The sequence below is a fragment of the Eucalyptus grandis genome, chromosome 8, assembly GCF_016545825.1.
Source record: "Eucalyptus grandis isolate ANBG69807.140 chromosome 8, ASM1654582v1, whole genome shotgun sequence".
In the NCBI taxonomy this organism is placed as follows: domain Eukaryota; kingdom Viridiplantae; phylum Streptophyta; class Magnoliopsida; order Myrtales; family Myrtaceae; genus Eucalyptus; species Eucalyptus grandis.
In genome coordinates, this window is record NC_052619.1 from 65,717,586 (window position 1) to 65,789,674 (window position 72,089).

The 72,089-nt window shown below is 41.5% G+C and overlaps 3 protein-coding genes, 2 long non-coding RNA genes and 1 pseudogene across 5 annotated transcripts in view; 2 read left to right on the plus strand and 4 right to left on the minus strand.

Moving 5' to 3' along the window:
* Positions 1–1,645, minus strand: part of LOC108957103 (protein phosphatase 2C 51-like) — a 5,487-nt gene extending 3,842 nt beyond the window's left edge. Inside the window, exon 1 of the mRNA XM_039300251.1 lies at positions 1,555–1,645. Coding sequence (XP_039156185.1) covers positions 1,555–1,645 — 91 coding nt within the window. The remainder of the gene's footprint in view (positions 1–1,554) is intronic.
* Positions 1,646–11,848: 10,203 nt separating this feature from the next.
* Positions 11,849–12,235, plus strand: LOC104417730. The gene has a single exon (XM_010028954.2). It carries the CDS (start codon positions 11,849–11,851, stop codon positions 12,233–12,235), a length of 387 nt encoding a protein of 128 aa, XP_010027256.2.
* Positions 12,236–15,561: 3,326 nt separating this feature from the next.
* On the minus strand, positions 15,562–19,875 carry LOC120287449 (annotated as a pseudogene).
* A 1,992-nt stretch (positions 19,876–21,867) lies between these two features.
* Positions 21,868–22,478, plus strand: LOC120286781. The gene is made up of 2 exons (XR_005545496.1): positions 21,868–21,998; positions 22,087–22,478. It is a non-coding gene; the product is annotated as an uncharacterized LOC120286781 (long non-coding RNA).
* Positions 22,479–24,117: 1,639 nt separating this feature from the next.
* LOC104415638 lies at positions 24,118–25,203 on the minus strand. Its single transcript, XR_005545497.1, has 3 exons — positions 25,130–25,203; positions 24,873–24,925; positions 24,118–24,158 (listed from the first exon to the last, which is right to left on the minus strand). It is a non-coding gene; the product is annotated as an uncharacterized LOC104415638 (long non-coding RNA).
* Positions 25,204–47,703: 22,500 nt separating this feature from the next.
* LOC104417731 (5-methylthioadenosine/S-adenosylhomocysteine deaminase-like) lies at positions 47,704–49,019 on the minus strand. Its single transcript, XM_039300252.1, has 3 exons — positions 48,812–49,019; positions 48,466–48,739; positions 47,704–47,875 (listed from the first exon to the last, which is right to left on the minus strand). The coding sequence occupies exons 1-3, from the start codon at positions 49,017–49,019 to the stop codon at positions 47,704–47,706; spliced, it is 654 nt and encodes a 217-aa protein (XP_039156186.1).
* Between the last annotated feature and the right edge of the window lie 23,070 nt (positions 49,020–72,089).

Below are 72,089 nucleotides of genomic sequence, written 5' to 3' on the forward strand. Positions count from 1 at the left end.
ATTCCAGGTATGTTCATTTATTATATGCATTAACATTTCCATGCATCAAATAAATTTCATTTCAAAATGGAATTTATTTTCCATAAAAAAATAATAATTTAGTGCATGTGCATAGTCAAAATTTAGGTCTCAATTTGTCTTTGAAGGCAACCTCTACGAACTCACATTCAAAGAGGGGCAGTTGTTGACACCTAAATTTTGATAACATGACCATTTATTTATTGTATAGAAAATTAGAGATAAATCTTTAACCCCTAAAAAAAAATATATCAAAATTGCATTGTGCATTTGCATCAGACCGATGGTAGAATATTTCAAGATATTCTATGGGCAACAGGAAAAAGAAAGCGCAGGAATTGAGAGACAAAATGGAGGAAAGAAATCAAGGCATTTGTGAAAAGTGTGGGTTGCTGGAATTTATAAAAGGAACGCCCATCCGGCCATATTCGCAAGAAAAAGAGAGGAAGCCAGCCTAGGAATTGTGAATGGAGATGAGCGAATGTGGACACGTTCAAGGCAATATGAGCAGAAGCAGACAATGAAACCAAAAGATTGTGAGTGCTAATTTAGAAGTAAATTAGAGAGATCAATTTTTGGTGACAAATCAAAGCCAAAACTCAGCAATTTCCCAAGAATCATCAATCGGTTCCACGGATCTAGACTTTCCAACTATACGTGGGAGATTTTGCACACCCTCAAATAGAACCCGGGGGGGGATTCATGCGAGGAAGAAAAAGAATTCATGCAAGAGAGAGTGCAAAGAGAGAGAGAGAGAGAAAAAAAAGAAGAAGAAGAGAGGAATTCCACCCCCCCCGGTCCAAGAAGGTCAAAAGGAAAAGGTAATTTCTTTTCTTCTCGACAACTTGCACAAGAAAAGAAAGGAGAGGTCAGCAAGAAAGGAAAAGTCCACAGAAAATTCATGCGAGGAAGAAAAAGAATTCATGCAAGAGAGAGTGCAAAGAGAGAGAAAAAAGAAGAAGAAGAGAGGAATTCCCGCCCCCAATCCAAAAAGGTCAAAAGGAAAAGGTAATTTCTTTTATTCTCGACAACCTACACAAGAAAAGAAAGGAGAGGTTAGTAAGAAGGAAAAGTCCACATCAAAGTACAGAGAGAGGGGGAGGGGACGTGAGAGGGACGTAAAAAAAAAAAAAAGAGGAAAAGGAAAAGAAATAGAAAAAGAAGGAAGACAGGCCCCCGTCGTTCACTCGCTATTGTCCCCCTTCGGCGACACGGTGCTCGACGCCCCGCAAAGACCACCAGAGCCCGACGCCGGGAAGGAAGATGCCGCCATTGCTGCTTCCCTCCTGGCGTCGTTGCTTCCCTGTTGTCCTCCGCTAGCAGCGCCACAACCGCCGTTCGCTCCCTCACTCGTCGGCCCGCAATTTGTTGTTCACGACTCACCATGCTCCTGCCCTCGCCGATGCCGCGAGCTCACCACCGCCTGTCCCTGCTTCGCCCGACGCTCCGCTTCTCTCTGCCCACACCTCTATTACTCGCTTCTCGATGACTGTACTTTCAAAGTGCCCACAACCTAGCACTAGCAGCCTGCGCTACCTCCGCGCTGTTGAACGTCGCCCTTGCCCTCGCTCCGCCTGGCGTCTGACGACCGTGCTCCTGCCCTCACCAGAGCTCCAACGCTGGCCATCCGACCTCCCCGTTGCCGCGTACACCCCCCATCGCGCTATTGTCCTCCCCGCACTTTTCCCTTAGGTAGTTTGTTTTCATTTTTATTTTTCATTTATTTTATTTTATTTATTTTACTTATTTTTTTAGCTTAGCTATTTAAATTGGAACATTGGATGTCAGTATTCATTTTATGAATATTGTAAGCATTATCCACATGATTTTGCCCAAAATTATTGTAATTATTAATTTGATTCGTAAGACGTCAGATTTTTTTTAAAATTATTTTCTAGGCATTTTCTTAGTATTTTAATTGTTAAATCATTATAATTATTAATTTGACCCGTAAGATTTCTGATCAAATTTTTAATTATTTTGAACTTTCTCTTATGGTGTGATGCTTAGGATTAAAATAATCGTTAATTTAACCCGTGAGACAACGGATTATTTTTTTGGTTATTTTAATTCTTATTTGATGAATATTTTGATTGTTTAGACATAATTGCTTGTCTTGGAAAAACACTAAAAAAAATAATAATCAAATCTTGCATTGAAGTGTGCTGGTTTAGTAAATTAGGATTGCATTTTTAGATTGCACTTTAAATAATTTTTGGACTAGATTAGGGTTGGATCTAAATAATTTTTTTAGACAAGGCCTCAGATAATATTTGCACATTTTAGTAATCTCACTTTAAAAAAAATAAAATTCTAAGATAGAATAGGGTTTAAGTCGAATTAACCCCTAAAAAATTTTAGAAAATTATTCACTTTAGACATTTTAAATAGGTTTTTATTTATTGCGAATTTCAAATAAAAAATAAAAATATTAGGTGCATGTTAAATAGTTTGCATAATAGAAATAGCTTGTTAGTAAAATTAGGTCACGTAGTTAAAGTGCATGTTTTATAGTAAAGTTCTAATTTCTAGATAAAAGAAAACCAAAAAAAAAAAAAATTGAATTTCTTTGGTACAATTCATTTCATTGAGTGTTTAATAATGATTGAGCACCCGTGTGATCACCCTTCTGCATAATAGAGATTTATATTAAAATAAATCCAATTTGCTTGTAAAAATATTTTTGAAAATAACAAGAATGGTATTGAAAGGGCATTAGAGAAATCTAGTGTAATCAAGTCCTCATATCCAAAGCTCTGATTCATAGGAGTAAAATAATTCTCCTATTATTTTACTTATGTGTCTAATTAATCTACCATAAACTGATTAGTGGCGATTTCTAAATAAAATCTATTTCATGCTAAAAATTTGAACCTAAGTCGCGAATTAGTTTGGGCTTGGGAGAGCCCAAGCAACGTTTAAAACTTGGTAGTCCATTAGCCTAAATTCTAGGTGGTGCATTCGAAATTTAGGTTGCGACACCTCCCTCTTAAGCCGCCCCCGTTGCAGCTGCCGTTGGAAGTACTCCCGCTACTCGGCGTCTCCCCACCGTTCCTCTTGCAAGGATCGGTGGCGGTGATTGTGACATCTCAGTTTTTCAACCCTATTTTCTACTGAATTATTGGGCATTTCATTAACACGCCTATAGGGCTATTCTTAGAGTTGATCATTCTCGAGATAACTAGACAATCTTGGGAAGCTATTAAGGGCTTTAAGGCAAATAGACTTGAGAATTCGACCAGGAATCGACTTCTCGACCGTGCTTATCTTTAGAGGTCATTATGACACAATTAAAAATTAATTTGAGATTAGAGATAAGTCTCTTCAACTGAGATATGTGGTCAATCATGGGTGACTCCACTAAATTGGAAAATTCGCATCGATCGACACTAATATGATTTTACTGTCGTTTTGGTACCCTGTGTCCATAATTGAATCCTCGAGATTTTCATGATAATCGAGAGTCGCCATTGAGTCGAGTGGGTTCATAGTGGCTCGAAGAAATTGACCACGGGTCATTTGCCCTAAAATTTTTTGAAAACTATCCGGTAGTTTAGGTCATGCCAAAAACGCACTGAATGGAAATTAATCGCTAATTCAAGTCAGATTTCAGAAATTGAAGATTCTGTCATATCATAATATGTTTTAGGACCCACGACTCAGTCTAAGAGACTTTTTGGAAAAAGTTAGTGTATGATCGTTTTGGGTAGAAAAGGTCGGGGATTAATTTTGGTTGTAAAATTGGGAAGCAAGATGGATATGTGGGTGAGGAAAAATGCTAAGACGATCAATGAGGCATCAATTGATTTTCCTATGGCCAATTGAGATTAAATCAAGTAAGTAGAGGAATCCAATTGAAGCCAAATAATGTCAATTTCGTAGCTCCCCCTTCCCCCTAGCATTTTGGACCCTTTGGCATGTCCAAGAAGGTGCATGTGTGGCTCAATATGAGCCAAGGACCAATGCTTGGCTTAGGATGGCTTAGGAAGATATTTTTGTGGAAAAATTGGCATAGGGTCCCTTCATCTCTTTCTCCCTCATCCTCTCCCTCACTCCACCGTCCATCCCTCTCTCCTCTCCCTTTTGCTTCATGTGACCGGCAACCAACAGAGGAAGAAGCATCAGCCTTTGCCCCCTAGATGCCAAGCCGTTGCCATCGTCCACTGTCGCACGCCATCTCGCCGCTTGCTGCCTCACGCCTGGCCGTGCGCCCCGCCTGCCCTCTCTGCCTTCAGTCGCGCCATTCAACCACCTCACTGTCCAATAGACCCATTTGGACTTCGTTTTTGGCCGTTTCTTCGTCGATAAACCTCCCTCTAGGCCTGGTTTGGCCTATTCTTGCATTCCCGAGCCTCACCGCACTAAGCCGAGCTAATTTCCTTCCATTTGCTGCCAAGATCAGCAGCTTCTGTTGTGGGTTTCCAGCCACCATGCAAGTTCGTTTTGAGGTGTTTGTGGGTCTCGATCCCGAGGTCCGCTTTGGAGTTTAACGTCCCTTACGACGTTCCTGACATTTCAATCTGAGTGGATTATTAATCGGGTGAATTTAGCTCACTAATCCTTGCTTAGTTTGTTAATTATGCTTAAGGGTTGATTAGTGTTAATTAAGTAGGATTAGGTGGTTAGATTAGAGTAGATTAGTGATTATTAATTAATTATGATGTATGTTAGGCATTTGACTAGTGTAATTAGCTAGATGATAGCATATATTATTTATTGAATGCATATCGAGATTTTTCCCGATCTGTTCTAGCGTCTAATTAGGCATTACGGGCATAAATTGGATTTTTAGTATTTATTTATTTATTAATTTTCAAATTTTAATTTAATTAATTATCTATTCTCTGGAAATTAGACTGAGATAGCCGACAACCATAATTTTATACTAATTGTCGTGGTGCAGTCCGTTTATTTATTGGAGCTCTACGTTGCGTTGAATTGAATTGATTGTGGATGGGCTATAAAGTGGAGAAAATTGTGAGAGTGATATGATTATACTCTTGGCTAAGACCAATCGGGTACAATGTTATCGGGTATGTTAAAGTTAAGGGAGAATTAGGTAGCACGTGGCTCGGTGATTAAAGTACATCGCCATGGCGAAAATGGCGTGTGAAAGAGAATGCATGTGACTTATGGACATACGTGGTTTGGTGATTCAGTACATCACTATGGCGAAAACGGTGCCTGAAAGAGAATGCACGTGACTTATGAACATACGTGGCTCGATGATTTAGTACATCACCATGGCGAAAATAGTGCCTGAAAGAGAATGCACGTAAATGGTTTATATTGGCTCTGTGATTAAATATATCACCCTGGCGAAAATGACGCTCGAGAGCATGTACGTAAATTGTCTATATTGGCTTTGTGATTAAATATATCACCTTGATGAAAACGATGCTCAAGAACATGTATGTAAATTGTCTATATTAGCTCTGTGATTAAGTATATCACCTCGGTGAAAACGATGCCCAAGAGCATGCACATAAAGTGTTCATTGTATATCACCTTGGTGAAAACGGCGCCTTAGAAGATGTGCATAGTAAGGTGACTAGGTATATTATGCTGGGAATTGTATAATATAGATGAAAATGACATTGAGATGGTCCGATTGACATGTAATCAACTAGGTCGATTGATCGAGATATCAATCTGTGATGTGATTGTTTGGGTGACTATTGAACTGTGCTAATATGCAGGTGGAATCTGAGGTCAAGGTAAGTCTTTTGACCCATGTGTGCATAGGCAACCCGGTTAGTGTATTAGTTTACTAATCGAGTCTTAGGGGGTAGAACTTACTGAGACGTGGTCTCAATAGTTATTGTATAACCATTTCAATCTCCTAGATGGCAGCACCTCCACCTCCTCGTCCTCCTAGACATTTTGGTGTTCCAATGGAAGTCACAGAGATGGAGACCCACTTCCTGATTCATCCTCATCCTGAAGGATTGGAGTATGTCCTGGTTCAATCGACCATCGGGAACAGATGCCTTGAGGCTCCACAAGTATCGGTCATGGTATCATGAATATTACGATGGGTGAAGATTGGGCCCTATGCTTGAAACTGATGTGCCTATGTTTGTCTTGGAGGAGGCATTCGGGAAGGGGATAGCCGATCACAAGGATGGGTCGGTAGTGGATGCAAAGGACCCGAAGCTCGAGAGCAAGCTTGAGCCACCTGTGTACTCAGTAGCGAGATCCAATTGGAGCATGCCAGAAGAAGGGGAGATAATCGAGCAAGAGGAGGGACAGGAGGAGAATCAGGAGTGGGAATGGCCAGAGGCAGAACCTGTAGCAGAGGAAGCTGAGGACGAGCCAAAGGTGAATTTTGAAGAAGAAGAGCTTGAGGACAAATCGGAAGAAGAAGAGGAGCTAGAAGAAAATGAGCTTAGTGAAGAGGAGTCGGAGAAGGATGACCTCGAGGAGGATCTTGAGCACGACCCAGATGGGAACGGATGAGAATTGAGATCCCATCCTATTTTGCAAACTTTGGGTTTTGATCGGATATATAGTAGATCAAACTTGTGAATAGTATTGTATTATACTATAGTTTGCCTTATATAAAAGTGTGGTTATGTGTTTTCACGTTGTGAAAATTATGATATACTTTTTTATTCCAATGTTTTATTGTCTGGGGATTATTGTCTGCTTTCACATGCGTATTAAAATAAAAGGGGTCGGTGATGCGTCTTGGGACGTCGCTATTAATCGACCAAGTGAGGGATGGGCACTTGATTGATGATCGGGACCTGACATCCCATTTAAGTGGTATCAAAGCGAAGTTCAAGATTGGAGTGATAAGGAGCAATGGGTTTTGGGATAGTAGTAAGAAATGCCTTTAAATTCATGCTGGTGCATGTTTGTGTTAACTGGATGCTAGAATTACTTGTTGTTTGAATCGCTCTATTTCTAATTTGGTATTGAATTGGAAGCAGGTGTTAGTTGATTAAAGTTACACCATGAGCAATTAAGAGCCTAGAACTCCTGCTAAAAGGGCTAATAGGGTCGTGAATCGGGGCAGAACACCAACCAGGGTCGGTGCCCGAGGAGGCCGTGGTAAAGCGCTAGCTGTGGCTAGCGCTAGTGGAGAAGCATCACCTCCTGTTGGTGCTGGGGTAGTAGCCCCTGATGATCCCAGGTTCAACGGGATCACGCGTGTACTTGAAGTCTTGGGTAATAGAATGGATCAGTAGTGTTGACACCTAAATTTTGGCTACCCGTTTAGTCATTTATTGCATTAAGAAATTAGGGATTAATTAATTAATTAATTGCATAGCATTTAGTTGTAGGTGCATTTATTTTTTATTTATTTGCATTTTACTGGACCGGTGGTGGATGGGTTGAATTAGTGGTTTTGGGTTTTAAATTAACAGTGGACTAAGCCCATGAAGAAAATTAACCCAAGCCCGTCGTGTTTAATTAATTATGTTGTGAAATTTTAAGATTTGATGCGATATTATGATGATTTTTGGAAATTAAAAATCGCACCGTAATCTTAAAGTTGGGAATATTAAGGAGGATAAGGAATATTCTAAAATATTTTGTTGCGGATGGATATCTTGAAAGATTTTAGAATTGGATAATGGAGTTTTATCTAAAGTGAATTATTTGGAAAATCTTAACAAAAAAATTCCAGTTTATCTTCAATCGCTGAGGGCGCGTTTGGTAACGATTCATTCCCTGAGCCGATTCGATAAGAATTGATTCTTTTTGATTCTCGTTCCCGGAACCGATTCCCGAGTAAAAACACGTGTTTGGTAACTGTTCAAAATTTTTTATTCGGAATAGAATTGCGTTTGGTACCGTATTAATTGATTCTTTCCAAATTAATTTCTTTTGATTTTTAAATAAATTTTAAATAATTTCTTTACTTTTTACTTTTTTTTTTTTTTTTTCATTTTTTCTTTTTCTTTTTTTTTCCCCTTTTTCCTATTCTTCTTCTTCTTCATTTGGCCGGCGACGCTCACCGGAGCGCCGCCCCTCGGCGAGGTCGGCCTTCGTCGGCCGAGCCTCGCCGGGCAAACCGGCGAGGCTCGCCCGGCCGCCGAGGCTCGGCCTCGCCCGGATCTGGCGAGGCCGAGCCTCGCCGGTGGCCGGCTGGCCTTGCCCGGCCTCGGCGAGCCCGGCTTGGCCACCGGCGGGCCGGGCGAGCCTCGCCGATGGCCGGCGAGCCTCACCGGCAGGCGGGCGAGGCTCGCCCAGCCACCGGTGAGGCTCGACCTCGCCCGATCTGGCGAGGCCGAGCCTCGCCCGCTGCCGGCGAGGCTCGCCCGGCCACCGGCGAGGCTTGCCCGGCCCGTCGGTGGCCGGGTCGGCCTCGCCGTCTTGGCGAGGCCGGCCACCGGCGAGGCCGGGCCTCGCCCCGGATCCGGCGAGGCCGAGCCTCGCCGGTGGCTGGGCTTGCCTCCGGCGAGCTCGCCGGACCTCGCCCGGCACCGGCGAGCCTCCGGCGATCTCGCCGGACCGGCGGCCGGCGGTGGACCGGCGACCGGCGGCGGCGGCGGGCGGCGGTAGGCGGCGGCGGACGGCGGCGGGCTATGGCGAATGGCAACCGAGATGATGAAAGAGAAGAACAAGGTTTTACCGTTTTGATTCTTTTTTCTGATTCTCGGACGAGAATCAAATGTTTTTTGATTCTCAAATCTTGTCCAAAATTGTTCCCGGGAACAAATTTGTTCCCGGGAACAAAAAATTTACCAAACGCGATTCTCGTCCCAAACTGATTCTGGGAACAAAAAATCAGAATCTGGCACTGTTGGGCAAGTTGCCAAACAGGCCCTGAGTCAGCATATAAAATCTTCAATGGTCGAGCGAGTCAGCTTGGAAGATTTTAATAGATGATTTCAATGGCCGAGTGAGTCAGCATAAACGATAATCTCGAAAGATGATCTTCAGCGATTGAGTTGTTATGCAAATCTTCGTAGGTTGAGCAGACTAAGTTTTCACTCTATAAATGGGGATGGCCTTCTCTTCGTCCGGGGGGGGCTTCTCTGGAGAAAAAAATTCAGAAAAGAAAAGAGAAAGAGAGAAAATTTTCCTGCAGAAAGTACACAAGTAAAAAGTAAAAGAGAGAAGTGAGTTTGAGGGGGAAAGCGGCCGAAACAGTAAAGGTTGATTTGACCTTTACTGTTCATCATCTTCTCCAAAGCACCTCCGCCCCACTCACCGCTCCTGCAACGCTGCACCCGCACTGGCCCGCGCCTCCTCTGCTGCTCGTGCCATATCTCCCCCCAGTCAGCACCGACGTCTAGCAGCACTACCGAAGTTCGACGACTCCCGCCGTTCGCCTCTGCCGTCTCCCCTGCAGCGCCTCCACCCACGACGCGTCTGTTCCGACGCCGCGCCCACACCACGACAACGCTGTTGCAACCACCGACCGCTGCACCCGCACCGGCCCGCGCCTCCTCTCGCTGCTCGTGTCGTATCTCCCCCGGGCGGCAAGACCGACGTCCAGCGGCACTACCGAAGTTCGACGCTACCCGCAGCGGTTGCCGGACCTCCTCGGCCTCCGTCCCCGCGCCGCTCGATCCGACTCATCCCTTTCTTGCTCTGTCCAAAACCAGGCAGACCCGCGCTGCTCGCTTCCCCGACGTCCCCGCCGACCCACGTTGCTCGCCACCCCGAAGCCAAGCAAACCCGCGTTGCTCACGCCCGCGATGCCCCTCACCGACGCCGCCGCGCCTCCTCCTCAGCCGCGACGCAGCCCCTACCGGATCGACGCCCGCACGCCGGTGCTCTATCCCCGCCATCGCCTCGCCCCACCGGACGCCGAGCCGACACCCCGTAGCGCCCCCGTTTGCGAAGCTACCTTCGATTCACCTCTTCGCCGATCGCTTGCTGCTGTTTTCCTCTCGTCGGAGCTCGACGATCATCCCCTCACGCCGGCGACTCCTCACCGGACCGGCCACCACGTGCTGCCTTGCTCGAAGAAAAGGAAAAACAACGAGAAAAAGCAAAATCAATTAGGTTGTTTTTATTTTTTCATTTATTTTACTTTATTTTGTTTACATTCTTTAGTTATTTACTTAATTGGATCCCAATGTTCACTTTATGAATCTTGTAGGCATTATCCACAAGAGTTATCCCTAAACTTATTGTAATTATTAATTTGACCCGTAAGATGTCGGGTTATTTTTTTTAATTACATTAATTTTTGGGGTTTGTTGATAGTTTTTAAGTACTGAATCAATATAATTATTAATTTGATCCATAAGAATTCGGATCAGTTTTTTAGTTATTTTGAACCCTTTGTCGTGATAATTAGGGTTAGGATAATCGTTAATTTAACTTGTGAGACAACAGGTTATTTTTTCGATTATTTTGATCATTTATTTGATTGCATATCTTGATTGTTTAGATTTACTGTTTAGTTGATAATTGCTTTTTTTTTGAAAACCACTAAAAAATCTAAAAAATATTTGAATTAGGATTCAATTTGTTTTTTTTGAAATATTCCTTATTATCTTGTATATCTAGAATATGGATTTTATTCTGAATTTAGGAAAAAAATGTAAGAAAAACAACAAAAAATGCATTCATTTAGGTTGTTAGTTTTATTTGAATTGCATATGAAATTTTAATTTCGAAATTAATATAAAAACTAAAAAATCATCATCCATATATCATGTTGAATTAAGGCATTCTTTGCACGTCATTGCATGTTAGGATTGCATGTTTATCAATTATAGGTAGATAATCTCTCCTAGATAAATTGCATGTTTTGTTAAGAAAATAAAATGTCCATGTCATATGGAATTAAGTCCATGAAATGCACGTCATTTTAGTGATTATTGTTAGGTTCATTTCTAATTAGAAATTGCCCGTCATTAGATTAGGTCATTTAATAAATGTCGCATGACATATAACTCGCATACTAAATTATATGCTGCATGTCATTTTAGTTTAAATAATTTTGTATGTCATTGCATCGCATTGCATGTCATTAAATTAGGTCATTTAGATTGCATTTAATTATTGCATTTCTTCATGTCATATAGTTTAGGTCATGCTGCCATGTCATATTAGATTATTAGCATGCATCGCATAATTTTCATTAAATAAAGTGAAAACAAAAATTGAAATTGCGTGTTAATTAGAAATCATATCTAGGGCTGCTGATGTGAATTCTGATTTAACAATGCAGATGCTTTTGTTGCTTCTAGGTATGTTTTGCAATATTAAATTGCTTTCTTGAGTGTTAAATTGGTGGTATGCACACATGTATAATCACCTCATATGTTAGGAAGTTAGATTAAAATCAATTCAATTGCCAAACATTTTTTTAAAATGAAATAAAAAGGTACCGAAGGGGCACTAGGATAGTCTAGTGTAACCAAGTCCCCGAACTCATAAATCTCTGGTTCGTAGGAGTAAAGTAAATCTCCCTTTACTTTACTTGGGTTTCTAATCGACCCACCAAAAATAGATTAGTGGCGACTCCTGATTAAAAATCATTTGCATGTTAAGAATTTAAACCTAAGTCGCGATTTGGTATGGGCTTGGGAGAGCCTGAATTAAGTTTAGGCTTAACAATCCATTAACCTAGTTTTAGGTGGTGAACCCGCGAAAATTAGGTCGCGACAAGTAGGCTTAGAACCAAGCCGTTGTTGTTGAAGCCGCGGCTCAAGCCGCTGTCACCACTGCCGCCCTTGCTGTTGCATCTACCACCGTACCTGTTGGAGGTCCGCCAAGAGTTGTGGTCACTGAAAAACCAATCCACAAGCTGGTGGAGCAATTCTTGAAATTACACCCACCTTAGTTCACCGGGACAGAAGATCTGGAAGCTTCTGCCTTATGGGTTTAGAAACTCAAGAAAGCGTTTGCATTACTGATGTGCAACGAGACGGAGAAAGTAGTTTTAGCAACTTATCAGTTGGAGGGAGTTGCGAACACTTGGTGGATGACTACTCGAGAAACGATATTTCCAGAAGGCGCTGTTCAGGAGTGGAACATTTTCCTTGAAGTCTTCAATGATAAGTATTTCTCTGAGACCGCCAGGGAGGTGAAGATGGCTGAATTTCAACACCTTCGCCAAGGTTCCTTAACTGTTGATGAGTATGAGGCGAAGTTCACTGAACTTTCACGATATGCCCCTGAGCCAATTGAGAACCTTGTAAACCGAGCAAGAAGGTTTAGGGATGGATTTAGACCGGACATGAGAAGCACCTTAGTCCTTTTGGATCTGAAGACTTACAACGATCTATATCGAAGAGCCTAGAAAATTGAGAAGGATCTGAACGAGAAAGCTGCCTCATCTAGATTGAGGTTTAGCTCTCATTGAGAAAGTATTCGCCAGGGAAAAAGACCCATGCCTGGAGGTAAATCCCATTCTCCACCCTTCAAGAGGAGTGGATTTAGTAGGCTGATGCCCAATAGGATTGATACATGTCGCTCGTGTGGAAGGTGACATGGGTCGGCTCCATGCCCCGCCAGGTCAAGAGCATGTTTCGAATGTGGCCAATAAGGTCACATTGCAAGAAATATTCCGAGGAAGCAAAGAGGGCAACCTCAGTTACCACCGCCGTCACCGATAAAATAGACAAGAGGGTATGCCCCTCAGAACGTGCCATAGGGAGGATAGCTGAGACCTCTAGTCCAAGGCACAATTTATGCTATCACACAAGGTCAGGCAGAAGTTGCGCCTAACGTGATCACAGGTATGGTATTGTTCAATGACCAACTGGCTTATGCTTTGTTTGACTCGGGAGCAACCCATTCCTTTATTGCCGAACAGCATGTTAAGTTGTTAGGGTTGAGTCCTGTATTGCTGGAGTCGGTAGTTTGCATATCTACACCGTCGAAGGATAAAGTGATTGCTGCTTTGAATCGTTCTGGTTACAAGTTAGCAATTGGTGAGCGAAAGGGGAAAATAGACTTATTAGTCCTAACAATGTATGACTTTGATTTGGTAATCGGCATGGACTAACTCACCAAGCAACGGGCTATAATGGATTGCTATTGTGAAGTGATTTAGTTTGACCCGTTAGGGGGTAAGAGCTTCGAGTTTGTCGGGAATCGAGGAGGACCCTCGATTGTCATGATCTCGTCGCAAGAGACAACTTGTCTATTAGATGAGGGTTGTCAAGGTTACCTGGCAACTGTCGTGGATACGACAGTTGTGGAGCTGAAGATGGAAGACATAGTTGTGGTACGAGAATTTCCAGATGTCTTTCCAAAAGAATTGCCAGGTCTACCACCATAAAGAGAGATAGAGTTTGTGATTGAACTAGCACCCGGGACAAAGCCAATCTCTAAAGCTACTTATCGAATGGCATTATTTGAATTGAAGGAATTGAAGGTGCAGATGCAAGAGTTACTGGATAAAGGATTTATTCGACCCAGTGCATCACCTTATGAAGCATCAGTTCTGTTTGTAAAGAAAAAAGATGGTTCGTTGCGCCTGTGCATCGACTATCCACTGCCAATGATTGATGAGTTTTTTGATCAACTTCAAGGAGCGTCAATTTTCTCAAAGATCGACCTAAGGACGAGATATCATCATCTAAGGATTAGGAAGGAGGACTTTCCTAAGTTAGCATTTCGTACTCGATATGGTCACTATGAGTTCACAGTGATGTCATTTGGGTTGACAAATGCTTCAATTGCTTTCATGGATTTAATGAACAGGGTATTCAAGGAGTACCTAAATTAGTTTGTGATCGTGTTCATCAATGATATTCTAGTTTATTCAAGAAGTGATGAAGAGCATGAGTCATTTGAGACTAGTATTGTAGACACTAAGAGTTCATCAATTATACGCTAAGTTTAGCAAGTGCGAGTTTTGGTTAACTCGTGTTGCTTTCTTAGGGCATGTGATTTCAAGTGAAGGAATTTCAGTGGACCTGAACAAGATTGAAGTTGTGATCAACTGGCCAAGACCGATTATAGTGACAGAAATAAAAAACTTTCTAGGTTTAGCAAGGTATTACAGACGGTTTGTGGAAGGATTCTCATCGTTAGCATCGCCTCTGACAAAGCTCTTGAAGAATGAAGAGAAGTTCGTGTGGGATAGACAAGTGCAAAGATATTTTCCAAGAGCTTAAGGAAAAGCTGACTACTGCACCTGTGCTGACGATTCCATCTGATCCTAGAGGATTCGAGATCTACAGTGATGCGTCATTTAAAGGATTGGGTTGTGTGCTGATGCAACATGGTAGGGTTGTTTTCTACGTTTCTCGCCAGTTGAGACCTCATGAACAGAATTATTTGACACATGACTTAGAACTCGCAGCGATTATCATTGTGTTGAAGATTTGGAAACACTACTTGTACGAAGAAAAGTTTCAGATCTTCACGGATTCTATCTAATTTAAACTAGGGATTAAGTAATATTAAATCCTAATTTAAACTAAGACATTATCTAAATCTAAAATGCAATTTATCTAAAAAGATGATCTAAATTTAAAATGAAACATGCAATTATAATCTAATATGTACAATGATTTCTTTTGTGTTTTTCTTTATGAAATTCGAAATTAAAACTAACACATAATTAAACATGCAATTCAAATAAATAAAAAAATTAACAACCTAAATGAATGCACTTTTTTTGTTTCCTTTTTCATGATTGAAAATAAAGCCCATATTCTAAACATGCAAAGATAATTAAAAACAAATCTAAACCTAGTTCAATTTTTTTGGATTTCCTTTTCCTTTTACAAAAATAAATCTGACTAAAACACCACGACATCAAATCAAGCAAGATAATGTTGATATCTAAAAATTGGCGAACCATATCTCGCGCATGAGATCGGGTTGACCAATTTTAAAAATAAATCGCGAATCAAATTTCGGGCTTGAGATTGGATTGTCAATTTTTGCAAGGGATTGCGAATCGGATTTCGAGCGCGAAAATCGAACTGTCAATCCCACCTGCCTCAACAAAGCAAGTGTCTCGCTCCATCAAATCAACACAATATCATGTTGGAAAAATATGGCTTAGAATTAGGTAGAGCAATGAAGTCGGATATTTAGAGTAATCAAGTTGAATTTTAAGGCGTGCTATCACTTTTTTTAAGGATTTATTTGCCCCACAAAGTTGCTAATAGTCACCGACAAATTTCCTCCAGGATACAACAAAGTTTCAAATAAGAATACTAGATAGTAATTCTAGTATTTCTCCATGGCCTCTCATGGGAAACAATTGGAAACAATGGCTTTAGTTTCTTTAGAAAGAAAACAAAAAAAATGAAAGAAGATTTATGTTTGATCTCAAAACAAACATACTTATCTTTGTCTTTTGAATACAGGCAACCCTTCAAAAGTTGCAAAAGAACAAATGCAACTTTTCGTGAACAAATACGTCTTTTACGTTGAAAAAACATAAAAATTCGAAATTAAATAAATAATAAATAAAAATAATCGTAACTTTTCGTGAACAATCGCACTGTTTCAATAGGACTTTATAATTATTTTTATAGAAATAAATCCGAATTTTCAATAAATAAAAATAATGATCGTTGGTTAGTGCCAAATCTCGTCCACATTACAGTCACATCTTTTCGATGTGGGACAAGGCACCTTTTCATTTGTTTTATAAACAAACTACCAACACATCTTGATCGCAATTCTAGAAAACCGCAACGAAACATTGGAGTCAAAAAATCCCGCAAAGTTCGGCGCACTTACACCGGAGTGAATGAGCTTGATTCCGCAGAGCAGGGTGGAGACGTAGGAGTCCTCCTCGGTCATACTGGCCTCGTAAGGCCATATCCGGTAGTGCAGCCAGGTCACCAGATCGACGTCGTCGGCTATCCTGCACGCCAGCTGCTGAGACGTGTGCACGTGCGTGTTGACAAAGCCTGGTTCACTAATGAATCGGAGTCAGAACTGCTTTCTGAGTACCGAATTGAAAGTACGCAGAGGGAGAGGACTTGGGAGTAGAATTTGGCCGCGGAGGTCCGGCGACGCCGCGGGACCAGCAGAGGAGGTCGGGCAAGTGGCCGATGGCCTTGATCCTGTCGCGCTCGATGATGACGGCACAGTCGCCGTAGACGAGGCTCTCGGAGTCCATGGTGACGACGGTGGCGTTGTGGAGGAGCAGGATCGGGCAAGCCTCCGGGAGCTTCCATGTTCAATTGTCGGTCTGGAGCTTTGAGGTCGCTTTTGCTGTGCTGAGCAGCCAGAAGAGGGAGCACGACACTGCCTAGTGCTGGATTGGATATTTTTAAGTTGAAAAAGCAGACCGCGCTCGCTGTCGTCGCACGACTCAGCTTTTCATGTAGAAATCGAAACTCGACCCACAAAAAATAAAAATAAAAAGAGAGAGAAATGATAATGTGATTGCCTTTAATCTATTACAAAAATAATAATTTATACTATATCACAAAGAATTAAATAATAAATAAATATAAATTATTATAAGACTTACTTCTTTAAAGATTTGTGACTTATAATAAGTTATTATTAACCGTTATGCTAACAAAGCCCTAAAAAACAGACGTATTTATCATTTTCTAAGAAATTAATGAACCATCATTTCTCTTTATTGAGAAGCTTTGCTAGTAGCTGGTTGTGAGTCATAAATTCTTGAAGAAATTGACCCTATAAGAATTTCTAATTATTTATTATTTATTTTTTTGTCCAAAATATAGTGCCATTTGCATAGTAAATTAAAGACCATCATGTAATTCTTTCTTTTTCCGAAATTATAATCTTAAAGAGCAATGGAACAAAATGTGCACTTTTTTTTTAATTCCATTTAAATGGACCTCAGCGGTTTCAATTGGTGGAAGGGTCATAACAATTGCCACAAACCAAAAATCTCCTTTCATTGCCTTTTTCAAATGCTATAGTTCGGAAACTCACTTGAGTCGAGAATTCTTAGTGTTTGCACTTTGAAATTCCATATAACTAACAGCATCAAATGAAGCTCGACCTATGAAATATCTTACATAGACTAATTAGGAGTTAGGGCACAAACACGAGCTGGATCCCATAATAAGGACAACCAAAACTTGCAATTGTTTTGAAGCTTGATGGTGCGTAGAGCCAAATTTTTTAAAGAATTTATAGCTCCAATAAGTTATTATTTTTATAATAACAAAAAAAAAATGTTATGCTAGCAAAGCCCTGAAAAAGAGGTGTTTCTTGTTTTCTAAAAAATTAATGACAATTTTTTCATCGCCATCATTTCTCTTTACCAAGAAGCTTTGCTAGTACCTGGTTGTAAGCCATAAATTCTTAAAGAAATTGATCCCCCAATAATTTTAATTAATGTTGACACTTAAATTTTAGCTTCACATTTAGTCATTTATTGCATAAGAAAATTATGGATCCAAACTAATCTCTAAAAATATAAATATCAATTTTTACTTTGCATGTTTAGTTCTTGTAAAGCATGTCCGCATCCAATAAATTTCATATGAGCTAGCATTAATATGCTTGAACTCAAGAAGCCATGAACATGCTCCAAGTTGGCACACGGATTAACAAATCCTCAGAACGTGCTCGATTATCAATTTGCGCACATGAGAATCTGAAACTTGAGGGTCACGATTTCCCTAAAGATGAGGGAAGCCAATCAATTAGAGAAATCTTCTCTTCAGTAAATCTTCCCTCTAGTAAATTTTGGCCAGATAAGTGGAGATCTTTTTCCAAGAATACCGGAATGCACAAGAGGAAACAAATATGTTGGCTGAAAAATCACGGGAATTTTGTCAGACCGTAAGTTGAGGGAAATGAATTAGAAAAAGGAAAAGATCGACAGAATTTTCATGGAATATTCTCCACGGCTTTGGCCAAGATATCCCGCGTCCAAAAGCTCAACCCCACCAGGTCTCACGAATCATCTTTCGCATAATAAGAGGAGTCGATCTTGGCAAATCATCAGAAAAGCAATCTCACTTTTTTAGCTACTGATCATGGAAAGATCCGGAGCTCGGAGTGACGAGGACGGACTGAATCCTCATTCCTTCATAGACACCTCCGGATTGCTTGGGATTCTTTCTGAAAAATTGAAATTATGAGGAGAATCAATGGGATTTGTCCATCAACATGGAAAGAATGGACTCTCACTCGAATACAGGGCGTTCAAGCGCAAGGTATATGAAAAGATTGAGCGGGGAGGAAATTAAAGGAAAGAATAAGAAAATAATTCTTCTTGTGAAATCGTAAATGATAGTGAGTGAATCTGGATACGTTCGAGGCAATATCAGTGAATCAGAAAAGGAAAAGATTGTGAAAGAAGGTGAGGGACGCGTACTTGAGAGATTTACGGTGACAAATCAGGGCTAAGATTTGGCAATCCCCACGATCAAAGGAGCACGGGTTCTGACTTTCCAATGCTGATGTGGAGAGATTGATTTTGTGGTTACGCTACCTACTAGTCCTCCACTTGTCATGCGAGCACTATACATTTAATACGCAGATTCTCTCTCTCTCTCTCTCGTGCTTAGTGGGATGCAACATTGTGTGTGTGTATATAAAGCCGAGCCATCCCTTGCATGATTTTCATCGAAAGTTATGGCCTTCTTTGATCACCACCATTTCTGGACCTTGACTTTCGGTATCCTAGGTAAAGAAGGAAGAAACCAGAAGCTGTTCGCCCTTCATCTCCATTTGCTTCTTCTTCTTCGCAATAATGCTGCTTGCTTGCGCCATTTCCTTTCATCCCGCTTTCCTCCATCCATCTTCATATGGTCTACATGCATTTATTTTTTCCGTTTGATGAATTGTTCATATTTAGTACCTTTAGCATGATGGTTAGCAGGTCATTCTCTTCTTTTCTTCTTCTTTTCGTTTGGCAACTCTTTCTTCCAAAACTTCATTCTTTCTCTTTCTATCAATTGCAAAACACACGTAAAGCAACACCAAAAATCACAAAGAAAATGAGAAAATTTTTCCCGGTCACTAATCTTGACACCACTCTTCACATAGAGTATTTCTCTCTTTTGATGATACAAACCCTGCTCAAAATCAAACCTCTGGCAACCCTTTCAGTCTCTTGGACTTTGCCAACTTTTTCACAACCCTTTTGGCCATTTCCTCCAACGATTTTTGTTTTCAATCTAACACACTTTTAGAATTAGCTTTGAATGCTAAAGCCGGTATCCTAGCGTCTGTCGTAAACTTATGGGTCCGTCTTGAAGTTGTGGCAACTAATGTGGGATTTATATTGTCTCGAGTCGGTTTGCATTTTGTGGGAATTCATTCTTTTCATCTTTTGGCTATATCGTGTGTATATAAAGGTTATACAATGACATGTAACATGATTTAGTTTGAGTTCTGTTCAACCACACCGTATGTGCTCAGCACTTAGATTAGTAATTGACTGAGTTGTTTTTCTTCTTCTTTAATTTTAACCCTAGCAAAAAGAGCATTTTCATTTGCACCGTGCTTGCGCAAAATAATCTAACATTTGTGCTTTTCCTCTGCATTCGATGATAGGAAACATTGTCGTTCTTCGTCTTCTTGGCTCCAGTGTAAGTAATCATGTTTTTTTTTTTGAAGAGATAGTCTTTTTTTATTTGATCCTGATACAATAACTACTGCTTTTTCTTTTCTCTTGTTGTAGGCCGACATTTTACAGAATCTACAGGAACAAATCGACCGAGGAATTCCAATCAATATCATATTTAGTCGCTCTATTCAGCTCCATGCCTAGCTTTACTACGCATTCCTCAATGGACACTCCTTCCTTCTCATCACCATTAATTCCTTCGGATGCGTCCTAGAGATTGTGTAAATCGCCATCTACATTGCTTATGCGTCGAGAGCTGCTAGGGTACGTATTGATCATTAGACGATACAACGCTCTTATTTTATGTGATCAGAATATGAGCGTTGTATTGTCTAATGATCAATACGTACCTTGGCATCTCTCGGCACATAAATCATGTAGATGGCGATGTACACCATCTCTATGACGCATCCAAAGGAGTTAATGGTGATGAGAAGGATGGAGTGTCCTTTGAGGTATGCATAGTAAAGCCAGAGCACGGAGCTGAATAGAGGGACCAAAGACGGTATCAATCGGAATTCCTTGATCGATTTGTTCTTGTAGATTCTGTAAAATGTTGGCCTGCAATAGGAGAAGAGAAAAAGAATCAGTATTTATTGTGTTGGGATAAAATAAAATAAGACTCTCTTCATCCTAGTGATGGAAAAGAACTTTAAAGAAAAACATGATTACTTACGCTGGAGCCAAGAAGACGAAGAATGCGCCCCCGGGCGAGAGTGGTGATTGGTGCGCGAAGCATTGTTACGTTACTCCCCCACCGCAAAGCTGTCCCCCGCGTAATGCTTCGTTCACGTGACTTCTCCGAATTTTACATTTTCGTTCCTTGCAGACTCCCCCCCGCACTCAAAAACCCTAAATCATTACCCCTCCCCGCCCCCTCCCCGCGTAATGCTTCGTTCATGTAACTTCTCCGAAATTTTAGGAACTCTAGAGGTTTCGTGCGTGCGCGTTCATGGCATCTCCCCGCTCTGGCTTTTTTGTTCTTGAAGCCTTGTGCACGTGTGCCTTGCGGTTGCGCGAGGCATGTTAGGACAAGAAGGGTGATGACCATGTACAGAACAAACTTGCATCATTTGCAATGTCCCTGTGATGAGCAAAGGAGCAAAAACATTCGAAACCAAAGGGAGTTGCACTACCAACCGCGCGGCAATTCAGTAGATCAGATGCTGCTTAAAACTAGAGTTGGAATATGCAGCCAAATCCTGCTCGGAATAGACTTACAAGATTCAGCACAAGCATTACAAGACAATCTCCCTCTTCCTTTGGATACTCTTATCTATAATGCTGTTCTAGCAAAGATGTACACCCAACTCCCTCTTCCTCCAAATTTCAGGAAAGTATAAACAGAGAATGGAGAGATTAGAGCCGAAAAGAGCCGAGTTAGAGTAGCAGGGACCAAGTCCTCCTAATTCAACCACAATCTCTCCGCTCATTTCCCTTCGACAAAATGGAATATGCACAACACGACGTGAAAGGAATGAAAGCGTGCAAGTCAGTTATGTGCAGGCTTTGATGTCCTGGTTTTTTTTCGTAGATGTTGATGATGTTGAAGAAGATATAGTTGATGACTTATCGAGCCCTCTCGAACTTTATCCTAATTTTCCACTATCAAATGATGGATTTGATCAGCCATCTTCATGTTCGGGGCGACTTACTGTAGCGGTTTCTATGATGAAGAGTTTTGAAGTCCATTCTTTGTCAACCCCTCTCGAGTTGTCAGTCTCTGCAACAAGGTTTTCAAGAAGCGAGAGTCTTGGTTGGTGATTCCAGTGCTTCTTGTGGAAGAGCCTATTCTTCCCTGTTATTGTTATATTTTAGCTGATCGTTATGACTTATGCCTTCTTGTTCTTCCTCAGGCAAAAGCTTGCAGTGCTCATCTGGCAGCTTTCAACCATCAGAACTCCTCTCCTTTGCGAAATCTCAGGTAATACATTCCTTCTGATCGTGTCCTAGTTACTAATACGATCAGTTAGTCAAGGAAAACTTGACAATTCGATGTTTGTGCTCGGAAAATCTCGATTTCTTTCCTTAGCTTCAAGATACAATGGAATAATATTTTTGCCATGAATAACGAACATATGCACGTGGACTATATCCTGGGAGACAACCCAGAGCCATGAGCTACATGGTTGGGTACGGGAACAACTACCCAAGGCAGGTCCATCACTGGGCGACTTCCATCGTGTCCATCAAGGAGGATTCGTCCTTTGTCAGCTGCTGAGGTGGTTATGCCGCCTGGTTTAGCTGGAAACCAAGCGAACCCAATCTCCTCACTAGTGCTATCATCGGTGGCCCCGATACATATGATAACGCTCCACTCCTCGGCATATTAGCCTGGTTGAGTGGTGGTCACGGCGGTTACAGTCAACTCCTTCCAAGTATTTGATCTTTGAAATGTGTTGTTATTTCAGACAAAAGCAATGTCTTGACATATTTCGGCATCTGATGGATGGGTTTCTATTAAATGCAGTGGTTGTTCCTGTGCCGAAAGCAGCCATGGCCAAGCCAAGTCTAGCTCCTGGTACAATTTCCTCCGCCTTCCCTTTTTTCTTTGATTAATTCTGTGATTCCATTACCTCACTCATCTGCTTTTGCCCTTTTGATTGCAGTAACAGCTTCCAACAAGCTGTCCATCGAGCAGAAGCTAATGGCTTCATGGACTGCCAAGAGGAGAACTTACCGCAGATGCTAAACAGTGGTGACCAACAAATCGGACAAGATGCTGAAATATGTCAACCTGTCGATCTCCAAGCTCTACGGTCCTCTGTGGGGACTAACCAAGTCCAACGACTCGGATGTGTTCCCTTCCTGGATCTAATCCTTACCTTCAGGGAAGAGCCTCGGGTTTGTGTACATCCATACTTTGCCTCTAGTGGACATCTCCATTCTCAAGCTACACTTTGGCATAGGAAGATACTCCAGCTTCATATGTAATTGCACAGTTTTTCTGGGTTTCAGGGATGTAAAGGATTGTGCAGCAATACCTATTGGATACGGCCTTGGAAAGTTCTCGTTTTTTTTCTTTTCAAAAATTTTCATCTTCGCTTCATGATGTCGGAACCTGCTTCCAAGCTTAATAAGGGTAAAGATCGGAGGACGAAAGGAGTGAAGAGACATTATAAAACGAGTGCTATCCTCTTTCCCCTCAACTTCGCTGGTTAAAAGAGAAAGAGTTTGAGATGTGTCGCAGCAAAGATGGTTTGCTGAGAAGTGAGAAAAGAAAGGGCTTCCTTAGAGTTCGTGGGGTCCCTTTTGTTTCTTGAATTTTGTCCTTGATGGTGTTGTTAAAAAGGTTTGCAACAATTTCTGTGTTTGTTAGTGTTAAAATTTTTGGATGTGTGCGCTGCGGAAGCATGGTTTTGGTATTGGTTATAGTTTTTGATTAGTGATGTGTGCAAGTGTATGGTATTTTTTTGTAGAGGATGGACAAGGGATAAGATATGATAATTGATGGATAAAGAACATAGGATATAATTGATCAAATTGATGAAAATGGATAGTACAAGATATTTTGATATAATGGAGGAGTATTTCATAACATAGAAACCATCTTAACTCTACTCCTCCACACTCGGTGGAGGTCTAAACCTCACACCTCAAATGATGAACTACAAGCCTATTTATAGGCGTAAGTCACCGTCTTGGAAGATTCTAGACTTCTCTTAAATGCTAGACTTCTCTAGACTTCTCTTACATTTTGGAAATTTTCAGCCACAATTTTTTAACCATCCAAAACTTCATCTAGAGAATTTTAGATTGTAGTTTAGCAACTCTAGGAAATTCTAGAAAATGGATCACCATTTCCAATAGTTAGGATATAGCCTTCTACAAAACAGTTGTATCTATTCGGTTTTTGAAGAATTTAAGGTATAAAAGTAGACTTTTGCTCATTTGGAGAGCTCTTCCCATGTTGACTTTGTTCATGACTTTCATGCACTCTTTACTTTCTTTTTTCATTATGCACGCAGAGGATCTGTATATCGGATAGTAAGGTAAGCTCTACACAATCTATTTTCATTATCTTTTGTAGTTGGGAACCACTCGTACCTCGACCTCAACATTCTCAAGTTCACCAATTGAACAAGTCTAGCATACCATCGCAAAGCAGTAAGCTCAAGTGGACTCCACCTAATGGATGGATATAGAGTATCTATCACAAGTAGAGATTAATACAACGTTGATGTTGCAATTGTCAATCTTGGGAAAAAAAGTTCATCATTTGAGGCATAAACGATAAACACCACGAAGCAATGACATGGAGGATTTGGCATTTTAATACCAACTAGAAGTCCGTACAATAGATTATACAAGATGAACATTGATTAGCCCAACTCTGGCCATAAAGAAACATTCTCAGTTGCACAATACCTATTTACATTTTACTAGTTTGGTTTCTTCAACTCGACCATAATCACATTAATATTGTCTTGGCTATCTCGAGCCATGGCCAGTTTGGCTAGCACTGTAGCCACCTCGACGACATTACTTCCTCTCAGCTCCTCAGGGAACCTCCTCTTTATATATCTATCAAGGCACCTCCTCACAACTTGGCAGGCAGCCTCATCAGAGAGCGCATCCCATAACCCATCGCTTGCTATCACGAGGAAGTCATCCAACTCTGTTTTCTTGCTTACCGTGTCCTCTGGTTCAGCCATCACGTATTGCTTTAAACAATAATCTCCTGCAGCAAGTAAATGCCGCTATCAAATATAGACACCACACAATGGCACACGTACAAGAGAAAAAGCCAGTCTCCAGCTAAAACTTCTGCATGAGAGGTGTCGGTTATTGATCCCTATTTGTAATTTGCCCTAAACCTTGTCTCCAGTACATGTCGAAAGGCTGAAGTTACCAATTCTAAGGTGCACTCAAACAACTTGTTAACAAACTAGAATCTTAGTGATTCAATATGTTCCCTTCAAGCACAGAGGTTCAGCACCACAATAGTACTAATGCTAACCATAAATTCGACTTACTCAGCACTTGCTGAAGTAACCAATGCAATTGGAAACCGACATTCCATGCATAAAAGCATCGAATAAAGTCCATCATTAGCGCCATTTGATTGATAAAGTTCCACATACCCATTGACCTCAATGTAGCAAGCACACCTAGGCCACGGGATCCATTCCAATCTATGACCCTTCCTCCAGCTGCTTCCACTCTCCTTCTCAGCAAGCCTGTTAGGTTATTCAGGGGAGTCAATAAGCCATTTTAATCGAAATCCAAGAGATTTAACTCAAGATATGATGCATGATAGGACATAACTGTTTTCACTTTAGCTCAAGTAAGTTAGTCTACTACTGATCTAGCATTGGCAACTAATCGAGTATCTACCGTGACAAATGCTATAAAGATGTTGCTCAAGAAAATCTTGCCACCTTTCAAACTGTACCATTTCAATATGAAGATGACTTTACTCGCTTTCACTGGCTGAAGACCTTGTTACTGTTTCAATATTAGAAAATAGACATGTCATCAAAGAAGAGATGTTATAAAAGTATTGGCAAGAGCTTTTTGCATTCATTTATCAACCTGGTAACATGCCATATTGCAACGGGGTGCCGCTAGCTATTGCTCGTTTGTCGCGACTTGAAGTGATTTCAGCAGTGTTCAATCGAAGAATTGCAGAATGAACAAAGCGTGGCTAACCACAAAAGATCACAGGGACGAATTCTAGTTCACTGATTAAACCAACAGGGCAAGATGGGCTTCAGCCTGTCTACATAACTATGAACAAAAAACAAAGAATGGCAGAGTGTAGTAAGTTCCCCTAATCATAGGATGTCAACCATGCAAAGCATGACCCCAAAGTCAACCTATTCTTAATCAGACATTCTAGGAATATCTTGCACATGCTTTCATATAAAAGCAACACCATAAGATAAATTAAGCACCTTTGAAAGAACACAAAGTGAACTTTGACCTTGATACACATCTTTGAGGCTAACAACCTTTCATTTCTCAACTTATGAACCTAGTCTACGTTACGTCCCTTGCAAAGTCTCTTCTAATTAGGGTACTTGAATTAACGTAGAGGTTCACATGTCTTAAGTATTGCTTGAAGAAATGCGGGCGAGATTATTTCTTTCTCATTTTGCATGGTTCTTGACTTGTAAACCCGGAAATGACTGCGGAGTTGTTCTTTCAATAGCCTTGACTCAAAGAGTCCATTAGTTAAGCCATTGACCAAGCTCACGTTACGGTCCCTGTTAAAGATCCCTCAGATTGGTAAGGTCGTACCACTTGCAAGAATACTCAGACCCGTGTCGATATGGTGAGATGGAGTGATTCTCATAGCCCTTCTAAATGAGAGTAAGTGAAAGTTCTTTCTAATTGAAAGTCTCTCATTTAGTATTCTTAGGAAATCCATGTCATGAGTGAAAATTGTCATGAATAATAATTTTCTACAGTTGAAATATGGGTGATGCAAAGGTCATTATGCATGAATCTTGATTGAATTGATAAAAATTTCAGTGGATTTTGAAGTGTGTATTCCAGAATAGCCTTAATTGCTTATTTCTTTGGTGAATGCACTTTTGCTCTAATCATGTCTGACAAGTAATGTTTTCTCAAAGATCCAAGAGTTTCTAACATTCAGGTTCCTTTCAAAATGCCTCGTGATATTAGGAGATGAGAAACCTTCACGAACATTCAAGGTGCATCCTTGATGTTCCAAAATTTATTTCTAGCAGGAGGTAAAAGATCAACATAGGATATCTAAATTTTAGAAGACATATCCCCAAGAATTAAAGATATCACAAGGTAAGTATATCTCTACCCATACTCTAAATACTTGTCATTGTGCAGATATTCTCTCTCAAGTACATCGACACTTGACTCGGTCAAACTGTCCTCTATATTGATCCGACGTGCTTTCATAGCCTAGAGTCTCTTTCATCGACCCGGCATGCTTTTGTAGCTAGGTGTCCTTTATATTGACCTAGTGTGTTTTCGTAGCCCAAAGTCCCTTTCATCAATCCGGCGTACTTCTGTAGCCTGGTGTCCTTTATATTGACCTAGTGTGATTTTGTAGCCCAGAGTCCCTTTCATCAACCCGGTGTGCTTCCGTAGCCCAATGTTTTTTATATTGACCTGGCGTGCTTTTGTAGCCTAAAGTCCCTTTCATCGACTCGACGTGCTTCCATAACCCGGTGTCCTTTATATTGACCAAGTGTGCTTTCATAGCCCAGAGTCTCTTTTATTGACTCAGCGTGCTTCTGTAGCCCAGTGTCTTTTATATTGGCCTGGTGTGCTTTCGTAGCCCAGAGTCTCTTTCATCGACCCAGCGTGCTTCCGCAGCCCGGTGTCATTTATATTGACCTGGCATGCTTTCGTAGCCCAGAGTCCCTTTCATCGACCTGACGTGCTTCTGTAGCCCAATGTCCTTTATATTGACCTGTCGTGCTTTCGTAGCCTAGAGTCGCTTTCATCGACTCGGCGCGCTTCCGTAGCCCGGAGTCTTTTTCATCGACTCGGCATGCTTCTATAGCTCGAGTTCCTTTTTAGAAATTAAGAGTTTTTGGATTTCACCAAAATCTTTCAATCTGTTTTTGACATCTCAGTTTGGATCTGAATGTCACAAAATATTTTCATGTAAACATTTCACTCTGGATGTGAATATATATATATTTTTTATCTTTCTCATCATACCTTAGTTTGGATCTAGGTATTTCGAGTTCCAAAATCTTAACATCTCATTCAGGCGACCGTAGAAAGGTACGGGTCCTTGACATTATATTTATAGCTTCAACAGGCAACCTTAGAAAGGTACGGGTCTTGGAAAGGCTATTTACCATGCAGGCGACCGTAGGTACAAGTCCTGGAAAGCTGTTCCTCGTTTAGGCGACCGTAGAATGGTACGGGTCCTAGGCAATAGTTGTTTCCTATTTAGGTGACCGTAGGATGGTACGTGTTCTAGACAACGTTTGTTGCTCTAACAGGCGACCGTAGAAAGGTATAGGTCTTGAAAGAAGCAATTTTTCCGGTAAGGTGACTGGAGAAATGTTCGGGTCCTAGACAACAAAAAACTGTCATACTGGGCGACTGTAAAAAGGTAAAGGTCCTAGGATGACAGTCTATTTACAAAACCTGGTGATTATTTTGGGCGACCGTAGAAAGGTACGGGTCCTAGACATGTAACACCAGTTATCTTGAATTACTCTACAGTTCTTGAAGGTAAGTTATTCCAGGTAGGTTCCTTTATTATTTGCATTAACATTTTCATGCATCATATAAATCGCATTTCAAAATGAAATTTATTTTCCAACAAAAAAATAATAATTTAGTGCATGTGCATAGTCAAAATTTAGGTTTCAATTTGTCTTTGAAGGCAACCTTTACGAACTCACCTTCAAAGAGGGGCAGCTGTTGACATCTAAATTTTGACAACCTGACCATTTATTTATTGTATAGAAAATTAGAGATAAATCTTTAACCCATAAAAAATATATATATCAAAATTGCATTGTGCATTTGCATCAGACCGATGGTAGAATATTTCAAGATATTCTATGGGCAACAGGAAAAAGAAAGCGCAAGAATTGAGAGACAAAATGGAGGAAAGAATCAAGGCATTTGTGGAAAGTGTGGGTTGCTAGAATTTATAAAAGGAATGCCCATCCGGCCATATTCACAAGAAAAAGAGAGGAAGCCGGCCTAGGAATTATGAATGGAGATGAGTGAATGTGGACACGTTCAAGGCAGTATGAGCAGAAGCAGAAAATGAAACCAAAAGATTGTGAACGCTAATTTAGAAGTAAATTAGAGACATCGATTTTTGGTGACAAATCAAAGCCAAAACTCAGCAATTCCCCAAGAATCATCAATTGGTTCCATGGATCTAGACTTTCCAACGATACGTGGAAGACTTTTGGCTATAAAAGGATGTACACACCCTCAGACAGAAGCGAGGGGGGCAATTATTCATGCGAGGAAGAAAAAGAATTCATGTAAGAGAGAGTGCAAAGAGAGAAAAAAAAGAAAGAAAAAAAGAGAGTGCAAAGAGAGAGGAACCAGGTAGGTTCTCTTATTATTTGCATTAACATTTCCATGCATTATATAAATTGCATTTCAAAATGGAATTTATTTTCCAACAAAAAAAATAATTTAGTGCATGTGCATAGTCAAAATTTAGGTCTCAATTTTTCTTTGAAGGCAACCTCTAGAAACTCACATTCAAAGAGGAGCGGCTGTTGACACATAAATTTTGACAACTTGACCATTTATTTATTGTATAGAAAATTAGAGATAAATCTTTAACCCCTAATATATATATATATCAAAATTGCATTGTGCATTTGCATCAGATCGATGGTAGAATATTTCAAGATATTCTATGGGCAACAGGAAAAAGAAAGCGCAGGAATTGAGAGACAAAATGGAGGAAAGAAATCAAGGCATTTGTGGAAAGTGTGGGTTGCTAGAATTTATAAAAGGAACGCCCATTTGGCCATATTCGCAAGAAAAAGAGAGGAAGCCAGCCTAGGAATTGTGAATGGAGATGAGCGAATATGGACATGTTCAAGGCAGTACGAGCAGAAGCAAAAAATGAAACCAAAAGATTGTGAGCGCTAATTTAGAAGTAAATTAGAGAGATCAATTTTTGGTGATAAATTAAAGCCAAAACTCAGCAATTCCCCAAGAATCATTAATCGGTTCCACGGTCCAAGAAGGTCAGCAAAGAAAGGAGAGGTCAGCAAGAAGTAGGGGTCAGCGCGGTTCCCGGGTTACCTAGGAACCGGAACCGGTTACTTAGGGCTCCAGAAGAAAAGAACCGGACGCCCCCTCTCTCTCTCTCTCGCAGACTCGCCCGTAGCCGCCCCTTCTCTCTATCTCTCAACCTCGATCCCGCACTCGCAAATTTCCTCGCCCCCTTCACCGGCGTCCCCCGAGCCACTGGCCATCTCTGCGCCGCACCGCCGCGTCTCCACCTGCGGAACCCGCAACCATGAGTGCTGCTAGCGGTCCGATCTTCAGCCGCCCTGCAGCCATCCGAAGCGCCGCCCCTCGTCGTTGTTCCCACGCCCCACCTTGTTGGTCACCCCTCTCTCTCTCTCTCTCTCTCTCTCTCGCTCTCGCTCTTTCGCACTCGCACGTTGCCGCCCCCTCTCTCTTTCTCTCAACCTCGATCCTGCACATTCCCTCGCCCCCTTCATCGGGGTCCCCTGAGCCACCGGCCATCTTCGCGCCGCACTGCCGCGTCTCCACCTGCGGAACCCGCGAGTGCTGCTAGCAGTCCGATCTTCCGCCGCCCTGCAGCCATCCGAAGCGCCGCCCCCCGTCGCTATTCCCACGCCTCGCCTTGCTGGTCACCGTCGCTCCGCCAGCGCCGACGCCTGCTACAGCCATGACCCAGCACCGCTGCTCCTACTCTGCCCGCTGCAGCCCCTAGCTCTGTCGGCTATTTCTCTCACCCACAAGCTCCGCCACGCAGCAAAACACCTCCGCGTCCTTGTTCACCTGCGATTACTGCCGGGCTGTAGGCCATCCCTGCTCTGTCGGTGAGCTATTGCTGCTTGAAATATGTGTAGAGTGATTGCAATTAGCTCTATCTTGTTCTCTTGGTATTGTTCTTTCTCTTTAGTTGCAAGGGGGTATGTTTCCATGTTGAGGGGGGGCTTTGTTTTGTTGTCTGTGAGTAGGTTGCTCGATTTTTTCCTGCAATTCAATCTGAGATTTGAGGCCTAAGCTTGTTGCATAGGCTGATAAAGAGTGGGGATGATCTGATTAGATCAAAAACATTGGAATATGTGTACAACGACAATGGGCACTGTGAAAGGGAAAGAAAGGTCTAAGAACCTATAACTTCTTGTTTTTTGGCCGGCGAAAGCTCGGAGTCGTGAATAGATTATGTTACCGATGGAAAATCTCTTAATGCACCACTCCTTTACTGAAGCTGGATGAAATAGTTTTCTTGCTTTTCGACTATGAAACATTTGGTTGGAAGGGGCCAATGTGGCTTAAAGTTAAAGAAATCGGAACAGTATAGTGTATAATGATTGGTGGATGTGCTTAATTTGGTAGTCTGATCTCAGGGGAAATCATATAGATAAGTTAACCTCTTTGATTGAAAAATGTATGCTTCATCCTTTTTAAAGCTATCGATGCACGAAGTTTGTGATTCATCTTGTTTTGGAGCGTATATGAGCTAATTTTGTGCACCATTATCCTATTCTTGATCTACTCTTGCATGCTGTGTTTAGTGTGTGTGATTGAGTGGTGACAATTGATATTGCTAGTATGAGTACCTAGAGGGGGGTGAATAGGTATATAAAAGATTGTTCTTCAACGATTGCACAATACTAGACAGTAGAAGGAAACGTTAATCAAAGTAAGACTGAGAGAAGAGAAAATTGAACACGCGGTTTATAATGGTTCGGCTTATATCAAGCCTACGTCCACTCTTCTTCACTGACAGCCTATTGGCTGGATTCCACTATGAACAAAAGAGAAGTTACAGCACAGCTTTGCCTTGATTCCACAGTGTAGATGTTCTACCACACCTCCTCAAGATTTCTCACAAATATAGACTCTCTTTTGTATACAAGTATTCGCTCAAAGGATTTGTCTAAACAAAAAGGAGCTTCAGACTTTGGAATTCTTCTATCGCGCACACCTTGAACAACTAAGACCATCTTCCTTATATACTCCTTTATGCCATCATACCCGTTGGCACTTACCAAAGGAATTCCTCCAATCTACCCGTTGGACGGAATCAATTAGGAAGATTGTTCAAGCTATTAAAGGAACGTGTTGATAGCCCATCAATCTGTTCGCCCATACAATCAGGATCTCGGTTTCCATAAGCAGAACCTTCCAATAATATTTAGGCAATCACCGGATCTTCCATTATCGAATCAATCTTCGATCAATCAAAGGACTCTGTTATGTCTTCTCCAGCCACAAGATCTTCTCCAGTTGATAAGGTTAAATCCTTAACGAAACATCCAGTTCTGGATAACCTTTCTTCAATGGATTAGAGACTGATCAATGAGGATAGACTTTGAGTCTTGAGTCTGGCTGTCCGGAGGTCTTCAGACTTTAAACAGCAGAGTCTGCAAGCCTTCAGACTAGACTGATAGAAACGTTTTGTCAACTTCAAAACACTTCAAGAAGATTTCTCCAACAACAATTTCGGATGTATAGAATGCGAAAAATTGAAGTTGTAAGAGTGGTGCTCTAGTCTAGTGTACTGTTCTCGAGAAAAACAGCTCGACCATGGATGTTCTAGTGACTTGCATGTGATGTTCTAGTTGAAGTTTGGCTTTGACCTCTAAATTAAAGTTGTAAAGGACTTCTTGTAGTAAAACATACTCAAATTTGGGACAAAAAAAACAAGTATAAGTGGGTGAAATCGTTATTATTTGGAAAGACTGGATCTGGACATTTTGGGACCGACCCTTGATGAATGCATGGACTGTAAGGCAACCTTTTTTTCGAAATTTTACTTCGGTTTCTTAACAAAAGTTGTAAAGGACATCCTGAGGTACAACATATAAAAAATTTAGAGAAAAAAAACAAGAATAGGTAGGTGAAATCGTGGTCCTTTGGAGATGGTTAGATCTGGAATTACGGTACTACGAACAGGGATTTTAACCGTCCATATTTAATTATCTAGGACGAATTTGACTTTGATGTTTTCATGAAGTATCTACCTTATGGTCTTGGCTATCACATAGTCAAATTTCATAATTTTTGAAGGTCATTTGGGTATTTAATCGGAAATGTTTCTCAGCTTAGCATTCTGTTTTCTGAAGAAACAGTTTATCCCTTGATGATTTCGTGAGCTGCATGTGACTTTTTAGTTGGAATCTCACTTCAACGCCCTGAGGAAAGTTGTAGAGGACTTCTTGATGGTTAACATACTAAAATTTGAGACGAAATGGACAAGTATTGAGTGGTAAAACCCTTTTTCTTCGAAAATACTAGATCTGGAAAATGATACCGAGAATAGGAAAAGTAAATCGATTTTATCTTTTAATCCAGAACGAATTGGACTACAATTTCTTCATGAAACTTGTACCTCTAGGTCTTAAATACAACTTGTCCAAATTTCAGAATTTTCTGAAACTTGTAGAGGACTTATATGTTTTTTTCTAGACGATCATTCGTTCTTGACATTTCCTTGATTTGCTGGTATGAAGGGAGTCCCCTTTATATGCTAGACATTCTTGTTCTAGTGGTGTTTTATTTCTACTTTCTAGTTTGCTATTTGTTTTGAAATTTCTAATTATATTCTATTATTGTTGTGCAGTGCAAAGTTAATGTATCAAGATAACACGTCAATGGAGGTGGAGGGACGTGAGGAGATGACTCCGATTATGGAATTGGAGTTTTCCAACGATGAAATTGAAGAAGAGGCACCCCTACCTCGAGTGCCACAAATAAGGTACCCGGTTCTCATCTTTCCTGTAATAAGAAATATACATCTGAATGCTGGAATCATTATTTGAAAATTAGTGATAAGGATGGAAACATATATCAAGTGAAGTGCATTCATTGTGAGTCAATGCTTAAGTACCATGTTGCTAACGGTACTTTTGCAATGAGGAAATACTTGACCACATGCAAGAGGTTTCCCCGTAATCAAGATAAGAAGCAGAATTTCTTTATACCACGTAATGTTAACATGGCTGGCAAGGGAGGAGGAGATTCTAGTACTGGTAGCATCTTATCGACATGGGCATTTAATTAAGAACGTTGTAGGCTAATGCTTGCTCGGTTTATCATCCTTGATGAGTAACCTTTTTCCTTGGTTGAGCGTGTTGAATTTCGTGAATATGTTAGTGAGTTACAACCTCTCTTCAAATATATATCACGTTTCACAGTGGCAAAAGATTGCATGAAATTGTTTTTATGTGAAAAAACTTCTTTGAAGAATTATTTTGAAAAGATTAATTCTAGGATCACACTCATGACTGATATATGGACTTCCAATCAAAATTTGAATTATTTGTGTCTCACTGCACATTTTATTGATGAAAATTAGAAGTTGCATAAAAGAATCATCAATTTTATGGTGATGCATAGTCACAGGGGTAAGGAGATTGAAAAAATAGTGGAGGGATGCATTGAGGAGTGGGGAATAGAAAAAAATGTGTCGACAATTACCGTGGATAATGCTAGCTCGAATGATGTTGCAGTTAGCTATTTGAGGGATAAATTTTCGAAACAAAAGTCATTGATATTAGATGGTAGTGTTTTGCACATGAGGTGTACAGCTCATATATTAAATTTGATTGTGAGAGATGGCTTGACTATGGTACGTGACTCTATTTCACATATTTGAAATGTGGTTAGATATGTAAGGAGTTCTCCCGCAAGAGCCCAAGGATTTCAATCTTGCATTGAAAAAGAAAAGATTATTTATAAGGGTTCGGTAGTTCTTGACGTCGCCACTAAATGGAACTCTACTTATTTCATGTTAGACACCATCATAAAGTTTAGAAAATCTTTCGAAAGGATGGAAGATCACGATCCATCTTTTGTAAGAGAGCTTAATCATGAAACTCCTAGTGAAGATGATTGAGAAAATGCTATTATTCTTTCGGATTTTCCCAAAATATTCTATGATGTCACCAATCAGATGTCTGGGACTTCAAATGTTACTTCAAATGATTATTTTGAAGGGATAGCTCTTTTGTATAGAAATTTGAAAGATACAATCAATGCTTCGGATCCTAAGCTTCAAGATATGGGTGTGAAAATGAAAGAAAAATTTGACAAATATTATGGAAGCTTTGATAAAGTGAATATAATGGTGTTGATTGCGGTTGTGTTATATCCTAGAGCCAAGTTAAATTATGTGAGTTTCTTGTATGGACAAATTTATGATGATGAATCGAAAATTAAAGAGATGCATTACAAGGTGAATGATACATTGGAGCGTTTGTATGAATTTTAAAAGCAATCTTTTCTTATTTCAAGTTATCAAGATTTTGGTGGCCATAATTTGGGTGTAAGTAGTAGTAATTCAAATTCCAATACCGATATGGGTGGTAGTGAATGAATAAATAAGCATAACGCCCAGGCTTAGAAGAAAATGTATTTACACTCGAATGAACAAGGGCGCGATGACAACAAGTCCGAGCTTGATGAGTATCTTCAAGAAAAAAAATGAAAATGATCTTGGTCTTGACGTTTTGATTTGGTGGAAGACTAATGGCTCAAAATATAAGATTCTTTCCTTGATGGCTCGAGATATTTTGTCAATTCCTGTAACTGCCATTGCTTTAAAATCAACTTTTAGTATATCGGGTCGTGTGCTTAATGGCTTTCGGAGTTCTTTAACTCCAAAAGTAGTGGAAGCTTTGATTTGCGCTCAAGATTGGTTGAGAGCCTTTCGTGTACCACTTGATGTTGAAAAGTGTATTGAGAACACAGAACAATTTGAGTTGGGTAAGTAATGTTTATATATTTATATATTGTAATTATTTTTGTATATATGATAAGTGAATATTTTATTTAATCTCTTCCTCTTTTTTTCAGATATGGTTGGTCTTAATGCGGAGATTATCATTGATAAATAAAGTTGGTGGTGTCGCATTTGCAATGGATCCAACGGTTGAGAAGTCAAGCAAGGTTTTTTGTTGGCTTATTGATGAGCAACTTTGTTTGTCGTAATTTTAATGCAAGCCTTTTTATGTACATTGAATTTTTGAACTATGTTGTTAAAAAATTTAGGAACCTTTAGATGGGCAAAATGGCATGTTTCATGGAGTATTATCGATATTGATTCTTTTTTCTGTGTCTTTACTTAAGATTTTGATTGATTTGCATTCATGTCTTTGCAAGGTTTTGCTGTGCCAAAGGAATCACAGGGAAATGTTGCAAAGTTCACACTATGGAGTAGATGAAAATTTGAGATCTTGTTGGCACTTCTGATTTTTCATCTCTTTAGAAACATCTTTGGAAACTTCTTATTAGTTTTGATTATGTATGTCCAAATTCTTGACAGTTGGCATTGGTATGTTTGCTAAGATGTGAGAAGTTACCGTGTAGTATACGCGTACGTTATAGTTTTTTTTAGTAACGTGTGCATATGTTATAGTTTTTTTTTGGTAACGTGCGCATACGTTATATTTTTTTTTTTGGTAATGTGTGCGTACGTTATATATATATATATATTTTGGTAACGTGCGCATACGTTATAGTTCAACTCTGAAAAAAAAAAAAAACCTGTTGGAACTTGAAACCGACCTTGGAACCTGTGATAGGGTAGGTTCCAGGTTCTTGGTTCTGACGGGTAGGTTCCAGGTTCCAAATGGAACCGAACCGAAACCTGGAACCGCTCACCCCTAGCAAGAAGGGAAAAGTCCACAGCAAAGTATAGAGAGAGGGGGAGGGGACGTGAGAGAGATGTAAAAAAAAAAAAGAGGAAAAGAAAAAAGAAACAGAAAAAGAAGAAGGAAGACAGGCCCCCGTCATTCACTCGTCACTGTCCCCCTTCCGGCGACGCAGCGCCTGATGCCCTGTAGCACCACCAGAGCCCAATGCCGCCGTTGCTGCTTCCCTCCCGGCGTCGCTGCTTCCCTATCGTCCTCCGCCAGCAGTGCCACCACCGCCGCTCGCTCCCTCACCCGTCGGCCCACAATTCGCTGTTCGTGCCTCACCGCGCTCCTGCCCTCGCCGACGCCGCGTGCTCACCACCGCCTATCCCTGCTTCGCCTGACGCTCCGCTTCTCTTTGCCCACACCAATAGCACCTCCATTACTCTGCTTCTCGACGACCACACCTGCAGTGCCCACAACCAAGCACCAGCAACCTGCGCTGCCTCCACGCCGTTGAACGTCGCCCTTGCCCCCGCTTCGCCTGGCGTCCGACGACCGCGCTCCTGCCCTCACCGGAGCTCCAACGCCGGCCATCCAACCTCCCCATCGCCGCGTACACCCCCCATCGCGCTGTTGTCCTCCCTGCACTTTTCCCTTAGGTAGTTTGTTTTCATTTTTATTTTTATTTTTCATTTATTTTATTTTATTTATTTTACTTATTTTTTTAGCTTAGCTATTTAAATTGGAACATTGGATGTCAGTATTCATTTTATGAATATTGTTAGCATTATCCACAGGATTTTGCCCAAAATTATTGTAATTATTAATTTGATCCGTAAGACAATAGATTTTTTTAAATTATATTAATTTTTTGGGCATTTTGATAGTATTTTAATTGTTAAATTATTATAATTATTAATTTGATTCGTAAGATTTCTAATCGAATTTTTAATTATTTTGAACTTTCTCTTATGTTGTGATGCTTAGGATTAAAATAATCGTAAATTTAACCTATGAGACAACGGATTATTTTTTCAGTTATTTTAATTCTTATTTGATGAATATCTTATTGTTTAGACATAATTGCTTGTCTTGGAAAAACACTAAAAAAATAATAAATAAAAAATAAAAAAAATGAAATCTTGAATTGAAGTGTGTTGGTTTAGTAAATTAGGATTGCATTTTTAGATTGCACGTTTAGATAATTTTTGGACTAGATTAGGGTTGGATCTAAATAATTTTTTAGACAATGTCTCAGATAATATTTGCACATTTTAGTAATCTCACTTAAAAAAAAAAGTTTTTAGACATTTTAAATAGGTTTTTATTTATTACGAATTTCAAATAATAAAAAAATATTTTGTGCATGTTAAATAGTTTGCATAATAGAAATATCTTGTTAGTAAAATTAGGTCACGTAGTTAAAGTGCATGTTTTATGCAAAGTTCTAATTTTTAGATAAAAGAAAACCAAAAAAAAATTATTTGCTTTAGTGTGTTGAATTTCTTTGGTACAATTCATTTCATTGAGTGTTTAATAGTGATTGAGCACCCGTGTAATCACCCTTCTGCATGATAGAGATTTAGATTAAAATAAATTCAATCTGCTTGCAAAAATATTTTTGAAAATAAAAAGAATGGTACCGAAAATGCATTAGAGAAATCTAGTGTAACCAAGTTTTCGTATCCAAAGTTTATGGTTCGTAGGTGTAAAATAATTCTCCATTATTTTAGTTATGTGTCTAATCGACTTACCATAAACTGATTAGTGGCGACTCCTAAATAAAAATCCATTTGCATGTTAAAAATTTGAACTTAAGTCGCGAATTGGTTTGTACTTGAGAGAGCCTGAGCTAAGTTTAAAATTTGGTAGTCCATTAGCCTAAATTCTAGGTGGTGCACATGAAATTTAGGTCGCGACACCTCCCTCCCAAGCCTCCCCCGTCGCAGCCGCCGCTGGAAGTACTCCCGCCGCTCGGCGTCTCCCCATCGTGCCTCCTACAAGGATCGGCGGCGGCGACTGTGACATCTCAGTTTTTCAACCATATTTTCTACTGAATTAATCGGGCATTTCATTGACACGCTTATAGAGCTATTCCTAGAACTGATCACTCTCGAGATAACTAGACGATCTAGGAAAGCTATTAAGGGCTTTAAGGCAAATAGATTCTAGAATTCGACCAAGAATCAGCTTCTCGACCGTGCTTATCTTTAGAGGTCATTATGGCACAATTAAAAATTAATTTGAGATTAGAGATAGGTCTGTTCAACTGAGACGTGTGACCGATTATGGGTGATTTCACTAAATTAAAAAATTTTCATCGACCGACACTAATATGATTTTACTGTCGTTTTGGTACCCTATGTTCATAATTGAATCATCGAGATTTTCATAATAATCGAGAGTCACCATTGAGTCGAGTGGGTTCATAGTGGCTCGATGAAAATTGATCACGGGTCATTTGCCCTAAAAAGTTCTGAAAACTACCCGGTAGTCTATATCACGCCAAAAACGCAGCGAATGGAAATTAACCGTAAATTCAAGTCCGATTTTTGAAGATTCTGTCATGTTACAATATATTTTAGGACCCACGACTCAGTCTCAGAAGATTTTTCTGACAACCGAGACTTTTTGGAAAAAGTCGGTGTAGGACCGTTTTGGGCAGAAAAGGCCGGGGATTAATTTTGGTTGCAAAATTGGGAAGCGAGATGGATATGTGGGTGATGAAAAATGTTAAGACGATCAATGAGGCATCAATTGATTTTCCTCTGGCCAATTGAGATTAAATCAAGTAAGTAGAGGAATCCAATTTAAGCCAAATAATGTCAATTTCGTAGCTCCCCATTCCCCCTAGCATTTTGGACCTTTTGGCATGTCCAAGAAGGTGCATGTGTGGCTCAATATGAGCCAAGGACCGATGCGTGGCTTAGGATGGTTTTGGAAGATATTTTTGTGGAAAAATTGGCATAGGGTCCCTCCATCTCTCTCTCCCTCATCCTCTCCCTCACTCCACCATCCATCCCTCTCTCCTCTCCCTCTTGCTTCATGCGACCGGCAACCAGCAGAGGAAGAAGCAGTAGCCTTCGTCGCCTGGATACCAAGCCATTGCCACCGTCCACCGTCGCACGCCGTCTTGCCGCTCGCTACCTCACGCCTGGTCGTGCGCCCCGCCTGCCCTCTCCGCCTTTAGTTGCGCCATCTAGCCACCTCACCGTCCAACAGACCCATTTGGAGTTCGTTTTTGGCTGTTTCTTCATTGGTAAACCTCCCTCTAGGCCTGGTTTGGCCTATTCTTGCATTCCCGAGCCTCACCGCACTAAGCTGAGCTAATTTCCTTCCATTTGCAGCCAAGATTAGCAGCTTCTGTTGTGGGTTTCCAGCCACCTTGCAAGTTTTTTTTGAGGTGTTTGTGGGTCCCGATCCCAAGGCCCGCTTTGGAGTTTAATGTCCCTTGCGACATTCCCGACGTTTGTTAATTATGCTTAAATGTTGATTAGTGTTAATTAAGTAGGATTAGGTGGTTAGATTAGAGTAGATTAGTGATTATTAATTAATTATGATGTATGTTAGGCATTTGACTAGACGTTTGTTAATTATGCTTAAATGTTGATTAGTGTTAATTAAGTAGGATTAGGTGGTTAGATTAGAGTAGATTAGTGATTATTAATTAATTATGATGTATGTTAGGCATTTGACTAGACGTTTGTTAATTATGCTTAAATGTTGATTAGTGTTAATTAAGTAGGATTAGGTGGTTAGATTAGAGTAGATTAGTGATTATTAATTAATTATGATGTATGTTAGGCATTTGACTAGTGTAATTAGCTAGATGATAGCTTATATTATTTATTTAATGCATCTTGAGATTTTTCCCGATTTGTTCTGGCGTCCAATTAGGCATTACGGGCATAAATTGGATTTTTAGTATTTATTTATTAATTTTCAAAATTAATTTAATTAATTAATTATTCTCCGAAAATTAGACAAAGATAGCCAACAACTAGAATTTTATGTTGATTGTTGTGGTGCAATCTGTTATTTATTTATTTATTTATTGGAGCTCTACGTTGCGTTGAATTGAATTGATTGTTCTACGTTGCGTTGAATTGAGTTGATTGTGGATGGGCTATAAAGTGGAGAAAATTGTGAGAGTGATCTAATTATACTCTTGGTTAAGACCAATCGGGTACAATGTTATCGAGTATGTTAAAGTTAAGGGAGAATTAGGTAGCACGTGGCTCGGTGATTAAAGTACATCACCATGGTGAAAAAGGCGCGTGAAAGATAATGCACGTGACTTATGGACATACGTGGCTCGGTGATTCAGTACATCACTATGGCGAAAACGGGGCCTGAAAGAGAATGCATGTGACTTATGAACATACGTGGCTCGATGATTTAGTACATCACCATGGCGAAAACGGCGCCTAAAAGAGAATGCACGTAAATGGTTTATATTGGCCCCGTGATTAAATATATCACCCGGTGAAAATGACGCTCGAGAGCATGTACATAAATTGTCTATATTGGCTCTATGATTAAATATATCACCCCGACGAAAACGACGCCCGAGAGTATGTATGTAAATTGTCTATATTTGCTCTATGATTAAGTATATCACATCGGCGAAAACGACGCCCGAGAGCATGCACATAAAGTGTTCATTGTATATCACCTTGGTGAAAACGGCGCCTTAGAAGATATGTGTAGTAAGGTGACTAGGTATATTATACTAGGAATTGTATAATATATATGAAAATAACCTTGAGATGGTCCGATTGACATGTAATCGACTAGGTCGATTGATCAAAATATCGATCTGTGACGTGATTGTTTGGGTGCTTATTGATCTGTGTTAATATGTAGGTGGAATCAGAGGCCAAGGTAAGTCCTCTGACCCGTGTGTGCATAGGCAACCCGGTTAGTGTATTGGTTTACTAATCGAGTCTTAGAGGATAGAGCTTGCTGAGACGTGGCCTTAATGGTTATTGTATAACCATTTCAATCCCCTAGATGGTAGCACCTCCACCTCCTCGTCCTCCTAGGCATTTTGGTGTTCCAATGGAAGTCATAGAGATGGAGACCAACTTCTCGATTCACCCTCATCCTGAAGGACTGGAGTATGTCTTGGTTCAGTTGACCATCCGGAACAGATGCCCTGAGGCTCCACAAGTATCGGTCATGGTATTGTGAGTATTACAATGGGTGAAGATTGGGCCCTATGCTTGAAACTGATGTGCCTATGTTTGCCTTGGAGGAGGCATTCGGGAAGGGGACAACCGATCACAAGGATGGGTCGGTAGTGGATGCAAAGGACTCAAAGCTCGAGAGTAAGCCTGAGCCACCTGTGTACTCATTAGCGGAATCCAACTGGAGCATGCCAGAAGAAGGGGAGATAGTCAAGTAAGAGGAGGAACATGAGGAGAATCAGGAGTGGGAATGGCTAGAGGCGGAACCTATAGCAGAGGAAGTTGAGGACGAGCCAGAGGTGAATTTTGAAGAAGAAGAGCTTGAGGACGAACTGGAAGAAAAAGAGGAGCTAGAAGAAAATGAGCTTAGTGAAGAGGAGTCGGAGGAGGATGACCTCGAGGAGGATCCTGAGTACGACCCGGATGGGAATGGATGAAAATTGAGATCCCATCCTGTTTTGCAAACTTTGGGTTTTGATCGGATATATAGTAGATCAGACTTGTGAATAGTATTGTATTATACTATAGTTTGCCTTATATAAAAGTGTGGTTACATGTTTTCACGTTGTGAAAATTATGGCATACTTTTCTAGCCCAATGTTTTATTGTCTGGGGATTATTGTCTGCTTCCACATGCGTATTAAAATAAAAAGGGTCAGCAATGCATCCTGGGACGTCGTTATTAATCAACCAGGTGAGGGATGGGTACACGATTGAGGATCGGGACCTGACATCCCATTTAAGTGGTATTAGAGCAAAGTTCAAGATTCGAGTGATAAAGAGCAATGGGTTTTGGGATAGTAGTAAGAAAGGCCTTTAAAGTCATGCTGGTGCATGTTTGTGTTAGCTGGATGCTAGAATTGCTTATTGTTTGAATCGCTCTGTTTCTAATTTGGTGTTGAATTGGAGGCAGGTGTTAGTTGATTAAAGCTACACCATGAGCAATTAGGAGCCTAGAACTCCTACTAAAAGGACTAATAGGGTCATGAATCAGGGTAGAACGCTGACTAGGGTCGATCCCCGAGGAGGCTGTGGTAAAGCGCCAACTGTGGCTAGCGCTAGTGGCGAAGCATCACCTCTTGTTGGTGCTAGGGTAGTAGCCCCTAATGATCCCAAGTTCTATGGGATCATGTTTGTACTTGAAGTATTGGGTAACAGAATAGATCAGTAGGCTTAGAACCAAGCCGTTGTCGCCGCTGTCACCGCTGCCGCCCCTGTTGTTGCACCTACCGCCGTAGTTGTTGGAGGTCCGCCAGGAGTTGTGTTCGCTGAAAGACCAATCCACAAGCTGGTGGAGCAATTCTTGAAATTGCACCCACCTTAGTTCACCGGGACAGGAGATCCCAAAGCTGCTGCCTTGTGGGTTCAGAAACTCAAGAAAGTGTTTGCATTGCTGATGTGCAACGAGACAGAGAAAGTAGTTTTAGCAACTTATCAGCTGGAGGGAGTTGCGAACACTTGGTGGATGACTACTCGAGAAACAATCTTTCCAAAAGGCACTGTTGAGGAGTGGAACATTTTCCTTAAAGCCTTCGATGATAAGTATTTATCTGAGACCACCAGGGAGGTGAAGATGGTTGAATTTCAACGCCTTCACCAAGGTTCCCTAACTATTGATGAGTATGAGGCGAAGTTCGTTGAACTTTCGCGATATGCCCCTAAGCTAATTGAGAACCCTATAAACCGAGTGAGAAGGTTTAGGGATGGATTTAGATCAGACATGAGAAGCACCTTAGTCCTTTTGGATCTGAAGACTTACAATGATCTATATCGGAGAGCCTAGAAATTTGAGAAGGATCTGAACAAGAGAGTTGCCTCATCTAGATTGAGGTTTAGCTCTCATTGAGAAAGTATTCGCCAGGGAAAAAGACCCATGCTTGGAGGTAAATCCCATACTCCACCCTTCAAGAGGAGTGGATTTAGTGGGCCGATGCTTGATAGGATTGATACATGTTGCTCACGTGGAAGGTGACACGAGTCAGCTCCATGCCCTGCCAGGTCAAGAGCATGTTTCGAATGTTGCCAACAAGGTCACATTGCAAGGAATTGTCCGAGGAAGCAAAGAGGGTAACCTCAGTTACCATTACTGTTACCAATGAAACAGATGAGGGTATGCCCCTTAGAACATGCCATAGGGAGGACAGCTGAGATCTCCAATCTAGGGCACAATTTATGCTATCACACAGGGTCAGGCAGAAGGTACGCCTAATGTGATCACGGGTATGGTATCGTTCAATGACCAACTGGCTTATGCTTTGTTTGATTCGAGAGCAACCCATTTCTTTATTGCTGAGCAGTATGTTAAGTTGTTAGGGTTGAGTCCTATATTGTTGGAGTCGGTAGTTTGCATATCTACACTGTCGAAGGATAAAGTGATTGCTACTTTGAGTCGTTCCGGTTGCAAGTTAGCGATTGGTGAGCGAAAGGGGAAAATAGACTTGTTAGTCCTAACCATGTATGACTTTGATTTGATAATTCGCATGGACTGGCTCACCAAGTAACGGGCTATAATGGATTGCTATTGTAAAGCGATTTAGTTTGACCCGTTAGGGGGTAAGAGTTTCGAGTTTGTCGGGAATCAAGGAGGACCCTTGATTGTCCTGATCTCATCACAAGAGACAACTTGTCTATTAGATGAGGGTTGTCAAGGTTACCTGGCAACTGTCGTGGATATGACAGTTGTGGAGCTGAAGATGGAAGACATAGTTGTGGTATGAGAATTTCCAGATGTCTTTCCAAAAGAATTGCCAAGTCTACCACCAGAAACAGAGATAGAGTTTGTGATTGAACTAGCACCCGGGATAGAGCCAATCTCTAAAGTTGCTTATCGAATGTCGTTATTTGAATTGAAGGAACTGAAGGTGCAGATGCAAGAGTTACTAGATAAATGATTTATTCGTCCCAGTGTATCACCTTAGGAAGCACCAGTTCTGTTTGTAAAGAATAAAGATGGTTCGTTGTGCTTGTGTATCGACTATCGGCAACTCAATCAAGTAACGATCCAGAGCAAGTATCCACTGCCAAGGATTGATGACTTGTTTGATCAACTTCAAGGAGCATCGATTTTCTCAAAGATCGACTTGAGGACGGGATATCATCAGCTAAGGATTAAGAAGGACTTTCCTAAGTTAGCATTTCGTACTCGATATGGTCATTATGAGTTCACAGTGATGTCATTTGGGTTGACGAATACTCCAACTGCTTTCATGGATTTAATGAACAGGGTATTCAAGGAGTACCTAGATTAGTTTGTGATCGTGTTCATTGATGATATTCTAGTTTATTCAAGAAGTGATGAAGAGCATGAGTCATTTGAGACTAGTGTTGTAGACACTGAGAGTTCATTAGCTATACGCTAAGTTTAGCAAGTGCGAGTTTTGGTTAACTCGTGTTGTTTTCTTAGGGCATGTGATTTTAGGTGAAGGAATTTCAGTGGACCCGAGCAAGATTGAAGCTGTGATCAACTGGCCAAGACCAACTACAGTGACAAAAATAAAAAAACTTTCTAGGTTTAGCAGGGTATTACAAACGGTTTGTGGAAAGATTTTCATCGTTAGCATCACTTCTGACAAAGCTCCTGAAGAAGGAAGAGAAGTTCATGTGGATGGATAAGTGCAAAGATAGTTTCCAAGAGCTTAAGGAAAAGCTGACTACCGCACATATGCTGACGATTCCATCTGATCCTGAAGGATTCGAGATCCACAGTGATGTGTCATTTAAAGGATTGGGTCGCATGCTGATGCAACATGGTAGGGTTGTTTTCTACGCTTCTCACCAGTTGAGATTCCATGAATAGAATTATCTGACGCATGACTTAGAACTCGTAGCGATTATCTTTGCATTGAAGATTTGGAGACACTACTTGTGCGAGGAAAAGTTTCAGATCTTCACGGACCATCAGAGTCTCAAGTACTTATTTTCTCAGAATGAGTTGAACATGAGACAGTGCCGATGGATGGAGTTGCTGAAGGACTATGACTGTGATATTCTGTATCATCCAGGAAAGGCGAATAAGGTCGCCGATGCTTTGAGTTGAAAGTCTTTAATTACTCATATACTGATTAAGGAGTGGAACTTAATCGAGAGAGCTCGAGATTCGGTATTCAAGCTTGGCCCGTTAACGACCCATTTAACTAAAAATGGTCTCATAAAGGGGTCAATGACCCATTTTGACACCTCTACCCATTTATGGACCCATTTTTAGTTAAATGGGTCGTTAATGGGTCAAGCTTTATTTTCCAAAGCACCAACAATGGGTTTTAAAAATAAAGAGGTTGAGATAAATGGGTCTGCTCTCAAACCCATTTAAGACCCATTTATCAACCCATTAAAAATGAACCCATTTACTCTCCCTCCTCGTACTACAAGTCGGGACTTGAGAGGCCGAGAGCTCGCCGGCGTCTTCCTCTGTTTTTTTCCGAGCATTTCGACTTCTACATTTCTTCTCCTCCTTCTCCTTCCGCAATCTGCCGCTGCCGCCGCTGCCATCACCGCCGTCTTTGCCATCCGCGGAAAGCAATTCCGATGTGATCAAATCGATCCATTGACCTAAGCCATGAAACAAATGAAGAAACCTTGAATCCTATGACAAACCTCGAGCCTCTTCGTGGAACAATCCCACAGCAGGAGCAGGTTCGACCACATGTGTGAGGACAAAGCCTGTTCACTGTGATGCTCTAGCGAGAAAGGCGAGTGATAAAAGAACAAGTACCATGTGAATTCCGATTTTCAATTCTCTTGCAATATCCCTTGTTGCAATTAGTAGTTCATCAATGCAATTCATAATTTGCCTGATTCCAAGCCATATTCTGATCCGTCCATTAGCAGTATCATGATGCTTCTCATAGAGCTCCTTCTATGACTGCATCCTTTAAGCCAATTGCCATGAGTAAATTGTCAACAGCAGCTATGACTCAATTTTGAATGTAGTTGCAACTAGAGCTAGTCATGTGAGGAAAAAGCGAAGCCTATTTTGCAGTTTCATACAAATATAACTAAAACGAGAAAATTTTCTACTCAACTCAATGGCAATATCTGTCCAGACAAATAACGAGATTTGTGATATCTATAGCTACTAGAGTCCAAGGAGACATTGCGAGGCATCTAGATTCAATTTTGCAGAAAAGGCAATGACCAAAGCAGAGGGATATAGAAAAGAAATCATATCCTTTATACTGTGATATAATCTCTGTGATTCTATGAATTATGGAAAGCAGGAGTTTCCGCATTAAGTAAATCAAAAAAGAACTCGGGCACTACTATTTCCCAAGTCAAAGCTCTCTATTATTTTTTTAAGGCTTGTTCAATAAATCAATAGCTTACAGTTTAAAAATTTTCTTATTTAATCACAGTTGCTGAATATCATTATAAAAACAACTGCTGAGGACAACAATACTGTACAACAACTAAGCCTCTATCTATGTCCATTTAGGCTGCATTTGGGAACAGCTTTCCCAAGTATCTTTGGACATCTAAAGGCCTTTTGGCCAAGTATTAAGCGTTTGGGAAATTTTTTGGAAACCCACTTGTGCGAAGGCCAACCTTCTGAAGGCTGAAAGCCCAAGGCACCCCCTGGGATGCCTTGGGCTTTCAGCTTTGGCTTTGGCTTATTGTTCATCTCCTTCGTTTGTTGAGCTGTTCATCTTGTGCAGGGCTGCTAAGGGTGGGCGACGGACTGGCAAGAGGTCGGTGACCGTCACGGCGACCGTCGCCGGTGGGTCGTGACCTCTGGTGTGTATCGAGGCCATGCGACCCGGATTTCGGTCGCCGGAGGTCATGTGACCTCAGGCGTGACACAGATTTGGTCGCCGCGAGGTCGCGCGACCTCTGGCAGACCCAGATTTGGTCGCAGAGGTCGTGCTAGTGCCTGAGGTTGCGTGCCAAGCAGCCGTCTCGCCGGGGGTTGCGAGACCCAGGCGAGACTTTTTGTGAGGGCCGTTGCGCTGGGGTCGTGTAACCCCAACGAGACCTTGCCGAGGTCGTCGACCACAAGCGCGAGCTCGCCGAGGCCGCGCGACCTCGAGCAAGGGTCTCGCCCGTGGTTGGTGACCTCGGCGAGGGTCTCAGTCGGCGTCGTGCGACCCTCGCCAAGGCCACGCGACCTCAGGCGAGGGTCTCGCCTGGGTTACCAGCAGTCGACCGACCCCAGGCGGCCCTCATCGGTGGTCTCTAGGGGCCGCTTGAGGTTTGGCAACCTCAGACGATGGTCGCCGATTGCCACCGCCCTTCGCCGGTCGTCGCCGCCCTTCACTGGTCAGTTTTTTTTTTTTAATAATAAAAACTTTTATAAATATAACTTATCTAAACACAGTTTTGGCTAAAGGTATTTCACAAGGGACTTTTAGGTTACCATTTACCAAACGCAATTTGCATTTTAAAAAACCTCTTCAACTTAAAGTCCTTTGCATTTTCCCAATGGTTTTCCCCAAAAGTCCAACCAAACGCATCCTTAGTACTTCTCAGAGACACTAGGCATGTCCTTTTAGGACTCTCTATACAAGTTTGATATCTGCCTCTATGGTCACATTCTTCAAGGAGTCCATTGTTGATTTAAACCTTCTATCTATCTTTTGTTTAATGAATGCATTGTCCGTGCATGTATGCCAAAAAAAAAAACCAAAAACTACCATCATCAAAGCCAAAACCACAGCTATAGCGTTGAACTGTCGCGCTGAACTACTACTGTTAAGTCCAATTTAGCCCCAAAAGACACTTTCTTTGTCTAGACAAACACTTCCTTAACACATTACTTATTGATAGCACTCGTTCAGTTCAGCAACTTGCACATAATCCTCGGCAGTTCGAACAGCCCAAGATGCCGACAAGCCCTCACCAGAGTCCATGACGGACTGAGCCAAGCACGCTCGCAAGCCCATCGATTGCACCACTCTAGCCATCCCAGGAACGTGCTACCCTCTTGCCTCAGCAAAGCAAGTGTCCTGCTCCATCAAATCAACACAACATCATGTTGGGAAAATATGGCTTCGAATTAGGTAGAACAATGAAGTCGGATATTTAGAGTAATCAAGTTGGACTGGACTTTGAGGTGTGCTATCACTTTTTTTTTTAAGGATTTATTTGCCCCACAAAATTGCTAATAGTCACCGGCAAATTTTCTCAAGAATACAATAGAGTTTCAAATAAGAATACTAGATAGCAATTCCAGTATTTCTCCAGGGTCTCTCATGGGCTTTAGTTTCTTTAGAAAGAAAACGAAAAAATGAAAGAAGATTTATGTTTGATCTCAAAACAAACGTACTTATTTTTGTCTTTCGAATAGAGGCAACCCTTCAAAAGTTGCAAAAGAACAAATGCAACTTTTCGAGAACAAGTACTCTTTTACGTTGAAAAAACATAAAAATTCGAAATTAAATAAATAATAAATAAAAATAATCGTAACATTTCGTGAACAGTCGCACTATTTCAATAAGACTTTATAATTAATTTTTATAGAAATAAATCCGAATTTTCAATAAATAAAAATAATGATCGTTGGTTAGTGTCAAATCTTGTCCACGTGTACACTTACATCTTTTTGATGTGAGACAAGGCATCACCACCGATCGCAATTCCAGAAAACCGCAACGAAACACTGGAGTCGAAAAATCCCGCAAAGTCCAGCGCACTTACACTGGAGTGAATGAGCTCGATTCCGCAGAGCAGGGTGGAGACGTAGGAGTCCTCCTCGGTCATACTGGCCTCGTAAGGCCATATTCGGTCGTGCAGCCAGGTCACCAGATCGACGTCGTTGGCTATCCCGCGCGCCAGCTGCTGAGACGTGTGCACGTGCGTGTTGACAAAGCCTGGTTCACTAATGAATCGGAGTCAGAACTGCTTTCTGAGTACCGAATCGAAAGTACGCAGAGGGAGAGGACTTGGGAGTAGAATCTGGCCGCGGAGGTCGACGACTTCGCTGGCGACGCCGCAGAACCAGCAGAGGAGGTCGGGCAAGCGGCCGATGGCCTTGATCCTGTTGCGCTCGATGACGACGGCACAGTCGCCATAGACGAGGCTCTCGGAGTCCATGGTGACGATGGTGGAGTTGTGGAGGAGTAGGATCGGCGAGCCTCCGGGAGCTTCCATGTTCAATTGTCGCTCTGGAGCTTTGAGGTCGCTTTTGCTGTGCTGAGCAGCCAGAAGAGGGAGCACGACACTGCCTGGTGCTGGATTGGATATTTTTAAGTTGAAAAAGCAGACCACGCTCGCTGTCGTCGCACGACTCAGCTTTTCACGTAGAAATTGAAACTCGACCCACAAAAAATAAAAATAAAGAGAGAGAAATGATAATGTGATTGCCTTTAATCTATTACAAAAATAATAATTTATACTATATCACAAAGAATTAAATAATAAATAAATATAAATTATTATAAGACTTACTTCTTTAAGGATTTGTGACTTATAATAAGTTATTATTAACCGTTATGCTAATAAAGCCCTAAAAAACAGACGTGTTTCTCATTTTCTAAGAAATTAATGAACCATCATTTCTCTTCATCGAGAAGCTTTGCTAGTAGCTGGTTGTGAGTCATAAATTCTTGAAGAAATTGACCCTATAAGAATTTCTAATTATTTATTATTTGATTTTTTTGTCCAAAATATATTGCCATTTGCATAGTAAATTAAAGACCGTCATGTAATTCTTTCTCTTTCCGAAATTATAATCTTAAAGAGCAATGGAGCAAAATGTGCACTTTTTTTTTTAATTCCATTTAAATGGACCTCAGCGGTTTCAATTGGTGGAACGGGTCATAACAATTGCCACAAACCAAAAAATCTCCTTTTATTGCCTTTTTCAAATGCTGTAGTTCGGAAACTCACTTGAGTCGAGAATTCTTAGTGTTTGCACTTCGAAATTCCATATAACTAACAACATCAAATGAAGCTCGACCTACGAAATATCTTACTGATCTCATAGACTAGTTAGGAGTTAGGGCACAAACACGAGCCGGATCCCATAATAAGGACAACCAAAACTTGCAATTGTTTTGAAGCTTGATGGTGCATAGAGCCAAAAAAAATTTTTAAAAGAATTTATAGCTCACAATAAGTTATTATTTTTATAATAACAAAAAAAAAAAAAATGTTATGCTAGCAAAGCCCTGAAAAAGAGGTGTTTCTTGTTTTCTAAAAATTAATGACAATTTTTTTCATCGCCATCATTTCTCTATACCAAGAAGCTTTGCTAGTACCTGGTTGTAAGCCATAAATTCTCGAAAAAGTTGATTTCGCAATATTTTTTAATTATTTATTATTTAATGTTGACACCTAAATTTTAGCTTCACATTTAGTCATTTATTGCATAAGAAAATTATGGATCCAAATTGATCTCTAAAAATATAAATATCAATTTTTACTTTGCATGTTTAGTTCTTGTAAAGCATGTCCGCATCCAATAAATTTCATATGAGCTAGCGTTATTATGCTTGAACTCAAGAAGCCATGAACATGCTCCGAGTTGGCACACGGATTAACAAATCCTCAGAACGTGCTCGATTATCAATTTGCGCACATGAGAATCTGAAACTTGGGGGTCATGATTTCCGCAAAGATGAGGGAAGCCAATCAATTAGAGAAATCTTCTCTTCAGTAAATCTTCCCTCTAGTAAATTTTGGCCAGATAGTGGAGAACTCGTGGGATCTTTTTTCAAGAATACCGGAATGCACAAGAGGAAACAAATATGTTGGCTGCGAAATCACGGGCGATTTTGTCAGACCGTAAGTTGAGGGAAATGAATTAGAAAAAGGAAAAGATTGACAGAATTTTCATGGAATATTCTCCACGGCTTTGGCCAAGATATCCCGCGTCCAAAAGCTCAACCCCACCAGGTCTCACGAATCATCTTCCGCATAATAAGAGGAGTCGATCTTGGCAAATCATCAGAAAAGCAATCTCACGTTTTCAGCTACTGATTATGGAAAGATCAGGAGCTCGGAGTGACGAGGACGGACTGAATCCTCATTCCTTCGTAGACACCTCCGGATTGTTTGGGATTCTTTCTTAAAAATTGAAATTATGAGGAGAATAAATGGGATTTGTCCATCAACATGGAAAGAATGGACTCTCACTCGAATATTGGGCGTTCAAGCGCAAGGTATATGAAAAGATTGAGCGGGGAGGAAATTAAAGGAAAGAATAATACAATAATTCTTGTTGTGAAATCGTAAATGATAGTGAGTGAATCTAGATACGTTCGCGGCAATATCAGTGAATCAGAAAAGGAAAAGATTGTGAAAGAAGGTGAGGGACGGTACTTGAGAGATTTACGGTGACAAATCAGGGCTAAGATTTGGCAATCCCCACGATCAAAGGAGCACGGGTTCTGACTTTCCAATGCTGATGTGGGGAGATTGATTTTGTGGTACCTACTAGTCCTCCCACAAGTCATGCGAGCACTATACATTTAATACGCAGATTCTCTCTCTCTCTCTCTCTCTCTCTCTCTCTCTCTCTCTCTCTCTCTCTCTCTCTCTCTCTCTCTCTCTGTGCTTAGTGGGATGCAACATTGTGTGTGTGTATATAAAGCCGAGCCATCCCTGGCATGATTTTCATCGAAAGTTATGGCCTTCTTTGATCACCACCATTTCTGGACCTTCATCTCCATTGAAGAAACCAGAAGCTGTTCGCCCTTCATCTCCATTTGCTTCTTCTTCTTCGCAATAATGCTGCTTGCTTGCGCCATTTCCTTTCATCCCGCTTTCCTCCATCCATCTTCATATGTGGTCTACATGCATTTATTTTTTCCGCTTGATGAATTGTTCGTATTTAGTATCTTTAGCATGATGGTTAGCAGGTCATTCTCTTCTTTTCTTCTTCTTTTGGTTTGGCAACTCTCTCTTCCAAAACCTCATTCTTTCTCTTTCTATCAATTGCAAAACACACGTAAAGCAACAACAAAAATCACAAAGAAAATGAGAAAAATTTTCCTGGTGCACTAATCTTGACACCACTCTTCACATAGAGTTTTTCTCTCTTTTGATGATACAAACCCTGCTCAAAATCAAACCTCCGGCAACCCTTTCAGTCTCTTGGACTTTTGCCAACTTTTTCACAACCCTTTTGTACATTTCCTCCAACGATTTTTGTTTTCACTCTAGCGCACTTTTAGAATTAGCTTTGAATGCTGAAGCTGGTACCCTAGCGTCTGTCGTAAACTTATGGGTCCGTCTTCAAGTTGTGGCAACTAACGTGGGATTTATATTGTCTCAAGTTGGTTTGCATTTCGTCGGAATTCATTCTTTTCATCTTTTGGCTATATCGTGTGTATACAAAGGTTATACAACAAGTAACATGATTTAGTTCGAGTTTTGTTCAATCGCCGTATGTGCTCAGCACTTAGATTAGTAAATGACAGAGGTTGTTTTTCTTCTTCTTTAATTTTAACCCTAGCAAAAAGAGCATTTTCATCTGCACCGTGCTTGCACAGAATAATCTAACATTTGTGCTTTTCCTCTGCATTCGATGATAGGAAACATTGTCTTGTTCTTCGTCCTCTTGGCTCCAGTGTAAGTAATCATGTTTTTCTTTGAAGTTCTTTTCCTTCACTAGGATGAAGATAGTCTTATTTTATTTGATCTCGATACAATAACTATTGATTCTTTTTCTCTTCTCCTGTTGTAGGCCGACATTTTACAGAATCTATAGGAACAAATTGACTGAGGAATTCCAATCGATACCATATTTGGTCGCTCTATTCAGCTCCATGCTCTGGCTTTACTACGCATTCACACTCCTTCCTTCTCATCACCATTAATTCCTTCGGATGCGTTATAGAGATTGTGTACATCGCCATCTACATTGCTTATTCGCTGAGAGCTGCCAGGGTACATATTGATCATTAGACGATGCAATGCTCTTATTTTATGTGATCAGAATTTGAGCGTTGTATTGTCTAATGATTAATACGTACCCTGGCATCTCTCAGCACATAAGTCATGTAGATGGCGATGTACACCATCTCTATGACGCATCCAAAGGAGTTAATGGTGATGAGAAGGACGGAGTGTCCTTTGAGTTATGCGTAGTAAAGCCAAAGCATGGAGTTGAATAGTATCGATTGGAATTTCTTGATCGATTTGTTCCTGTAGATTCTGTAAAATGTTGGCCTCTAATAGGAGAAGAGAAAAAGATTAAGTAGTTATTGTATCAGGATTAAATAAAATAAGACTATCTTCATCCTAGTGAAGGAAAAGAACCTCAAAGAAAAACATGATTACTTACACGAGATGCAAGAAGACGAAGAACGCGCCCCCGGGGCGAGAGTGGTGATTGGTGAGAAAGTATTGGATGGTCTCGAAGCGCCAGGTAAGCGTGCACCCCGACCAATGAGAAAGTAACGAGTGGCTCCACGTGAGCACGAGCGGCCCCACTGGTTTTTCTGCACAAAATATATCATTTTTCCTTTTATATTTAAAAATTTACTGTCATTGATAGACCTGTTGTTGCTTTTTTCTCTCTCTTTTTTTTGAAAAAATATTGGGTGGTCCGGGGCCACCACGTCAGCGTGGTCCCGGACCACTCACACGGCGCCACGTGTATGGGGACGAAAACTGGGGCCTACTTCTCTGACGCTCTCTCTCCTCTTTCTCTCTTTTGTCCCCTCCCCTCATATGTTCGCTCTACGTTGCGTTGCTTCTCCAGCCTGCTACGGGGCTAGGTCATCGCACGTTGCTCCTTCGCCTTACTTCGGCGGTCGCTCATCTTCGCTCTCTGCCCCAAAGCTCGTTGCTTCTTCGGCCTACGTTGTCACGCCCCGAACCCCGAGCGCGAGCACATCCCACTACGGTCGATCAAATGCGACATTCCCAAGTAGTGTCGCCGACCCATTTATTTTATTACGCATGCGGAAGCGAAACAAATCCCCTGACAATAAAATACGGGATAGAAAAGCAGGAAGCAATACCACAACATAACACTTCCATAATTCAACAGAATTACAAACAGAGGTCTACGGCCAAAAGTCTACAAAAGACCAGCTCTTAAAAATGAATTGTCCTACGACCTACAAGTCGGACACGTTCTCCAATCTTATGACTTCACCTCTGCAACTCCTCAATGCCAACCAAAGCTATCTGGTCGCTCCATCCACCAGGGACCTGAAATTTTAATCCCACAACCGGGATGAGACGATGTCTCAGCAAGTTCAACCCCCTAAACCCCTATTAGAAAGAAAATACGCCCCGGGTAGCCTAGCCACATCACATAGAGGACTTACCTCGCCTCAGCCGTTATCTGCAGGTTAGCACAATTTATATGAACCAACCACGTGCAATTATGATAACCAAACAACCATGGCACAATCACATTATCAAACCATTCAACCACTTAGATCATCTCAGTGATCAATCGACTCGGCCGATTACATGTCATTCTAGCAAATCAATCATTGCTCTCAATCCCAACCCTACAGGAAGGTTTAACAATCAGTGGCAATCACGGCCCCACTCGGCACGACCTGTAATCAGGTGGTAATTCACGGCCTCATCAGGCACGACCTCTAATAGGTGGTATATCACGGCCTCATCAGGCATGACCTCTAATAGGTGGTATATCACGGCCTCATCAGGCACGACCTCTAATAGGTGGTTTATCACGGCCTCACTGGGCACGACCTCTCATAGGTGGTTCATCACGGCCATATTAGGCACGACCTCTAATAGGTGGTATTTCACGGCCTCATCGGGCACGACCTCTCGTAGGTGGTTTTTCACGGCCTCATCGGGCACGACCTTTCCTAGGTGGTATTTCACGGCCTCACTGGGCACGACCTCTAATAGGTGGTCAATCACAACCCATCTCCCATCAATTTCTACACTTAGGATTTCATAAAGAATCCCTATAAATCGCAATCACACTCAATTCATCACAACCAATCATCAATATCAAATTCTAAATGCACAGCCGCGATCGGCACGAAATTCGAGAGTTTAGGGTCTCGACAAAATTTTCGGAATTTATTAAATTTATTCCGAAAATAATTAATTAATAATATTCATATTTTTCATGATCCACGCTCAATTTATAATATCCAATCATCAATTTCAAAATCCGAATACACACAGCAACGACCGCACGAAATTCTGAACAACCGGGATCAAAAATAATTTTTCCGTTTTTTTTTTTTTTAAAATAATAATATTTTAATAATTTCGGAATTAATATAATATTATAAATTTCCAGAATTTCGAAGCAATTAAATAATTCAAAACAAAAATCATTTTGTGTCACATCAAGGCTTAACTTTAAATAAACTCTCTTAGCATTTAATTAAACATACTTTAGATTAAACAACATCTTAATCTAAATCATAATTAAATCAACTAAATTAACCACCTAAGCTTAATCAACTTAAGCTAAGCACACCTAAAGCATAATTAACCCTCTAAGCGAGGTTTAGTGAGCTAAACTCACCGGATTAGCGAGCCGAGCGAACCAAAACGACGAGGACGACGCGAGGATCGACTTTCCTCAAGGCGGGCCGAGCATCCGGGCTCGGGAAGGCGGCCAAAACGGGCCAAACATCCGCTGCATACCCATTTTTTTTTCAGCTGCTGTCCATGGCGGTTTGAGGCCGAGGAAGGGTAGATCCGGCGCCGGTTCAGGTCGAAAAGGGCGGAGGAGCTACGGCGGTGGCTGGCGGCGACGAACGGCGGCGACGAATGAGCTCCGGCAGCTCTTGCGCGAGCTGAACAGCAGCTCGGGACGACGAGCTGGGCGAAGCGGGCGGAGCGGCGTGCGGCCAGGCGCGGGCGAGCTCGACGTAGACGCGCGACGGCGGCGACGGGCGAACGGGTGAGACCTCCGACGGCATGCAGCTTCGGATAGGACTTCTCCGGTTGCCGCCGGGTCTCGGCGCCCAAGGGAGATGGAGAAGAGAGACCGCAGCGGGAGAGGAAGGGGAAGGAGAGGGGGTCGGCCAACGGCGGTTCGGCATGACGGCGAGGTGGCGAACTCCGGCGATGGGCGGCCGGTCGAGCGGATGGAGGCGGCGTCGGGGCTGGTCGCACGAGCAGCTCCTCCCTCTCTCTCTCTCTCTCTCTCTCTCCTTCCCGGAAGAAGATGATGTTGATGGGTGCCCTTTTGAAATCAAATCTCCACCTTACACTTGTCAACATCCTAGCCATTCTTGCCCCACACCATGACATCACCAAGTGATGTCATATTCCACTATCTCAAAACCTCCCACAACATTTTCCAATGGTTGCAATTTCATTTTCCGCCGGGGTCCAATTCTCGTACATCCAATTTCTTCAATTCTCATCAATTCTCTTCCAATTGAAGTCCATAAAATTAATCCAATGTCACCACACTTTAATTCACATCTTCACTTGTCTATATAATCAACTTAGATCCCAACAGCGCGACCAAAAGCGGCATACTAATTTCTCGAGCCAAATTAGCCATTTCTTGATTATTTTGCTAAAAAGCTCGGCTTGCATGAAAAATCTTCCAAAGATGATTCAATGATCTTGAAATGATTTGTGACACACCCAGACTTCCAATTTCTGAATTCGATCTCAATTCCACGGTTAATTTCACTTTGGCACGATACTAGCGCGGCCCAACCTACCGGGTAGCTTTTAGAAATTTTCATGCATTTGACCTGTGGTTGATCATCTCAAGCCACAATGTACATCTTTGAAACATTGGCGACTTTCGGTTGTCGGGATAATCTCAAGGTTTCAAATACGAACACAGGGTACCCAATCGACAGAAAAGTCGGTCCAGTGCCGATTGATAAGAATTGTGCGATCCGGTGGAATCACCCACACCGATCACATGCCTCGTCGAGTTGACCTATCTCCGATCTCTAATCGATTTTAATTGTGCCGTAATGACCCTTGCAGATTAACTCGGTCGAAAGATCGCTTCCGGTCAAATTCTCGAGTCTGATGCATTAGAAACTCTTAACAGCTTCACCCGATAGACTAGTTTCCACATGAGTGGCCGACTCAAGGAAAAGAACTATATGCGTGCCAACGAAATGCCCGTCTCAATTTATTGAAAATAGAATTGGAAAATCGGGATGTCACAACTCTTCACCTCTTATAAAAATTTCGTCCTCGAAATTTAAACCTTTACTAATTCTTAAACAGAAAAGGTGGGGGTACAATTGCCTCACCGAATCTTCGGTTTCCCCAAGTTGCTCCTTCAGTACCAATACTGCCAGATCACTGCTATCTTGCCCAAACCACTTCGGGTTCCAAAACACTAAACACTTGCCCACTTAAAATTCCAAATGTCTTCAACACAAAATCTACGAAGCTAAACTAGCGATTCTGAGCAGTCTCTAAACTGTCTCTGATAATTGCAACTGAATCACTGATTTCTAAACCAACTCTGGACCTGCGATTTTCTGATCTCTGATCTCATCTCAACCGACTTAAGTCCTGAATACTCTACTCTGCACTGATTAAAAAGAAACTATCTCGACTGATTTATTGAAACTAGAACCTCTTTAAGATCTGATATAACTCTGACACTGATCTCTCAGCAATTGCAATGACTGACTACTGTACTGACCCTGGCCTGCGATCTTTCTTTCCCTGACTTCATCTCAGCAATTAAAAGTCTGCACTCTCTGCTATGCACTGCTTAAGAAAGAACCATCTGAAAGCTCTACCAACTTGGAACATCTGATCTAGATTGAAATACAATTCATCCCTGGCACTCCATACAGATGAATTATGATATACACACACTTCAATATACCTATTCTAATCGAGATTCTTTTTGTACCGTACTAAGGTGAGTCGACTCTGTTCATCTGTCGACTACAACCTCATAAGGAATCAATGCTCTTCCTGACTCCTTAATAACCTATCATAACATTCCATCATGTTATACTTTCATTCCCACACAGAACTCTCTCTAGTACTTGAAAAAGCTTTCCTAGCTTACATTACCAAATTCTCACTTACTGGCGCATCCAACACTTACAACTTGATCGGTGATATCCATCTTCATACCGATCTACCAATCCCGATGATATAGATTCTGACTCATCTTCTCACTGTTTGGACGACGCTGAAGTTGCTATGATGAGCTTCCCATAAGATCTCTTCTTTAACCTCTGTATTGACAATTACATACAATCGTCCTCAGAACCTTAGCGTTCTGCCTTCGGAAATCTAAAAATCAATCTCTCTCTCATTTGCATTCTCTTATAGAATCTTATGAATTTATGAATCTGTCCACTGAAGCGATTTGATTCTGATCTGTACTCTTAGCTCAATTCTGAGGGTAGTTATAAGATTCGAAAGGTGGCCTACCTTAGATTTGAAAACCGAATCTCAAACTTTCTTAAATAAGATCCAATCCTTGAGTACCAACTGTGCAACTAAGGACTCTCAACCCAGTGCATCCGCGACTTTGCTCACCTTTCCAGAGTGATACAAAATATCAGTCATAATCCTTAGAAGTTCCATCCAGCGATGTTGTCTCATATTCAACTCTCTTTTTGAGAATACATACTTAAGACTTTGATAGTCATTGACGATATGAAATATTCCTCTGTACTGATAGTGCCTCTAAAATTCCAAACGAACATAATTACTGCAAGTTCTACGATGTGCGTCCAATAATTTAACTCACAAGATCTCAACTAACGGGACGCATATGCAATAACTTTATCATGCTGCATCAACAAGCAACTAAATCCTTTAAACGATACATCACTGCAGATCTCATAACCTTCAGGACCAGATGGAATGATCAACATAGTGCGGTAGTCAGCCTCTTCTTAGGCCTTTGAAAACTACGCTCGCACTTATCCGTCCACACGAACTTTTCTTACTTCCTCAGTAGTCGAATCAACTGCAACGCTGACGCTGAAAACCTTTCCATAAAACTTCTGTAATATCCTGCTAATCCCCAGAGCTTCTAATCTCTGTCACTACAGTCAATATCGGCCAACTGATCGCTGCTTCAATCTTGGACAGGGTCTACGGAGATTTCTTCGCCTGAAATCACGTGACCTAGGAACGCAACACGAGCCATCCAAAACTCACATTTGCTAAGCTTATTGTAAAATCCAAAAGTACTCAAAGTCTGAAGTACCACCCTCAAACGTCTCTCGTGCTCCTCAGCACTCTTTGAACACACCAGGATAACTTCAATGAACACGATCGCAACTTATTCAAGTGTCCTTAAACATTTTGCTCATTAGACCCAAACAAACAGCTGGGGTGTCCATTAACCCACACAGCATTACAGTAAACTCATAACTACTGTATCGAGTGCGAGGTCTTAACTTCGATATGTCTTTCTTCCTGATCCTCAACTGATGATACCTTAACCTCAAGTCGATCTTGAAGAATATCAACGTACAAACACAATGAACCAACTTTATCCTTCACGAATAGAACAGGTGTTCCCTAAGGTGATGCACTGGAAAGTATGAATCCCCTATCCAACACTTCTTGCATCTACACCTTCAGTTATTTTAATTCGGGTAACACCATCCGGTAAGGAGCCTTAGGAACTGGCTCTGTTCCGGGTGCTAATTCAATCACGAACCTTATTTCTCTTTCTGACAGCAAACTTGACAATTCTCCAGAGATTACCTTAGAAAACTCACGTACCACGATTACGTTCTCCATATTCGGCTCCTCAACTGACGCATCTATTACAGCTGCCATGCAGATTCGATAACCAACAACCAGAACCGGGTCATCTTCAGTGACGAATAACAAGGATTGAAGTTCCTCTTCGACTTTCAGTGATTCAAAACTTTCATACGCTAACTGAACAAACTGAATTATGTCACTGCCACGATTCATAACAGCAGAGAGCTCCTCGAGCCAAACCTTTTCATAAATGACTTCCAAGTCATATATAAGCAAACCCATCAGGTACAACTATAGTGAAAGATCCATCTTTCTATCACTTTATTACCACAACAAAGATCCTACAACTTTCATCGAAAATTCTGTTGCACTACTATGATAAAATTCCCTCAAGAACATTTTCCCTTTGACTAATGCATGGTCGACCCATTCATGCTCTTCTAGCCATCCTAGTGGCGTCCTATCTGCAGTAACGGTACTTACGCTCCCATGGACTTACGCGGACAATTCCTAACCCAATGATCATGCTAGCCATATTCAAAGCATGCTCTCTTTTTACTCTGACATTGGGCTGACTCACTCTCTTTTCCACAAACTCAGCACACAATCATGGAGTCATCTACTTCCCATCAAGGAACATCATGCACCATTCCTTGCACTGGGGTCTATTCCAAGTACCCCACTAAATGTCCCGAAGCATGTTTCCCCTGTTCTGTCTTATCAACAACGATGCAGAAACAGCTATAGTTCCATCCATCTATACGAGCCATCTTTGATCAAATGGCTTTACACGACACCCGTAACAAGTCCTTTCCCTCTTACAAAGACGGGAACGAATCCATGTCTTTTCTTACAGACACGACACGCATCGATCGAGTTGAGCACTGACTTTCCAACTCTACTCTTCTGGTTGGGTGCAACAGGGCATCTTTCTTCTTACATCGGCCTTTCTCTCCAACCGATTTTCATCTCTACTCTAAATCCGAACCTTGACTCGATACGAGACTTGATCCTCGATCACAACTCCATATTAGGCCTCAACAAAGCGCAAGAACAACATCGGTCACCATACCGGGCAATGGTAGAAACAACGGCAACAAAGAACAACGCTCGGTCCCGAGCTCACCGACCCAACAAGCTTCCAAGGAACACTAGCGCCTTAACGATCCCATTAAACCTAGGATCGCTTAGTGCTGCTACACTCTCAGTACCAACCTACGGCGGTACTCTCACACACACGCTAGAATAAGCCTGCGCTCTACCTCGGGTACCAACTCTTGTCAGCATCCTACCCCGAGGTACAGGTCCTATCGACCTCTTCCAAAGAGTCCTCCACTCCTGGTCACTCATCCTACAGGCTCTTTATCGACGCCTGTTTTCGATTCCAACCTCAGGTTAGAATTTGAGTAACCCCACAAACAATCTACCAAGCAGCTATCAACCACATGCATCAGCATATTAAAAGCCTTTCCTACTAACCATCCCATGACTCATCGCACCTTATCACTCCATACACAGACCATGCTCTGATACCACTTAAACGGGGATGTCACGCCCCGAACCCCGAGCGCGAGCACATCCCACTGCGGTCGATCAAATGCGACATTCCTAGGTAGTGTCGCCGACCCATTTATTTTATTATGCATGCGGAAGCGAAACAAATCCCCTGACAATAAAATACGGGATAGAAAAGCAGGAAGCAATACCACAACATAACACTTCCATAATTCAACAGAATTACAAACGAGGTCTACGGCCAAAAGTCTACAAAAGACCAGCTCTTAAAAATGAATTGTCCTACGACCTACAAGTCGGACACGTTCTCCAATCTTATGACTTCACCTCGCAACTCCTCAATGCCAACCAAAGCTATCTGGTCGCTCCGTCCACCGGGGACCTGAAATTTTAATCCCACAACCGGGATGAGACGATGTCTCAGCAAGTTCAACCCCCTAAACCCCTATTAGAAAGAAAATACGCCCCGGGTGGCCTAGCCACATCACACAGAGGACTTACCTCGTCTCAGCCGTTATCTGCAGGTTAGTACAATTTATATGAACCAACCACGTGCAATTATGATAACCAAACAACCATGGCACAATCACATTATCAAACCATTCAACCACTTGGATCGTCTCAGCGATCAATCGACTCGGCCGATTACATGTCATTCTAGCAAATCAATCATTGCTCTCAATCCCAACCCTACAGGAAGGTTTAACAATCAGTGGCAATCACGGCCCCACTCGGCACGACCTGTAATCAGGTGGTAATTCACGGCCTCATCAGGCATGACCTCTAATAGGTGGTATTTCATGGCCTCATCAGGCACGACCTCTAATAGGTGGTATATCACGGCCTCATCAAGCACGACCTCTAATAGGTGGTTTATCACGGCCTCACTGGGCACGACCTCTCATAGGTGGTTTATCACCGCCTCACTGGGCACGACCTCTCATAGGTGGTTTATCACGGCCTCACTGGGCACGACCTCTCATAGGTGGTTCATCACGGCCATATTAGGCACGACCTCTAATAGGTGGTATTTCACGGCCTCATCGGGCACGACCCCTCGTAGGTGGTTTTTCACGGCCTCATCGGGCACGACCTTTCCTAGGTGGTATTTCACGGCCTCACTGGGCACGACCTCTAATAGGTGGTCAATCACAAACCAATCTCCCATCAATTTCTACACTTAGGATTTCATAAAGAATCCCTATAAATCGCAATCACACTCAATTCATCACAACCAATCATCAATATCAAATTCTAAATGCACAGCCGCGATCGGCACGAAATTCTGAGAGTTTAGGGTCCTGACAAAATTTTCGGAATTTATTAAATTTATTCCGAAAATAATTAATTAATAATATTCATATTTTTCATGATCCACGCTCAATTTATAATATCCAATCATCAATTTCAAAATCCGAATACACAGCAACGATCGGCACGAAATTCTGAACAACCGGGATCAAAAATAATTTTTCCGTTTTTTTTTTTAAATAATAATATTTTAATAATTTCGGAATTAATATAATATTATAAATTTCCAGAATTTCGAAGCAATTAAATAATTCAAAACAAAAATCATTTTGTGTCACATCAAGGCTTAACTTTAAATAAACTCTCTTAGCATTTAATTAAACATACTTTAGATTAAACAACATCTTAATCTAAATCATAATTAAATCAACTAAATTAACCACCTAAGCTTAATCAACTTAAGCTAAGCACACCTAAAGCATAATTAACCCTCTAAGCGAGGTTTAGTGAGCTAAACTCACCGGATTAGCGAGCCGAGCGAACCAAAACGACGAGGACGACGCGAGGATCGACTTTCCTCAAGGCGGGCCGAGCATCCGGGCTCGGGAAGGCGGCCAAACGGGCCAAACATCCGCTGCATACCCATTTTTTTTCAGCTGCTGTCCATGGCGGTTTGAGGCCGAGGAAGGGTAGATCCGGCGCCGGTTCAGCCGAAAAGGGCGGAGGAGCTACGGCGGTGGCCGGCGGCGACGAACGGCGGCGACGAATGAGCTCCGGCAACTCTTGCGCGAAAGCCGAACAGCAGCTCGGGACGACGAGCCGGGCGAAGCGGCGGAGAGGCGCGCGGCCGGGCGCGGGCGAGCGCGACGTAGACGCGCGACGGCGGCGACGGGCGAACGGCGAGACCTCCGACCGGTGTGCAGCCGGATAGGACTCTCGGTTCGGTTGCCGCCGGGTCTCGGCGCCAAGGGAGATGGAGAAGAGAGACCGCAACGGGAGAGGAAGGGGAAGGAGAGGGGGTCGGCCAACGGCGGTTCGGCATGACGGCGAGGTGGCGAACTCCGGCGATGGGCGGCCGGTCGAGCGGATGGAGGCGGCGTCGGGGCTGGTCGCACGAGCAGTAGCTCCTCCCTCTCTCTCTCTCTCTCTCTCTCTCTCTCTCTTCCCCAAGAAGATGATGTTGATGGGTGCCCTTTTGAAATCAAATCTCCACCTTACACTTGTCAACATCCTAGCCATTCTTGCCCCACACCATGACATCACCAAGTGATGTCATATTCCACTATCTCAAAACCTCCCACAACATTTTCCAATGGTTGCAATTTCATTTTCCGCCGGGGTCCAATTCTCGTACATCCAATTTCTTCAATTCTCATCAATTCTCTTCCAATTGAAGTCCATAAAATTAATCCAATGTCACCACACTTTAATTCACATATTCACTTGTCTATATAATCAACTTAGATCCCAACAAATAACCAAAAAAGCGGCATACTAATTTCTCGAGCCAAATTAGCCATTTCTTGATTATTTTGCTAAAAGCTCGGCTTGCATGAAAAATCTTCCAAAGATGATTCAATGATCTTGAAATGATTTGTGACACACCCAGCACTTCCAATTTCGAATTCGATCTCAATTCCACGGTTAATTTCACTTTGGCACGATATTAGCGTGGCCCAACCTGCCGAGTAGCATTTAGAAATTTTCATGCATTTGTCCCGTGGTTGATCATCTCAAGCCACAATGTACATCTTTGAAACATTGGCGACTTTCGGTTGTCGGGGTAATCTCAAGGTTTCAAATACGAACACAGGGTACCCAATCGACAGAAAAGTCAATCCAGTGCCGATTGATAAGAATTGTGCGATCTGGTGGAATCACCCACACCTGATCACATGCCTCTGTCGAGTTGACCTATCTCCGATCTCTAATCGATTTTAATTGTGCCGTAATGACCCTTGCAGATTAACTCGGTCGAAAGATCACTTCCTGGTCAAATTCTCGAGTCTGATGCATTAGAAACTCTTAACAGCTTCACCCGATAGACTAGTTTTCACATGAGTGGCCGACTCAAGGAAAAGAACTATATGCGTGCCAACGAAATGTCCGTCTCAATTTACTAAAAATAGAATTGGAAAATCGGGATGTCACATACATCGTTGTGTTCCTTCTCTGCCTTGCTCTGGTGTGGTTTCCCAGCATAAGACGGTGAGGAATGTTCTTGCTGTAAGTCGCAGACTCCAAGCAATAAGAAGTACCAGCTCTCTCCGATTCGGCTTCGAATTTGCTATGTTCGCGGCTCATAATAGTGAATGTTTTTTTTTTTTTGGTTGGTATAATAGTGAGTTGATTCGGCGAATGCTTGCCGTGATCGGCTGCTGGTGAAGGAGATGGAAGGGGGACCGGCATGTGCAGCGACGAAGGTGGAGAGAGCGAGTGGAGGAAGGTGATGGAGGCGTCGTGCGGAAAGATGGATGAGGAGGTTGGAGGGAATGGGGTGGACGCGTCAATGAGGATGGCGGGGTCGAGGGCGATGGTGGCAGTGGTGGGGAAGGAGGAGGTGGCGGTGATCTGTGTCCCTTGGTTTTGTGCACATCCACGCTTCGCCTCAAGCGGACCTCTCCATCTCAAGCTACACTCTAGTATAGGAAGACACTCCAGCTTCAGAAGTAATTGCACAGTTTTTCTGGGTTTTGGGGATGTAAAGGATTGCGCAGCCATACCCGTCGGATACGGCCTTGGAAAGTTCTTGCTTTCTTTCTTTTTAAAAATTTTCGTCTTCGCTTCATGATGTTGGAACCTCCTCGGAGGACGAAAGGAGTGAAGAGACATTATAAAACGAGTGCTCATCCTCTTTCCCCTCTACTTCGCTGATTAAAAGAGAGTTTGAAATGTGCCACAACAAAGCACGGTTTGCTGAGAAGTGAGAAAAGAAAAGGCTTCCTTATAGTTCACGGAGTCCTTTTTGTTTCTTGAACTTTTCCTTCTTGTGATTGTGTTGTTAAAAAAATTTGCAACAATTTCTGTGTTTGTTAGGATATAGCATTCTGTAAAACAATTGTATCTATTCGGTTTTTAAAGAATTTAATGTATTAAAGTTTACTTTTGCTCATTTTTGGAGAGAGCTCTTCCCATGTTGACTTTGTTCATGAATTTCCTGCACTCCTCTTTACTTTCTCTTTTCATTATACACGCAGGGAAATTTATACCGAAAAGTAAGGTTGGGTCTACACATCCATTTTCATCATCTTTTCTAGTTGGGAACCACCTGTACCCTGAACTCGACATTCTCAAGTTCACCAATTGAACAAGTCTAGCATATCGTCGCAAAGTAGTAAGCTCAATTGGAATCCACCTAAAGGATGGATACAGAGATAGAATTTGTCACAAGTAAAGATTTAGCAAGTAGTCTCCAACACAATGTTAATGTCGTAATTTTGAATCTTGGATAAAAGTTCATCATTTGAGGTATAAACGATAAACACCACAAAGTAATGACACGAAGGATCTGGCATTTTAAAACCAACTTGAAGTAACTTGAAGTCAATACAATAGATTATACAAGATGAACATTGATTAGCCCAAGAAACGTTCTCAATTGCAAGGCACCTATTTACATTTTGCTAGTTTACATGGTGCCAGGAGAACTTTTCTCCCCGAACCATTACCCCTCTGGGGCGGCGGCGGCACGCACCCTCCCCGCGTAATGCTTCGTTCACGTAACTTCTCCGAAATTTTAGGAGCTCTAGAGGTTTCGTGCATGCGCGTTCATGGCATCTCCCCGCTCTGGCTTTTTTGTTCTTGAAGCCTCGTGCATGTGCGCCTTGCGGTTGCGCGAGGCATGTTAGGACAAGAAGGGTGATGACCATGTACAGAACAAACTTGCATCATTTGCAATGTCCCTGTGATGAGCAAAGGAGCAAGAAACATTCGAAACCAAAGGGAGTTGCACTACCAACCGCGCGGCAATTCAGTAGATCAGATGCTGCTTAAAAGTTAAAACTAGAGTTAGAATATGCAGCCAAATCCTGCTCGGAATAGACTTGCAAGATTCAGCACAAGCATTACAAGACAATCTCCCTCTTCCTTTGGATTCTCTTATCTATAATGCTGTTCTAGCAATGATGTACACCCAAATCCCTCTTCCTCCAAATTTCAAGAAAGTATAAACAGAGAATGGAGAGATTAGACCCGAAAAAGAGCTGAGTTAGAGTAGCAGGGACCAAGTCCTCCTAATTCAACCACAATCTCTCCGCTCATTTCCCTTCGACAAAATGGAATATGCACAACACGACGTGAATGCCCTGCGTTTGCTTCGTATAAGTTCACAGAAAGCAAGCCAAGGGGAGGCTCAAGGAGGAAAGGAAGCGAGAAATTGTCGATCAAGACAACCGGCCATTAGATCCATTGAAACTGCCTCGAGCGCTCTGCTGTCTTTTCTCTCGCCAATTCTCTCCCCACATCTTCGCCTCCGCAACAGCCCTTTCTCTATTCAAGTCCCTATTTAACAACTTACCATCCTTTAGAAAATTACAAGATAGTGACAAAACATAGCATGGTTGAGGTCATTACGATATATATTTTTTCTTCTGACGTGAGATATGATTAGAGTTATTATATACACAATTAACGTCAAACTTTTTTTATAATAAATTTAACAAGAGTGTGGTTTTAGCTCGAAATTCGAGTGTAATTTCAAACAATTTTTTGATGACGTATTTGTTCCTTACAATACAAAACGTAGGAGTAAAGATTAACAGCATCTGTTCTGCTCCTTTTAAAATTTATAATTCGAGTTCTGGATGCCCAAATTTTCTATGCGCGATCGAGCTTTAATCCAGAATTAGTTGGACAAGTAATGTGATCGTGGTCAAAGTCAAAATCACATGAGAGGACCGAATGGGAGTAAATGTTGGACGGTGCGAGGTGCAATTCGGACAAAAGGTAGCGGGGGTTGGAGCAGAGGGCAACGACGGATATAAGTCACACGCGGGGGGGCTTTTCGGTCATTTCGAACGGAGGAGGTGCGGCTTTTACTCCCGTGGGCCCCCCCACGGGTACAGATGGAGAGATGCGGGGTGACGTCAGATGGCGTCACGCTCCTCGCCAGGCCGCGGTACTTCGCCTCTCGCTTTTAATTTCCCCGCCCCTCGCAAAAGCGAAAGTACCAAAGTACCACCCGAGCGTCGCTCGGTCAAACGTGCCGCAGCCGTGCATTTGACGGGACGAATGCGTTAGGTCCTCGAGATCAACGGTTGCGACGAGGTGAATCCGAGTCCCCGACGACGAAACTCTCTCATCGTAGGGTGGTGCTTCGAGAAAGCTTTTTCGAAATGGTTTTGAATAATTCGTAAATATTTGCTCGTTAAAGTCACGTTGTTTAGAAATATGGTGAAATGCATGTGACTTTTGTTTTGGACGTTTTAAGTGAAAAAGATGTTCATGAAGTCTTGTTTTTCTGCTTCAATTCATCGAGGCTACAGCCACGCCGACAAAAGGCCAGTTTTTTGCCGGTAGAAAAGGGGACAGAAAAATGGTCCGACGATTACCGTACTCCGACATTGGTGTTCATCATGGCGATTTCCTTGTGGCTCGAAAATCAGGGAAAACGTTGACCCCCGGAGGAAGTTTTTTTTTTTTTTTCTGATGTCTTCATTTTCGATTGGAATATAAAAAAATAATACGCGAGACGTTCGAATCATGATGCTGGAGCTCTGCTCCATGTTCTTTATTCGATTTTTTTTTCTTATCTCAAGCAAGATTCTCATTTGCAGATTTCTTTAATTAGACTTTTAGAAATTATATTTAACTTGAATTCAACATTAATTATTAAAATATTACATCGATATGAAGGTAACTAGACATAACAACTAAATATGTACATCTTATTTCTATCTATTCTGCATGATAATCATTCGATCAAAAAAAAAAAGGGATTGGAGGATTGAACGTGGAACTCGCGTCAGATCAGTAAATTTTAGTGGCACTAAAATTGAAGAAGATGCCGACCAAACCAATCGAGAGGCGAGGAGTCCTTGAAATTGACCATTGCCTGCAGATTCTTTTAAATTGGCCCGCGCTGAGTGACCAATCTAGTTAGAATAGACAATAGGTTCCTAGCACCTCCTCCTCGGTAATATACTCAATGTCCATATCACGTTTCTTATGTAGTGTCAAGTAAGTTCTCAACATCTAAAGGTGTCCAATCTAATCCAAATTGAACCCAGCAAATAATGTTTCTAATGACCAAAAGTTCCAAGACTCAGCCTAAACTTACAATTCCCACGGAAATGCTCAACCACGAAACCGGGATCGGTCTATATAACTCTGATAGGAATAATTCAATGTCCTATGCAATGATGACTAACGCAATCGGTGAACGCTGCATATGGCATTTCAGCATATGAATTATGTTCCAGCAAAGATAACTTTATTCGCTTTGAGAAACCAGATACCAGAATCTGAAACTGCTTTTTCGAGCGATGACTCTCACTCCATCATCCAATTCGCTTCGACCCGAAACCCAGAAACCAGCCCCAGCTCCTTCGCCTCCGATCCCGACACCCGCCGACCCGTCAAGGCCAGCTCCATCGCGTTCCCGTACCCCACGATGCTCGGCAACCTCTGCAGCGTCCCCGAGGTCGACGGTGATCGCGCTGAGTCGAACTCCTTCACCGAAGAACACGTCCTCCCGTGCAGTACCTCACGTCGCACGCGGTGGCGGCGTCGACGCGCCTCGCCAAGCCCCATGGACGGCGGCGATCACCGGCTTGCGGCACCGCTCGATGGCCGTCACCGCGCGCTGCAGGTACTTTGATGTGCCGGCGGAGCCCTCTCACCTGCGCGGCCCAGCGGTCGCCGGGTGGTGGGGAGGAGTCGGGCGGCGAAGTCGATGCCGGAGCGAGAAGTGGTGGCCGGCGCCGGAGAGGACGAGGGGCGAGGGCGTCGGGGTTGCGGTCGAGGGGGAGGAGGGGCGAGGGGGAGCTCGGCGAAGGAGTCGAGGGAGAGGGCATTGCGGGAGGAAGGGCGGTTGAGGCGGAGGTGGAAGACGGCGGAGCGGGGGCTGCTCGGACGATTTCAGGGTCTTGAATTTCTCCATTTCCGGTCGAGAAGACGATGAAGATCGGGAAAGGGCCGAGGTTTCTCGGCTCACCTCGGAGCTGGAGAAGGAACGGGTCGCTTTGTTTGTCGGGACTGTTCTTTTTGGGCCGAGCCCAAGAGCCGTGGGCCGGTCAATGGTCAGGCCGGATTCGGAGTCGGGTTTTGGGTTAGACATATATCTTGTGCGAAATGCTCACTTCAAGTTAGTTAGGAGGTACATAACCTCGTACTTTGAGGTTTTTATTTATTTATTTATTGCACATTGAGAGAATGTTAATATATGCATAACATTATGATGGTAGAGAAGGCGAATGACGATGATGCATAAATTTCGCGGGCCCTCACAAGGTCAATTCTTAAATTTCATTGTTAGTAATTCGTCATTTCTAATGGAGAAAAGAATTGTTACTTTTAATCCCCATGATTGGCATGGTTGGTTGAGGTGCCGTGGGATTTTCAGCTTATGAACTAGAGTGGAGATCGCTTGTTCGGATCCCACAAACTTTACATAAGCTGTTTTTGATCGAGGGTCACTATCCACCAAAACAAAAGATCTAAATTTAATTGGTTCATGAGATTTCGAGATATTCTCATGGATCTCTAGGTAATCTTTCTATTTGCTTAATTTATTGCTTTAGTATATCATAACAAATTTAGTAAGGATGCTTGAAAAGTTGGATGATTAGATGCGATTAACTCATGCTTGGATGACTCCATCAACGTCAAGATTATATGATCGGATTGATGGTGGTGCATCTAACTACTACAAATTGATGGTGGCGCATCTAACTACTACAAGAAACGCAAGTGATAATAAAATAGTTAAATCAATCAGGGAAATGAAAAGTGATGAATATGGCTGTGAAAAAAATACAAAGTGCCTCTCTCATTTTCCCGAGGCTGGCAATGTTTCATTGATCCTAAATCTAGAGTTTTGGCAAAAAAGCAGAGTCTTAATTCTTAAACATATTTTTGAAGAAGTTGCAAGCAAACCCTTCCCAATATCACTTCCTTAACTTTTCCTATCAATTTAAGATTTCAAGTAATTATCCATGTTAATTAATGTCACATGTCTTTTATCTATGGAAATTTAACAAGATTTGTATTCATGCAGTCTTCCTTCATTTATAAATCTTGAACTTTTGAATTAAAGTTTCTAACTTTGGACTGTTACATCTACAATGAGCAAGTACTCAATGAATGTGTTATATGTACTAAATTGCATTGGGGCCTTACATTGAATGAGACCTATTGGATCCAACTATCATGACCCTAATTCAAAGCTAGTTCAAAGCATGTTCTTGATGGAAAAATTATTTTTAAAAAAAAAATTATAAACATACTATATAAATGCCAATTTAATCTTAAAAATTTTAACTTGACCAATTTTGTCTTACATAATTTGAGATTTGTCAATTTTGGCTAAAAACAGCTCAAATGGACACTAGCCATTCGATGTGGCATGTTGGTCAACACTAACGTGGAAAAGTATTTTTTTTTCCCCTAAAGTTTTTTGAATTTTTGAATTTTTACTTTTTTTAATTTCCTTTGCCGGTCTATAGCCTCATTGGTCATCATGAATGTGTCATCTCCGTTCGTCTTAGGTCTCCTAAGGGTAGGCAATGAGTGATCTTGAATTGTTGACAAACTCTGTCCATCATGACACTATCCAGGTTTGGCATATTATCTCGTGATGATTTTGTGAGGAACTCCATATCGATAGATTCTGTTGGGATTGAAAAAATTCACTACTCTAGCTTTTGGAATAGCTTTGTAGGATGCCACCTCGATCCATCGTAACCTCATTAGGCTAGTGCCACCAAAAAAAAAAAAAAGGGTTAGTTGGCAACCCTCGCCAACCCACAATAAATAAATAAATAAAAGACACAAAGAAAAAGAAAAAAATGAAATTTTATATAAAAAAAATTGCAAAAATTGTTCATTTCACTTAGGACGGTTGGTGTTTACTTAAATAATTTTTATTAAAAATTAGTCGAATAACTACATTAGTAAATTATCAAAATATTTAAAATTAAATTGGTGAAATTAAAATGTTTGTGATTGAATTAAAATACGTATAATAGATTTAAGAATTTTTTGATAAATATCCCTATTTTATCCCTATTTACTAATTTAAATATATGTACACATCATCCTTCTAAGCTAACAAAACATGCTGTGATGCACGTTTTTAACACATGCAAGTTGTTTTTAATAGCTTATTTAAGTGAACGTGAAGTTTATATTGAGCAGAAATAACTTTTTTTTAAAAAGAGGGTTGAAAAGAAGGCCCGGCAGAGCAAAAACAAGGTATAGTAAAAAACAATTAAAGGCGGTTTTTCAAGAAATAATCTTAGAAAGAGGACATTTATTCGCTCGTATTTTCTTGACGTTGCAAAGAAAATCTAAATTGACCTTCGGCTAGATTGAATTTTTGCAGAAAATTTCTTTGTATAATGTTTTTGTTTGTGATAACTTATGAATTTATCATGACATTTCATTGTTAAAAAGGATAAAATTGACACTTTTTGCAAATCTTAATTAGGAAAAATCATAGTATCCCTGTTAGAAAGTTAAACAAAAAATATGAAGTCATTAGTTGGAGGGAAACAACGTGTTTATAAAAAGCATATAAAACTTGTTATCAAGCAATGTAAGATATTTCAACATCTCTCACATGCAAGCCTAACTAGAAGTGGTACATGGAATATGATTAAT

Coding starts and splice junctions, on each gene's coding strand:
- LOC104417731 (XM_039300252.1), bottom strand. CDS start 49,019: ATGGAAGCTCCCGGAGGCTCGCCGATCCTACTCCTCCACAACTCCACC. Junction 48,740..48,811: donor CGGCCAGATTCTACTCCCAA/GTCCTCTCCCTC, acceptor TTAGTGAACCAG/GCTTTGTCAACACGCACGTG. Junction 47,876..48,465: donor TTGTCTCACATCAAAAAGAT/GTAAGTGTACAC, acceptor TTGATGGAGCAG/GACACTTGCTTTGCTGAGGC.
- LOC104417730 (XM_010028954.2), top strand. CDS start 11,849: ATGTGCAACGAGACGGAGAAAGTAGTTTTAGCAACTTATCAGTTGGAG.